Source organism: Passer montanus, unplaced genomic scaffold (genome assembly GCF_014805655.1).
Source record: "Passer montanus isolate IOZ18808 unplaced genomic scaffold, ASM1480565v1 scaffold154, whole genome shotgun sequence".
Lineage (NCBI taxonomy): Eukaryota > Metazoa > Chordata > Aves > Passeriformes > Passeridae > Passer > Passer montanus.
This window is the reverse complement of record NW_024362494.1, coordinates 1-52,264: the sequence shown is the minus strand read 5'-3', so window position 1 is coordinate 52,264 and position 52,264 is coordinate 1. Positions and strand designations below refer to the sequence as shown.

At 52.5% G+C, this 52,264-nt stretch overlaps 4 protein-coding genes across 15 annotated transcripts; all 4 read left to right on the top strand.

Annotated features, from left to right (window-relative positions):
* The first annotated feature begins 2,137 nt into the window (after positions 1-2,137).
* Positions 2,138-16,150, top strand: HORMAD1 (HORMA domain containing 1). Of its 9 annotated transcripts, none has more exons than XM_039702260.1 (15): positions 2,138-2,200; positions 2,828-2,920; positions 3,034-3,085; positions 3,365-3,509; positions 3,784-3,847; positions 5,624-5,660; positions 6,004-6,024; positions 6,123-6,149; positions 6,726-6,793; positions 8,562-8,713; positions 9,282-9,538; positions 9,914-9,977; positions 13,476-13,543; positions 14,207-14,290; positions 15,966-16,145. In XM_039702260.1, the coding sequence occupies exons 3-15, from the start codon at positions 3,053-3,055 to the stop codon at positions 16,044-16,046; spliced, it is 1,101 nt and encodes a 366-aa protein (XP_039558194.1). In that variant the 5' UTR covers positions 2,138-2,200; positions 2,828-2,920; positions 3,034-3,052; the 3' UTR covers positions 16,047-16,145. The 9 variants fall into 9 exon arrangements, with proteins under 9 accessions (XP_039558194.1, XP_039558198.1, XP_039558197.1 ...); XM_039702264.1 differs by having other exon boundaries at positions 2,140-2,200; positions 3,007-3,085; positions 15,966-16,150; XM_039702263.1 differs by lacking the exon at positions 2,138-2,200 and adding an exon at positions 2,221-2,397 and having other exon boundaries at positions 3,007-3,085; positions 15,966-16,150.
* Positions 16,151-17,949: 1,799 nt separating this feature from the next.
* On the top strand, positions 17,950-30,867 carry GOLPH3L (golgi phosphoprotein 3 like). 3 transcript variants are annotated; one of them, XM_039702273.1, is made up of 5 exons: positions 17,950-18,043; positions 19,573-19,737; positions 24,502-24,633; positions 27,957-28,071; positions 29,932-30,867. In XM_039702273.1, exons 2-5 carry the CDS (start codon positions 19,576-19,578, stop codon positions 30,357-30,359), a joined length of 837 nt encoding a protein of 278 aa, XP_039558207.1. In that variant the 5' UTR covers positions 17,950-18,043; positions 19,573-19,575; the 3' UTR covers positions 30,360-30,867. The 3 variants fall into 3 exon arrangements, with proteins under 3 accessions (XP_039558207.1, XP_039558205.1, XP_039558206.1); XM_039702271.1 differs by lacking the exon at positions 17,950-18,043 and adding an exon at positions 18,141-18,162; XM_039702272.1 differs by lacking the exon at positions 17,950-18,043 and adding an exon at positions 18,200-18,354.
* Positions 30,868-32,280: 1,413 nt separating this feature from the next.
* Positions 32,281-37,761, top strand: ENSA (endosulfine alpha). Of its 2 annotated transcripts, XM_039702277.1 has the most exons (4): positions 32,281-32,484; positions 33,862-33,990; positions 35,267-35,433; positions 35,892-37,761. In XM_039702277.1, the coding sequence occupies exons 1-4, from the start codon at positions 32,428-32,430 to the stop codon at positions 36,196-36,198; spliced, it is 660 nt and encodes a 219-aa protein (XP_039558211.1). In that variant the 5' UTR covers positions 32,281-32,427; the 3' UTR covers positions 36,199-37,761. The 2 variants fall into 2 exon arrangements, with proteins under 2 accessions (XP_039558211.1, XP_039558212.1); XM_039702278.1 differs by lacking the exon at positions 35,892-37,761 and having other exon boundaries at positions 35,267-35,713.
* A 6,745-nt stretch (positions 37,762-44,506) lies between these two features.
* On the top strand, positions 44,507-46,554 carry MCL1 (MCL1 apoptosis regulator, BCL2 family member). The gene is made up of 3 exons (XM_039702281.1): positions 44,507-44,789; positions 45,711-45,823; positions 46,011-46,554. Exons 1-3 carry the CDS (start codon positions 44,544-44,546, stop codon positions 46,042-46,044), a joined length of 393 nt encoding a protein of 130 aa, XP_039558215.1. The 5' UTR covers positions 44,507-44,543; the 3' UTR covers positions 46,045-46,554.
* Positions 46,555-52,264: the final 5,710 nt, after the last annotated feature.

The window sequence follows — 52,264 nt, the reverse complement described above, 5'->3', positions numbered from 1 at the left end:
CGTCCCGCTGCGCTCCGCCGCCCGCCGACATGGCCGCCGCCGCTCCCGGCCGTCACTTCCGGCCCCGCGCCCGCCGCGCGCCGCCGCTTCCGCCCGTTGCTATGGAGACGGCGCGGGCACTTCCGGCCGCTGCTGAGGGGACGGAGATGGCGCCGCGGGGCGGGGGCGGGACGGGGAAAGGACCCCCTCAAAACGGGAAAAAGTCCGTTGTGTCCACGTGGATTGTCCCGAGGATTATCCCATTTTCTCAAAATTAAGTGTAAGTTTGTAACTGTTCTGGCCCAGGTGCAGTCTGGATGCACCGTGTGCCATTTTATCCCAGCGAAATACAGAAATTACAGCGTCTAAAAGCACCCCAAAAATCACCCCCTTTATTATTTCCACGTGTATTATCCCATTTTCCCAAAATTAAGTATAAATTTGTAACAGTTCTGGCCCAGCTGCAGTTTGGATGCACCGTGTGCCATTTTATCCCAGCGAAATACAGAAATTACAGTGTCTAAAACGACCCCAAAAATCACCCCCCTGTATTATTTCCACGTGTATTATCCCGAGGATTATCCCATTTTTCCAAAATGAAGCATAAATTTGTAACTCTTCTGGCCCAGGTGCAGTTTGGATGCACCGTGTGCCATTTTATCCCAGCGAAATACAGAAATTACAGTGTCTAAAACGACCCCAAAAATCACCCCCCTGTATTATTTCCACGTGTATTATCCCAAGGATTATGCCATTTTCCAAAAACAAAGTGTGAATATGTATTTTTGTTTTAGCCCAGCTGCAATTTGGATGCACCGTGTGCCATTTTATCCCAGCGAAATACAGAAATTACAGCGTCTAAAATGACCCCAAAATCACCCCCTGTATCATTTCCACCTGTATTATCCCAAGGATTATGCCATTTTCCCAAAACAAAGTGTGAATATGTGTTTTTCTTTTGGCCCAGCTGCAGTTTGGACACACCGTGTGCCATTTTATCCCAGCGAAATACAGAAATTACAGCGTCTAAAAGCACCCCAAAATCACCCCCTGTATTATTTCCACCTGTATTATCCCGAGGATTATCCCATTTTCCCAAAATTAAGAGTAAATATGTAATTTTGTTCCGGCCCAGCTGGAGTTTGGATGCCATTTTACCTCAGGGCAATACAGAAATTACAGTGTCTAATTGTGAAAAACGCCAATCACATGGTTTTAAATTTTTTTAAAAGTTTAAAAATAATAAAATGGTTATAAAAATGGCAATATAATTGGAGTAATAAAAATTTGGACAATTTGGATGAGGACTATATGAGACAATAAAAACAAAGAGTTATGGATTATCCAGGTACCCTTTGCTGGGCAAAAAGTTAGTTAACAGAGGATTAACCCTTAAAAGCAACAGCCTGTTGCATATTCATACATGATGCATAAATTCCATTCAAACACAGGATTCTGTCTGGTCAGTGTCAACTTCTTCCTCTGAATCCTGACCTGAGGCAGGAAGAAGTTCGTTTCTTCTGATAACGGAGCAATAAATTCTTTTTTTCTGAAAGATTTAGGTGTCCTGTGGCTGCTGTCTGGTGCGAGTATCTCATTCCTCTCTTTAAAAAAGTATCCTACATAGCATAATTTCTATTTTAACATTATGTTATAACCTAAAACGATATTTAACACACTACTTAAAACAATTAATACAGCAAAACTTTCTAACATAATACATATAATATTCATTTGAATATTTGTGAAAAGCCAATCATAAAATACGCATTTTTCACAGAATCCATTTGAATATTTGCGAAAAGCCAATACTATAACACATATCTACAACATGAGGCTGGAGCTGCGTTAACGAGGTTTATGTTGGATTATCAGGAAAAGCTTCTTCCCCCAGCGGGTGAAGGCACTGCCAGAGCTCCAGAAGCGTTTGTACAACGCTCTCAGGGTGGGGTATTTGGGGTGCCAGTGCAGGACGGGGGATAAAAAAATTAAAATAAAAATCTCTGTAATCCCCTCACAGCTCAGAACATTCCATGACCCCCCGCCCCCTCACAGAAGTAGAAACTGCGCATGCGCGGCCGGCTGAGGGCAAGCCCCGCCCCCTGCATTTGCGCACGGCCCCTCGGCAGAGCCCGCTGAGGGCAAGCCCCGCCCCCTGCGTTTGCGCACGGCCCCTCGGCGGAGCCCGCTGAGGGCAGGGGCGGGAAAAGGCGCCCTGAGGGTGAGGGCGGGCGGTGCTTTCATCTCCCTCTCTTCATCTCCATCTCCCTTCTCTCTCCGCACACTCTCCTACAGTTTTTCCTCGATCGTGTCTCACCTCACCTCCGGGTTTTGTTGCCCGCCGCCCCGCGCTGCTCTGCCGTGTTGTGTCTTCGCGCTTTCATCCTCCGCCTGCCTCAGTTTCCCTTGAGGAAGCAGGTGGTGGTTTCTGGGCTGAGGCTGATGGGGGGCGGCCCATTCCTCACAGCGAGGCCTAACTCGGCCGGGTGTTGTCATCGGGGGATTGCTGAGGGGACCTCAGTGCCCTTTGTGATCCAGACCTCATTTCTAACTTGCTGAAGGTGTTTCCCTTCCTAACTTGGGGGAGGTGTTTTCCTCAGACATGGGTGCATTTGTTATTCCTCAGCTGGGGGGAAGGTTTGTGTGAAGTCAGGCTCAGGGTGCTGAGGGTTCAGTTTCTTCCATACTCATTTAAATTAGACATGAAAACAAGTCTGGGGTTGTTTGAAATGTGGGGAGCCTTTTCATAAGGTCATTTAAAAATCCCATAGGATGGAGAGAGCTGCCTTTGGAGGTTCATATTTCATAGAATTACAGATATAAATGTTCTAATTATTGCATCCTGTAGCCTCGGGGGAAGCCTGTGCTGCTGTGAAAATCAAGAACCTGATACTGGGGATGATTAGAGGAGCCATCCTGCTCTGTTTCCTGAAAAAGACAGGTTTGTTTGAGCTGGTGAATCGAGCAGGAGGTGTTTGTAATTCCAGGGAATGCCCTGGAGAAGCTGCAGCCCTTTTCCTTCTCCAGGTGCTAATGCAGGTGTTTCACTGACAGGCACTGGAGTCTCTGCAGAATGGCAACTGCTCAGAAGCAAAGGAATTCTGTGGTACGGTTTTGTTTGTGTATTTCAGCACAATCATGGGGAAAATGGGGGGGGTTTGGCTGGAATGGTGCACCCAGGTGATATTTATTAATGCGAAAATAGGGTTAATCAGTTTTTAAATTATGAATAAAGAATATAGAGAAAAAAATTAAAGAAAAATAATCTGAACTTTGTTGTCGTAGAAACCAGCTGTGCCCTACAAATACTGTTAACACCAAGTGTAAGGGATGTGCTTAGCTCTATAAATCCCAAGAATTAATTGGTTTTTGCTGTGATTTTCAGAGTGCAGTTGTATTTCCCAAGAAAATAGCCACGGAGCAGCAGTCCCTGATGGTGGTGAAGAGGCTCCTGGCAGTGGCAGTGTCCTGCATCACTTACCTGAGGGGAATCTTCCCTGAAAGTGCCTATGGAACCAGATACATGGATGGTAAGGGGCTGTGGCCATGGTAATTTGCAAAAAACTCTTGCCATGGAGTTATTTTTAAAGCCATTTGGTCTTTTTAATGAATGCATGCCATTTTGGTCCATAGAAATATGAATAAATTTTGTTCTTGCTGCTGCTGACTCAGCATTAAAGCTATGCTGACACTTGTCAGTAATGTTAATTTTATTCTCTTCTTGATATGTGCTTTTAGCCAATGAACTTTTCATTGCACTTTGCCCTAAGTAAATGTGGGGTTTATTTTTTTCTTTTTTTTGAGATGTTTGTGTCAAAATCCTGCGGGAAGACAAAAACTGTCCTGGCTCTACCCAGCTGGTGAAGTGGTAGGTTGATTCCAGCAGACAGGTAACATCTAAGTGCTCAAAGGTTCCTTCCTGGTTGTTTGCAGATAAAGGCAAAAAGTTCTTTCCCACATTTGTGTCCCAGATGTGACACTGGTGTTTTCAGCTCAGGGCTTAGGAGAGCACAAATCTCTGTTTGCAGAGTGGCTGTACTTTATATTTACTAAATAAATACCAAATAGCTAACACTGGATTTGTATACTTCATCCCTCTGGGTGCTCATGAGCACTCAAGGGTGCCCAGAAATGCAAAACGCTAAAAGTTGGTCAGGAGACTCAAAGCCACCATTTTGCACCTTCAATTTAAAGATCTCTCACAGATTTTTTAAGAGTGGCACTGTCAGACTTGTTCAGTGGCAGAGCTGTGCCTGCTGGAGCCCTGCCACAGCTGGCTGGGATTGCAGCTGCAGCTTCTGCTTTCCTCCTGCTCACAGCAGCTGAGTTCTGCTCCAGGTGCTCTCCTTGCTTTTTAGAAACCTCTTTGCCTTGGTGAGATATTCCTGTATTTTGTCACCTCCACAAAGGTTCTTTTTCCCTTTTTCCCACTCCTGAAAGGTGTGGGAGGGATGCTGCACTCATCCCCTGGCAGTGCTGAGGGGTCTGGATTTTGGGATAGGGATATTTGAGATATTCCATGTGTGATGTGAAGCTTCACACCAGATTTACTTAGCAGAAAATACTGAGTGGTACAGAAAATACCCCAAAAACCCAAGAGATGCACTTAGCAAAGCTTGAGGGCTGAGAGTTGATGTTAAAGGTGAGTCAGCCATGTGCTGTCACAGAGGGAGGGAGGGAAAAGCTGGGATTTCCTGATGGGTCTTCCCTGGTGAGGAGAGGAAGGGGCAGTGCAGTCCTCTTCCCTTGAGGAGGCTGAGCAGCACAGGCTCCCTGATCTAGCAAAGCTTGAGGGCTGAGAGTTGATGTTAAAGGTGAGTCAGCCATGTGCTGTCACAGAGGGAGGGAGGGAAAAGCTGGGATTTCCTGATGGGTCTTCCCTGGTGAGGAGAGGAAGGGGCAGTGCAGTCCTCTTCCCTTGAGGAGGCTGAGCAGCACAGACCCTTTCCTGATTTGGGGGAGGGCTGTGCTGCCTCTGGGGAAGGGCCTTTCCTTCACACCAAACACAATTTGTGAAAGGAAAAAATAGGGTAAGAAAGAATTGAAAGAAAAAAAAAATGGGGTGAGTTTTGATTTCCTGATTGGGTGTTGTATAAAAAGGAAATGGCAACATCTAATGTTCTTCAGCAGTGTTGATGCTCAGATGAATTATTGATTTATGATAAAATCATGGAATGGTTTGGGTTGGAAGGGACCTTGGAGCTCACCTTCCTCACCCCTCTGCCATGGACACCTGCAATTAGACCAAGCTGCTCCCCTGCTTAATTAATACATGTGTTGGAAGGTGTTTGAAGCATTACAATATATTTACTGATAAATTACTTACCCTCAGATTATGTTTTTAATCGTTTTCCCTCCAACTTATATTTTTAATTGCTTTACCTCCAGATTATATTTTAATTGATTTACCTCCAGCTTATATTTTTAACTGCTTTATCTCCAGATTATACTTTTAATTATTCTTTCAAGAGGTTGGGGTGATTTGGTGTTACAAAGCATGTATCACTTCTAATAAGATGGAATGATGGGATAAGTGTTATTTATTGCTCTAAAAGTAAACACAAAAGTTTCATTTTTTTGGTGCTGTTAGTGAGAAACAAGTGAAAATCAGCAGTAGCTGGCCACTATTGTTTGGTTTTTGCAGGATGTTAGGATGCTATGATGCCTTGCAGAAGAAATACGTAAGTGCTCCAGTCTCGTTCCAGTTGTGTGCACATGGTGGTTTCAGGGCAGCTGCAGGGCTGGGCTCACTCAGCTGCAGTGTGGGGTGCACAGGGATTTCTGCAGCCAGCTCCTGTGAGCAGCAGCTCAGAGGGCCAGGGAGATCTGTGGGGGTTTCCTTCTGCAGCTGAATCTCTCCTCCACAGGAGAGGAGTGAAGAGGAAGAAGTTTTTCTTCCACCAGGCCTTGGTTGCCTGTGTTGGATTCCAGAGCTAGAGAAAAGCAGCTTGGGCAGCACAGATGGGCAATGAAGTATATTTAATGTTCTTTTGTTTTGTTTTTTCTCTGTTATGTTCCTGACAGCTGAGACAGATTGTCCTGGCAGTGAGTATCTCTGAAAGGCAGGGACATGTTTTTAGGAGGCATTCTTTGAGGGGTGTGCAGTTCTCACTGTGATTCCTCTATTTTCTCCAAAAACACAGGTCTACACCCAGACAGAAGATCCTCAGGTAAATCTGCTGGAATATCTCACTGCTGGTAATACGGATTTAGTGAAATGTGGGTACAAGCAGGAATATTTAACATGCACATCTATAAAAAAAAGAGCATTTTGAAATACCAGGTGTAAAAATGACTGGGGTCAGTGGGAATTGCCATGTGGAATTGCATGTGGGTGTTCTCAGGCTGTGCAAGAAACCAAAATGTCATTGCAGGGTGAGATGTCCCTCCTGACTCTGCCTGATGAGTCTGTGGGACTTCTGTGGAAGGCACAAACCCCACGGGGTGTCACACATCTGCTCCACGTGTGAAACATTCTCATAGCAATTGAAACTGGAATGTTTTATGCTAAAAACTTCAGCTGATTTTCACAATATTTCATCATGATGATTCCTGGAAAAGAATCATCCTTTTAATGATGTTTTAAACAGTTTTATGAATTTTACTGTTAATTGTTAGAGGATTGGGAGCACATGTAAGGGATGGGAGTTGGGCTGTGGTTATTCCTTTAAAGGTTCAGAGATTGCTGAGCAGAGCTGCAGCAGGAGGTTTGGGATTAGTTTAATAATTGCTGGTTTTGTTTGCAGACAGTCACAGAGTGTTACCACTTCAAGTTCAAGTACACCCACAATGGGCCACTCCTGGATTTTGGCAGGTACAGCCCTGGGACTGCTCCATGTCCCTTGGACACAGCTGAATGTCACAACTCTGCATTTGATCTCTTTGCTTTTCTTCAGACTGCTTTTATCAACATACCTCCTAAAACACAATTAATAATTTGGTTTGATTGTGCTCATAATTTTAATATCCACTCGGAAGATGATGCTCAGAGTCTGATACTCTCTGAGGATATTTGAGATATTCATGTGTGGGGGGTGAAGCTTCACACCAGATTTACTTATCTGAAGATACTGAATGTTACATGGCATTCCTCTCTTAGCAGAAACTGTAGAAAATACACCAAAATCCCAATAGAAATGTAATTTGTGGTACACAACTCAGTCATGGTGGAATTCCCATTGCTGAGATGAGCTCACTGGGCATCCCCAGCCATGGGGAGGGGATCCCTGGGTTGCAACTGGAAAAGGGCAGGTTTGGACTGGGTGTGCAGGGGAAATTCCTCCCTGGGAGGGTGGGCAGGCCCTGGCACAGGTACCAGAGCAGCTGGGGCTGCCCTGGACCCCTGGCAGTGCCCAGGGCCGGGCTGGAGCCACCTGGGATCATGGGAGGTGTCCCTGCCATGGCAGGGGTGGAATGGGATTTATTTCCACCCAAAAATTGGTGATTCTATGAGGCTGCCAATTCCTCTCTTCTTCAGAATTCTTTTGTTTAGTTTTTTACACTTTTTAGGCCAAACCATAGCTTCACTTCCCCTGTGTCAGTCTGGCAGGCTCAAGGAGACATTCAGGGGCTTTGTAATGAACTGGGGGAGAAGCACTGACCCCACCAGTTCTACACTCAACCTCCAGCCGTTTGTCTAAAATGAAGCCCTGCTCAGCTCTCCATGTGCTGAGATCAGGTCACTTCTGGCAGTGGCACTCTGTGCTGCTGGAGCTTGGGGGACACAGCACTCACAGGGATGGTGGGAAGGCCCTAACCCTAAAAAAAACCCCCAAAATCCTAAAAAAACTAAAGAAAACAAAACAAAAATTTTGCTCAGTCCCAGCTACAGGGAAATGGCTTATTTTAAGCCAATTGAAATACATTTAGTTCATACCTGACAAACTCCTCCCAGCTTCCCTCCTGCATAAAATGCTCCTTAAAGTAGAAAAGGAGCACCAGGAGATGCCTGTCCTGCTCTGCAGGTCCTCAGGTGCCTCAGCTGAGGGGAACAGGGGGAGAGGTTTGGCACTGAGGTGGGATTTGGGATGGTTTGTGGTGGATTGGGAGCGTGGAAATGTTGGACCTGGATGCCAAGAGTCACTTGAGCACCAAGTTTACTGTCGTTACCAATTGTGGGAAATAGATGTGTAGAAAATTTTCAATGTTGAGGAAACTTTGAAGTACCTAAATATTTCTAAATTCTCAATGTTGGGGAAACATTTAGGGTGCCTAAATGTGCTCAAAGTTGAGGAAACTTCAAGAGTGCCTTTATTTAAGGGAAAGCACATAGGTAGGACTTCCCAGAGCTGGGGCTTTCACAGGAATCTCCTTTTCTCTGTCTTTCAGTGTTTCCTTTGGGTTTTTAGCACTGTGTGATATAGGATGGAGCAGTTGGTGCTGATCCCTGAACTCTCCTGATGTCCCTGGCTCAGCGTTTGATCTCCCAAGGGACAGAGAACCTGCAGGACTCAGGCAGGGTTGGGATCTGCAGTGCTCAATCTCAGACCTCAGGCAATAAACAACAAACATGTTTGTTAACAATCAGGCTGTAAAACTGCTCGCTCTGTACCAAAACTCACGTGGCTGCTGTGTGTTGTTAGCAAGGACAAGAAGTCAGAGAGCCCCATCAGCTGTGCAGACACCAAGAAGGCCAGCATCCTCCTGATCCGCAAGATCTACATCCTGATGCAGAACCTCAGCCCCCTGCCCAGCGACGTCTGCCTCACCATGAAACTCCTCTACTATGATGAGGGTACACTGCCAGCTCAGCCTGGTTTATCAGGCTCTGCAGAGCAAGCCAAAAAAGGGCATTTTTCAGGTTTTCAGGGGATAATCTTTGTGGCTGCTGGGATTTGTTAGGTGAGGTTGTTTCATGCGTGGCTGTTTCTCAGGACAGGTTGAATCCCAAGGGGAGGGGATGTGATCTCACTGCAGGAACTCAATTCTGGCACTGACTTCACTGCATTTGGCTGGGTTTTAAAACATTTCGAGTTTCCCAGAGTGTGTCAGGCTATAGCATAATTTCCCAGCCTGGTGACTGTCCAAATACCTGGCTCTGCTTTCTGAGTGTGTTACTGCCTTATAATGACAAACCAGAGCTTCTGTTTTCTCTCTCTGTATCTCTCTTCCAAAGATATTTAACAGGGCTTTGCCTGTTGTGCAAAGAGAAAATAACTTCGTTTACTCCCTTCCCCACACAGTTTTTTACAGTAACTCTCTGTATTTAAAGGGGAAAACAGTTAAAATTAGTTTTGCAGGAACATATTTCATTCTATTTAATTTCATTCTCTTTAATTTCATTCTGTTTGGTTTCTCTGCAGTTACTCCCCCTGATTACCAGCCTCCAGGGTTCAAGGAGGCCAAGGACGAGGGGCTGCTGTTCAAGGAGGAGCCCATGTACCTGAATGTGGGGGAAGTGCCAACACCTTTCCACCTGCTGAAACTGAAAATCACCACTGAGAGGCAGCGCATGGAGAGCGTTGACAAGAGCATCCTGAAGCAGGGAGAGACTGCTGAGCCTCTCCAGCTGTGTGGGGGGAGCAGAGAGGACCCAGAGGAAGAGAGCCACGACATGAATGTAAGAGCACAGACTTAGTTTGGGGCAGCTTTTTGAATTTTTTGTGGTGTATCACCTAGAAAAAGTCCATTATTGTTTCACTGTTTGTAAGCCATAACCCCCTCTATTTTCAGACATGGTTAAGCAGGATAATATATCTTAAATTGATTTTTTCCTTAATTTTGCTGCTCCACTTTGCAGCCTGTCACTGTTCAAGCAGTGCCTGTGCACAGGAGCAGCAGAGGGACAGATGGAACCTCTTCCTCCCATGTCACAATCACTTATTTCAGTTTATTCCACCACAAATCCATTTCAAACATGTGTCCTTAATCATCTGAGTAGGAACTTTGCTCCTTGTGTGTCTGCAGTCAGTGACACACCTGCTTCTTCATCCAGGAGGATCCTGTCTTGAATAATGAAGTGGAAGAGAAGAATCATGTGAATATTTCAGAAGCTCAAGGTAACTTTTGTATATATTATATTAAAATTTTTACATGATAATCTTTATATTATAATTTTATTATATTATAATTTTTGTATCATAATATTTATATAAAAATTACTCAGTGCAAATCTCCAATCACTCAGTGCAAAACAACAACTAAATAAACTATTTAGTGCAATACAACACCAATCTTTATTATATTTTGTTATAATTTTATTATAATTTTTGTATTATCTATTATATTTTTCAAACCCCTCAATTTTCTATATTCAAATTTTTATTCTTCACATTTATGACTGTGTCTTTATTTTCTGTCAGGTCTTCGTTCTGTGAAGCACTTGGTTAACAAATGTTAACGTGTTAAAACATGGTTAACAAATGTTAACGTGTTAAAACATGGTTAACAAATGTTAACGTGTTAAAACATGGTTAACATATTTTCATGTTACTGTTCAATATTCTGATCTGTTCCATTTTATCAGCTAAGCTAAATTGAATGGGGTTTCTATTTAGAAATAAATTTAATTTGCTTTTTCTACTTTTTGTTACTAATAATTAGTGATTTATTTAGTTTTTGATAATATTTAGTTTGCACATTAAGCTCGGAGAGGTTTTGTACTGTTGAGCTCATTATTGCAGACTTGGAAACAGAATCCTCTGTGCAAAAACCAGTCCGGGTCTGTTTGTTGTAGATTTTTGTTTTTAATTTCAGCTTTCTGAGCTTCAGTTCAATTCAGAAATCCCACTTTTAGCCCAGAACCCCCGACCTTCAGGCTGTGGAGGAGCTGAGAGCATCGGGGCTGTGGTGGGTGGAGATTTTGTGCTGTGCAGAGCCCGGTGCAGCCCCTGCAGAGGGAGCTGCTCCTGGAGCTGGGACTGCTCTTTGTGAGGGTCCCGGCATGAGGGAAGGCATGAAACTGTTTCTTAGAAGGCTGATTTGTTATATTATGATATTAACAGAAAATGATGTGTTAAAACTGTACTAAACTATAGAGAGAGAGGATACCTCAGAAAGCTAGAAAAGAATGAATAATAAAATTTTGTGACAGGCCAGAGAGTCTGACACAGCTGGACTGAGATTGGTCATGAAGTAAAAACAATTCACATGGAACCAATCAAAGATTCACCTGCCACTTTCCAAAGCAGCAAATCACAAGGAGAAGTGATCAGAGAATATTGTTTTTCTTTTCCTCTGAGGCTTCTCATCTTCTCAGGAGAAGAAATCCTGGCAAAGAGATTTTTTATAAAATATCCTAGTAACAAGTAACCTCACCAGAGTGTGGTTTGTTTTATGAACCATTCTGTGTTTGGCTCTGCTGCTTCCTGTGAGTGCCTTTTCCAGCTGGTTGTGCTCTGGGGACCTGCTGCCCTTCCCCTGAGTGCTGCAGCTCTTTGAGAATTGCAGGTGAATGTTTTTGAATAGAATCCCTGCTGCCCTTCCCCTGAGTGCTGCAGCACTCTGAGAATTGCAGGTGAATGTTTTTGAATAGAATCCCTGCTGCCCTTCCCCTGAGTGCTGCAGCACTCTGAGAATTGCAGGTGAATGTTTTTGAATAGAATCCCTGCTGCCCTTCCCCTGAGTGCTGCAGCTCTTTGAGAATTGCAGGTGAATATTTTGCCATCACAAAATAGAATCTCACAGTGGGTTGGGTTGGGAGGCTCATCTTCTCACATCCAGTGCCACCCCTGCCATGGCAGGGACACCTTCCATGATCCCAGGAGGCTCCTTGGGCACTGCCAGGGATCCAGGGGCAGCCAGAGCTTCTCTGGAAATCCATTTGAATTTATTTAATCCCAAGCATCCAGAGACTGGGGAGCTCAGGAGTTTCAGATCCTCACCCCCACCAAGTTCAGGTGCAAGGGGATTTTTGGGCACTGTGCTCACATAACCATGGAATGGTTTGAGTTGGAACAGACCCAAAAACTCATCCAGTGCCAGGGCAGGGACACCTCCCACCCTCCCAGCCCTGTCCAGCCTGGCCCTGGGCACCTCCAGGGATGCAGGGCAGCCCCAGCTGCTCTGGGCACCTGTGCCAGGGCCTCACACCCTCCCAGGGAGCAAATCCTTCCCAATATCCCATCCAGCCCTGCCCTGTGGCAGGGTGAAACCATTTCCTGTGTCCTGTCCCTCCAGGCCTTGCCCAAAGCCCCTCTCCAGCTCTCCTGGAGCCCCTTTGGGTCCTGGAAAGGGCTCTGAGCTCTCCCTGGAGCTTTCTCTTCTGCAGGATGAACACCCCCAACTCTCTCAGCCTTTGCTTGGAGAGGAACTTCAATAGGCACAAGTTCTAGTAAAGTGTTTTTGTTAGGATGGATCACACAGAAATGAGTTTCCTCAAGTGTTTTTCCTAACACTGTAAATAAAATCTGTCAGTAAATAACTGTCCTGGCTCCTCCAGCCCTGCAAGCTCCCCACTGCTGGCTTTTAATCCCAGCCCCAAAATGTGCACCCAGCCTGACTCCAGCTCAAAACATCAGCCACCAAATTGTCCTCAGGGATCTCAGGAGCTTCCTTTTCAGATTTTAGATAAAGCAGAGGATGGTTTGTGTTCACATTTCCCAGTTTTGCCCAGGGGCCTGAGGTCTGAACTTTGCTGCCAAACAAACTGAAGAAGAGATTGCTGCTTGTTGATCTGCTCCACTTGGAGAGGCTGTATAGAAGCATCCAGACAATCTGGAACCCATTTGCTGTACAGAAATGTTTGGTTTGGGGTTTTTTTGAGAAGAAGGTTTGCCAAACCAGCTGCCATTTCCATGCTGTTCAAAAATAATGGTGGAAATGTGTAGGAAACAGCACATGCAGATCAGAATCTTTGTCTTGACAATTCTAGTAGGCTGCAGAACTGGAATAACCACATTAAGGTGTGTCTGATTCTTCTAAAATGTCATAACAAATGCAAAAATCCAGAAAATTTCTTGTCCTGGGGAGTTGGCAGATGTTTTATTTACAGGAGCTACGAGGCACAGCTTGTCAGCCTGGAATTCTTGTGTTGTTTCCACAGCTGATGCACAGTCACCCATGCACCATTCCATGCTTCTGTCTGTATCCTGGAAAAACAGCATGAATTAGGAACAGCAGAAAAATACCTGGAGCTGCCTGATCCCCCCTGAGGAACCCCTGAGGGTCTGCTCCTGCAGCTGGGAGTGCTGCTTGGCTGGGCTGGTGGGGCAGGGCTGGCCCAGAGTGGCCTTTTCCCTGTCCTGCAGCACCAAACAGGCTCCTGGGGCTTCAGGGTTGAAACAAATCCCTTCAGCAGGGCAGAGTGTGAGGGAGCTGGGGTCAAACCCACTTTTCCAGAGATGCTGGGTGTGAACTGCTCCTGCAGTGAGCTGGAGGTTGGGATAGGAATTGGCTGAGTTAAAGAATAAATTCAAAGCTTGATGGAGTGCAGGATGTGCTCTGGAAGCAGCTGTTCCCAGCAGCAATGAATTGTTCTTGGAGCAGGGCTGGTGGTGTTTGCTCTGGGTTGTTGGTGTGTTAACACCTTTATTTTAACTCTCCAATTCTTCTTTCAGGAAAGGATTCAGCTCATGAAGAGGAAGCTGGAGGGATCCAGACTCCCCGCCACGTTTCTAATCCTCAGGTAGGAACCCTCTGCTCTGTCATCTTCAGCTTTTTCTGGAGCTTCTGTGCAGCTCCTTCTCTCCTTTGGCTAATCTGCTGAAGCCTTATTTCCCAGAGTTCCCAGCAACAAAATTCCTTTACATTTCACTTCCTGATGTTTTCCAAAACTGTTCTAAAGCACTGACAAAGGCTGTTCCTCTGAAATGCAGCTCTCAAAACAAACAGATGCTGGGACTGTTTCTGAGTGAAATATAATTTCCATGTTAATCAACTGCCTAATGGGAATTCCACTAATTCTGACAAACCAAAGCTTGTTTAAAAGTTGATTCAAACTTCAAAATTCAAGTTTATAACTCAGGTTATATTCCCTGCATGTAGAAATTGGTGGCATTTATACATGGAGGACTGCTTCACACAGGTCCTTAAGATTTCTTAAAACAGGATAGCTGTAGGTAAGTGTCAGTGATTCCCTGTACCAAACCAGCACATGCTTCTCTCTGCCAGGGCCCTGCAGCACACCCAGCTGTAAAAGCTGTGATTCCCAGGGGTTATCACCATTTAAATACCCCCAGAATTCAATTTTAACTGTGCAGAGCAGTGGTGCCCCAGCACTGAGCCCTGCTGGGTGTCTCCAGTGTGTTTTTCCTGCTGTAACAAGACAAAATCTATTTTCTGATTGCAGGTTGATCACTTGACTCGTAAAACATCTGAGCTGATTGTGTCAGAGAGCAGGACAAGAAGTGGAAAGATATTCCAGAGCTGCATTGTTAGTATCAGTTTTTCTTTAGTTCTCATCATTTCTGTTGCAAAATGAATAAAACTCAGAGCTTGAATGCATTTGCTATTGACAGAACGAAATTCTCATCACTTCCTCAATTCCCATTCAATTCAACAGTGTCAAAAATAATTCTGTCCCCAGGAGCTGGAAGCTGATTTGATGCAGGTAGCACAGGTTGAGGAAGATTCCTTAGTTTTAGTTGATATTCAGCCAAATTTCCTGCTGGTTTCACCCATCAGCCAGGGGAGTTTGTGGCAGCAGAGATCCCCAGCACAGCTGACCCAGTGCCTCCTTGTGCTTCTACTTGGGAAACACTGGGCCAAAATTCTAACCTCACCTCTGTGACTCCTTCATTTCAATAAAAAACCCTTTTTTAACTTAAATCAGGTCGGTCTGGCAGGCAGTGCTGCTTGTGGGGACCCAAAGCCTTCACAGCTGGAGCAGAGTTTTGTGTCCAGGCTGGAATTTGACCTTGGGCCCCATGTCTGTGCTGCTCCTTCCCTGGCTGAGCTTGGCAGCTGCAGCTCTGGGAGTATTTGGGATATTGGGAATGCTGAGTGAGGGGCAGAGCCTTCTCCAAAACCCGGGGGGTGAATTTTTCTCTCTTCTCTGAGGCAAGAAATTGTTCCCTGTGAGGGGTGGAATTCCCAGAGCAGCTGTGGCTGCCCTGCATCCCTGGAAGTGTCCCAGGCCAGCTTGGGACACCTGGGACAGTGGAAGGTGTCCCTGCCCAGGGCGGGGCTGGCACTGGGTGAGCTCCGAGGTCCCTGCCTGCTTCCAACCAGTCACATTCAGTGCTTTTTCTTACTCAGTGATGTGACAAAAAAACAAAAAAAGAGGAGGTTGTTCTGTTTGCTCACCATCCCTGTGTAGTTTTCAAAGGGATTTTGCTGAACTTAAAAATAAATTTATTAAACAAAACAAAATTGCTTTAAATAACCAAAATTAGAGTGGAGCTGAAGGTTCATTGCCATCCCTTCATGGGAGAGTCAGAAGCAGCAGGACTGAGCTCTCAGAGGTTGTAGGTGCAGAGCTGGAATCAGGGAATGGTTTGGATTTCGAGTCCCCTTCCACCACCCCAGGCTGCTCCTGGCCCTGTCCAGCCTGGCCTTGCCCACTTCCAGGGATGGGGCATCCAGGGATCACCTGTGCCAGGGCCTGCCCACCTCACAGGGGAGGATTGCTCCCACATCCCCAACCTCGATTTCTCCTTTTTCAGTCTGAACCTCCCCACCTGACAGGGGAGGATTGCTCCCACATCCCCAGCCTCGATTTCTCCTTTTTCAGTCTGAACCTCCCCACCTCACAGGGGAGGATTGCTCCCACATCCCCAGCCTTAGTTTCCCCTCCTCTTTCAGTCTGAACCTCCCCACCTGACAGGGAACAATTTCTCCCATATTTCCAACCTCAGTTTCCCCTCTTTCAGTCTGAGCCCAGCACTCCCTGCCCTGCTGGACACAGCTCCTTGGTGCAGCTGTGGCAGCAGGAATACATCCCAGCAGGAAAACAACCATGCCAGCCTTCCTGAGCGGGTCACTTCTGCCAGGAAATGGCATCCAGATGTTCCTGCAGGGCCAGCACATCTGTGCCACCCCCTGTCCTGCTGAGCCCTGGCCTGGCCCCACGGAGCTCCTGTAATTCCATTCTTGGTTTTCCTTGGCAGGTGCACCAGGCTGAGCTCTCCTCCAGCCAGGACGTGCTGCCCAAAAGGAGGAAGCTCAGCGAGCCCAAGGAGCAGATTTAGTTGCCCAAAGGGATGAAACTCAGTGAGCCCAAGGAGCAGTTTTAGTTGCCCAAAAGGAGGAATTTCCACAAGCTCAAGGAGCAGTTTTATTTGCCCAAAAGGAGGAATTTCAACAAGCTCAAGGAGCAGTTTTATTTGCCCAAAAGGAGAAGCTCAACGAGCCCAAGGAGCAGTTTGAGTTGCCCAAAAGCTGCTGAGCCCTGGCCTGGCCCCACGGAGCTCCTGTAATTCCATTCTTGGTTTTCCTTGGCAGGTGCACCAGGCTGAGCTCTCCTCCAGCCAGGACGTGCTGCCCAAAAGGAGGAAGCTCAGCGAGCCCAAGGAGCAGATTTAGTTGCCCAAAGGGATGAAACTCAGTGAGCCCAAGGAGCAGTTTTATTTGCCCAAAAGGAGGAATTTCCACAAGCTCAAGGAGCAGTTTTATTTGCCCAAAAGGAGAAGCTCAACAAGCCCAAGGAGCAGTTTGAGTTGCCCAAAAGAATGAAACTGAGTGAGCCCCAGGAGCAGTTTTAGTTGCCCAAAAGGAGAAGCTCAGCAAGCCCAAGGAGCAGTTTGAGTTGCCCAAAAAGAGGAATCTGAACCGGCCCCAGGGGCAGTTTGAGTTGCCCAAAAGGAGGAATTTCCATCAGCCCCAGGGGCAGTTTGAGTTGCCCAAAAGGAGGAATTTCCATCAGCCCCAGGGGCAGTTTGAGTTGCCCATCTCCTGTTTGGGTCCCCACCCCAGTTTGGTTGTGCACGTTGGGTTTGAGGATCTGTTCTGCTCCGTTTGCAGCCCCGTGTGTTTCAAGGAAGGAAAGCCTCAGGAAGCCCAGCTGAAGAATTCCAAACTCATTTTGTGTGGGATCCCAAATCCCAGGATTTGGGGTTTGTGGGGCACTGATGGTGGTGGAGGCAATTCCCCCCAGCACAAGGTTCCACCAGTGCCTGTGGTTCTGAGCTGAGGCCCTGCCTGCCCCAAAACCTCTCCAGTTTTGGGGTGGTTTCCAGAGTTTCCACGGGGCTGGGCTGCCAGTTACTCTGTTACAGTTTTGGGTTGCAGATTTTGTTTTTCCTGCGGGGACATTGGCAGGAGCTGGATGCTTTGCATTTCTTGCAGACCAGCAGCACCATCAATCCTCTTCATGCCTGCAATTCCAGCCTCCCTGCCAGGAGTTTCGGTGTCCGTGGTTTTCCGGGGGAGCCGGGCTGTCCCCGGAGCGGTTTGTGGCGGGCGGGACACGGGGCACGGGGCACGGGCCGGCTCCTCCTGCCCCCGAACCGTGCCAGGAACGGGCGTGAAGCCGCTCCCGCCGCCGGGCGGGACAGCGGAGCGTTCCTCGGCTTTGGCTTTTCAATTAACGGCGGTGTTCGTCAGCGCTGCTCCATTAAACGGCGTTCAGCTTCGGCGGCGTGGTCCGATACCGGCGGGACGGGACGGGACGGGAGAGGGAACGGGACGGGACGGGAACGGGTGGGGTACGGGAACGAGACACGGGACTGGAACGGGACACGGGACGGGAATGGGAACGGGATGGGAGAAGGAGGCAGAACGGGAATGGGATGGGATACGGGACAGGACACAGGACAAGTTGTCACTGGAACGGGGCTGTGGCACGGGACAGGACACACGGGACAGGACCGGAGCAGGGCTGTGGGGCCGTGGCACAGGACAGGACACACGGGACGGGACTGGAGCGGGGCTGTGGCACGGGACAGGACCGGAGCAGGGCTGTGACACGGCTGTGGCACGGCTGTGGCACGGGTGTGACACGGGACACGAGCTGCAGCGGGAGCCGGACACGACACGCGGGCGGGGGCGGAGCCTCCCTGACTGACAGGAGGAAGTCCCGCCCCCGACCCAGCCGAGCCGCGCTCATTGGCTGCTCAGACGCGCGCGGGCCCCCATTGGTCAGGGCCGCGGCGTGGGCGGGCCCAGCGGAGGCAGGAAGCGGCGGGGGCTTTTCCTGCCCGCGGCCCCGAGCGGAGCGGAGCGGGGCGGGCGGACCCGCCGGGCCGCGGTGAGAGCGGGCAGCGGGCCTCGGCAGCCCCCAGCCCTCGTGAGGGGGGCGGGTCTTCACCCGCGGGGCGCTGCGGGATGGAGCGGGGCCGGGCCGGGAGGGGCGGACGGAGCCCAGGGGTGAGGCGGGGACAGGGCCGGCCCGGGGCGCTGCCGGGGCTGCGGGACCCGTGCGGCCTCAGGGGCTCTGCTGCGCCTCGGGGGTCCCCACACAGAGCGGGGCGTGCGACAGACCCAGCCCGTGAGGCGGACGGGGGTCCCCGAGAGCCCCGGGAGCGGGGAGTGCTGCGGGGAACGGACCGGCGGCCCTTGGTCTGGGGGTTTGGCCTGGAGAATGGGATCTGGGTCTGGGGGAGAGAATCTGGGTCTGAGGGAGGGGGTGTGGGTCTGGGGGAGCTGGAAATCCTGGGGTGGGAGCGGCCCTTGGTCTGGGGATGGGGGTTTGGGTCTGAGGGAGGGGGTTTGGGCCTGGAGAATGGGATTGGAGCGGGGAGTGCTGCGGGGAACGGACCGGCGGCCCTTGGTCTGGGGAGGGACTGGGGGTTTGGCCTGGAGAATGGGATCTGGGTCTGGGGGAGAGAATCTGGGTCTGAGGGAGGGGGTGTGGGTCTGGGAGAGCTGGAAATCCTGGGGTAGGAGTGGAGAGCATCCCTGGGTCTGGGGGAAGGGGTCTGGGTCTGGGCATGGGGGTCTAAGGGTGGGGGTTTGGGCCTGGGAATGGGAGTTTGGGTCTGGGGGAAGGGATCTGGGGGGGATTGGGTCTGGGGGAGCTGGACGTCCTGGGGTAGGTGTAGTGAGCGTCCCTTGGTGTGAGGGAAGGGGTTTGGGCCTGGGGGAGTTGGAGTCCTGGGGTAGGAGCAGCAAACTTCCCTGGGTTTGGGGGAAGGGGTTTGGGTCTGGGGTCAGGGAATGGGGGTTTGAGTTTGGTGGAGCTGGAAAGCCTGGGGTAGGAGCAGCGAGTGTAGCTTGGTCTGCTCCTGGGGGTTTGGGTTTCGGGAAGGCAGTTTGGAGGAGTGGATTTGGGGATGGGGGTTTGGGTCTGGGAATAGGGGTTTGGAGGAGTGGGTTTGGGGATGAGGGTTTGAGTGTGGGGGAGTGGGTTTGGGGCTGGGAATGGGGGTCTGAGGGTGGGGGTTTGGGTATGGCAAAGTGAGTTTGGAGGAATGGATTTGGGGATGGGGGTTTGGGTCTGGGGGTTTGGGCACGGCAAAGTGCGTTTGGAGGGATGGATTTGGGGATGGGGGTTTGGGTCTGGCAATAGGGGTCTGGGAGTTTGGATCTGAGAAAGGGGTTTTGGAGGACTGGGTTTCAGTCTGGGGAAGGGGGTTTGGGTCTGAGGGTGGGGGTTTGGCTCTGGGTGGGGGTTTGGGTCTGGGGGTTTGGAGGAGTGGGTCTGAGGGTCTGGGAATGGGGGTCTGAGGGTAGGGATTTAGGTCTGGGGAAGAGGGTTTTGGTCTTGGGGGTTTGGAGGAGTGGGTTAGGCTCTGGGGGCCCAGCCCTGCCCCAGTGTTGATCCCCGTGCCCCCCCAGGAGATGACCACCCTGACGCACCGGGGCCGGCGCGCCGAGGGCAAGGAGAGGAAGGGGGAGGGCGAGGAGGAGCCCGAGCTGAACGAGGAGGAGCCCGACGACTCCAAGGACATCCGGCTGACCCTGATGGAGGAGGTGCTGCTGCTGGGGCTGAAGGACAAGGAGGTGAGGCTGGGCACCTGGCAGTGCCCACCCAAGCTGGGCTCCAGGCTCTCGGGGGGTTGGGTGGGTGGGGTTGTGTTCAGGGGTCCCAGGACGAGGGGAGAGATGAGAATCTTGACTCCATCTTTCAGAAGGCTCATTTATTTTATTATATTAAAATGCTATATTAAAACTATACTAAAAAGAATAGGGAAAGGATCCATCAGAAAGATGGAAAAGAAAGGAATGGAATAGATAACAAAATCTTGTGACTGCTCACAGCCTCGACACAGGTGGCTGTCATTGGTCATCAAGTGAAAACAATTCACATGCTGGGTAAACAGTTCTCCAAATCACATTCCAAAGCAGCAAAACGTGGAGAAGCTGAAGCTCCCCAGCTTCTCACGAGAAAAGATCCTGGCAAAAGGATTTTTCATAAAATTTGTCTGTGACAGGGGGGTTCTTCTCAGTGTTCTCCCTTAGAACCTGCTTGGGATCACAAGATTGTGTTCACAGAATTCACAGAATGGCTGGGCTGGAAGAGACCTTAAAGATCATGGAGCCCAACACCTCAGCTGAGCCGTGGCCCTGGGTGTTGGAAGGGACTGTGAAGCTCATCCAGTTCCCAACCCTCACCATGGGCAGGGACACCTCCCACCATCCCAGGCTGCTCCAAGCCCTGTCCAGCCTGGCCTTGGCCACTTCCAGGGATGGGCCAGCTGCTGTGGGCTGCCTGTGCCAGGAGATGGCAACCTGAGCTGTGCATGGGGCTGGCAAGGGCTGTCCCAGCTGCTCTGCCCTGGGGACAGTGGCACGAGGTCAGGGGTGCCCTGGGGACAGTGGCAGAGCACAGTTGGGGTTGTTCTTAACAGGGCTGAAGGGCTGAGCTGAGGCTCAAGCTGATTTATCAAAGGGTGAACATCCTCCTCTGCAGCCCCAAAACAGCAGCTGAACACCATGAGCACTGCTCTGCTCTTTAAAAATCCATGTGCCAAAACAGCAGCTGAACACCATGAGCACTGCTCTGCTCTTTAAAAATCATGTGGGGAAGAGGAGAGGGAAGAGGAGAGGGCAGCAGAGGCAGCTGGGCTGGGAGCTGGAGCAGCCACAGTGGACAGGGAGCAGGAGCTGCAGCTCTGCTGCCTTCCTGGGCCAGGCAGGGCTGGGGCTGTCACTGCTGGGAGCTCCAGGTGTGCCTGCCACCCTGGGGAAGGAGATCCTGCTCAAACACAATTGCTTGGTGCTTATCAGCTGCTGGGAACTGGTTAGTCAGCCCTGCCTGGAAGGGGAAGATGCCTGCTGTGGAATTCTCTGTGCTTTCCCTGTGCCTTGACTTCACCCCTGCTTCCATTTCCTGCAGCAGCTCGGGGCAATCTTTGGCAGGGAGGGTGGGGAGGCCCTGGCACAGGTGATTCCAGGGCTGCCCCATCCCTGGGAGTGGCCCAGGCCAGGCTGGACGGGGCTGGGAGCAGCCTGCTGTGGTGGAACCTGTCCCTGCCGTGACAGGGAATGGGATTTGTTGATCTTTAAGGTCCCTTCCAACCCAAACCATTCCACAGTTCTGAAATCTGCTATTCCTCACCAGTGGATGGGGAATTGCAGACCAGGGGAAGCCACCAGGTGTCCAAAGTGCTTTTTGAGGTGACAGTGGCAGAGCAGAAGCTTCTAGAAGGGCTCTCCAGCTGCAGGAACCCACTTTGGCCAAGACTGAGCTTAGTGGTCCTGGAGATCTTTCCCAGCTGTGGTTATTCCATGATTGCTGTGTGAGCCTGGCTCCCCCCCTGAGGAGCTGGGGTGGATGTCCTCCTCCTCCTCACCCCTCAGGGATGGAATTGAACCTTTGTGAGGTGCCAGAACCTTCTTCCCAGCAGGGCTCTGCACTTCTGGGCTGCTCCCAGAGCTGTGCCACAGCTCGTGACAGTGCCAAGGGCTGGGGCTGTCCTGTTTGAGAGCCCCAGATAAGATCTGGGAGCCAACTGGGAAGTGGCAGGAGCTCAGGGCTGTACAGGGAACACAATGCAAATAATCCTGCAGCAAATATTTGAGGGCTTTTTTTCCTGGGCTGTGTTTGGTGTTCTTGGTTAATGTATCCTGGGAACAGCCCTTGAGCCACCAGGAACCTGGGAGAGCACAACAAACAGGGGAAAAAACCCTTGTCACTCTTTTATTTATTTATTTATTTATTTTTATTCCATCCTGTCCTTCCACATTCCTGTAGCTCACAACCAGAGGCAGCAGCAGCCTGGCCCTGAGCTGGGCTCTGTTTTCACAGCTCGGGTGTTCACTCATGCTTTGATGACTGGGGAAAAACAAGATGATTTTTGCCAAATTCAATGAGCTCACGGTGTAATTTCATTATTTAAAGTGCCAGTCTGTCCATGTAGGAGGACCTGGCTGCACACCAGCCTGGCTTTTGTAACCAGTCTGATTCCAGAAGCTGGAAATAGCCCAGGAGCTTTGGGATTTAAAATTTCCTAGGGGTAACCTGCCCTTGAGGCCAGGAAATTGAAACCTTTGCTCATCTTCACACCCTTTCCTGGAGAACTTGTTTGTAAAAGCCATGAGCACAACCCAGGGAAGGAAACCAGGAGGGCAGGGATGAAAGGTTCCTTTGTCTGCCTGCACGAGGAAGTGGAGAAAGCAAATAAAAATATTCATTTCTTTTATGGTTCTCCGTGCTGGGCAAGCCCAGAGTCCACATGCCCTGCTCAAACAGAGCCCCAGGGGATGGGAATTCAGCCCTGGGGAGGGCTGGGGGCTCCCAGCCTCTTTGCCTTGGGTTTTTCTCCAGTCTCCTGGTGGCTTTTAGGTCCTTCTCTCCTTGTTTTCCATCCAGAGAAAGAGCAGCAGGAAAGGAAGAAAGAGAGCAGCAGGAAAGGGGGGGAAAAAGAGCAGAGAAGGAGGAAAGAAAGCAGCAGAAAAAAGCAGCGTAAAGGGAGGGATAAAAGAGCAGAAGGGGGGGAGAGAAAACAGCAGAAAGAGAAGCAGAAAGGGAGAGGAAAAAAGAGGAGAAAGAGAGGAGAAAAAGCAGCATAAAGGGAGAAAGAGCAGAAAGGAAGGGAAGAAAGCAACAGAAAGGGAGGGGAAAAGGGCAGAAAGAGCAGCAGAAAGGTGGAAATTCCCACCAGGAACCCCTTGCAGGTGTGCTGGGGTCTCTGCAAACCCCCCTGTGGTGGCTGTGATCCCACTGGGGGCACCCCTCAAATGCCACCCCAGCCCCCCGAGGCTCTCCCTGAGCCCTGGCTGCTCCTGGCTTGCCCTGAAACCCAAGGAACAGAGGGAAACAATGGGGCTTTGTTCTCATCAGGGAGTGAAAGAGGAATGGGAGAAGGGGAGGGAAGGAAAGGTCACCTGGGCTGTCCCATTGCTCCAAAGCACAGCCAGCTCTCTTGGAAAGCATCTCTTGAGTGTTCTTGAAGCTCAGGGAGCAGCAAATTCCCTGGGCAAATTCCCTCCCTGGGCAAATTCTCAGGGCAAATTCCCTCTCTGCCCTTCCCTGGGAAAATTCCCTGGGCAGATTCCTTCCCTGCCCTTCCCTGGCCTTTCTTGTCCAGGTGTTCTGGTTTTTTTTCTCCCTGGCTGCAATTCCAACCCAGAACTGTCCTGTGCACTCTGGAGCTTGGGGTTCTCTTCCTTTTTGCTGCTCCTTTTTTATGATCAGACAGGAGCAGGGAAATCTGGGAAGGTTTGGAAAGAGGAGCAGAGAAATCTGGGAGGGTTTGGTGAGAAAGGAGCAGAAACAGGAGCAGGGAAATTTGGGAACGTTTAGAGAGAGGAACAGAGAAATCTGGGAGGGTTTAGAGAAACAGGAACGGGGAAATCTGGAAAGTTTTGGATAAAAGAGCAGGGAAATCTGGGAGGGTTTGGAGAGAGGAGCAGAGACGGGAGCAGGGAGACTTAGGAAGGTTTAGAGAGACAGGAGCAGAGAAATCTGGGAAGGTTTGGAGAGAGGAGCAGAGACAGGAGCAGGGAGACTTAGGAAGGTTTGGAGAGACAGGAGCAGAGAAATCTGGGAAGGTTTGGAGAGACAGGAGGAGGGAAATTTGGGAAGGTTTGGCGAAAAGGGAGCAGGGAAATTTGGGAAGGGTTGGAGAGAGTAGGGAAATGTGGAAATTGGGGGAGCTTTGGAGAGACGGGAGGAGGGAAATGTGGGAAGGTTTGGAGAGACAGGAAGAGGGAAATTTGGGAAGGTTTAGAGGGAGGGGCAGGAAAATCTGGGAAGCTTTGGAGAGACAGGAGCAGGGAAATGTGGAAATCTGGGAGGGTTTGGAGAAAGGAGCAGGGAAATGTGGAAATCTGGGAGAGTTTGGAGAGACGGGAGCAGGGAAATGTGGAAATCTGGGAGGGTTTGGAGAAGGAACAGAGACAGGAGCAGGGAAATGTGGACATCTGGGAGGGTTTGGAGAAGGAGCAGAGACAGGAGCAGGGAAATGTGGGAATCTGGGAGGGTTTGGAGAAGGAGCAGGGAAATGTGGAAATCTGGGAGGGTTTGGAGAAGGAGCAGGGAAATGTGGAAATCTGGGAGGGTTTGGAGAAGGAGCAGAGACAGGAGCAGGGAAATGTGGAAATCTGGGAGGCTTTGGAGAGACAGGAGCAGGGAATCTGGGAGGGTTTGGAGAAGGAGCAGAGACAGGAGCAGGGAAATGTGGAAATCTGGGAGGGTTTGGAGAAGGAGCAGGGAAATGTGGAAATCTGGGAGCTTTGTGGAGACTCCTGGTGAGGATCCAGCCAGGCCAGGAGGGCGCAGAGGCAGAGGAGAGGAGAGAACCCCTCCCGTTTGCTCGCCAGGGCTACACGTCCTTCTGGAACGACTGCATCTCCTCGGGGCTGCGCGGGGGGATCCTGATCGAGCTGGCCCTGCGCGGCCGCATCCGCCTGGAGCCCCTGGCCCTGAGGAGGAGGAGGCTGCTGGAGAGGAAGGTGAGGAGGGGGAGGCGCCTGGGGAGGGTGGTGAGGGTGGTGAGGATGCTGGGAGGAATGTGAGGCTAGGGAGGAAGATGAGGACAGGGTGGATGCTGGGGAGGAAGGTGGGGATGGGGAGGAAGGTGAAGATGCTGGAAGGAAGGTGAGGCTGGGGAGGATGCTAGAGAGGAAAGTGAGGCTGCTGGGGAGGAAGGTGAGGATGGGGAGGAAGGTGAGGATGGGGAGGAAGGTGAGGATGGGGAGGAAGGTGAGGATGGGGAGGAAGGTGAGGGTGCTGGGGAGGAAGGTGAGGATGGGGAGGAGGCTGGAGAGGAAGGTGAGGATGGTGAGGGTGCTGGGAGGAAGGTGAGGATGCTGGGGAGGAAGGTGAGTATAATACATAGTATAATATATTATAATTATATAAATTTACAATATTATAATATTATATAATATTAATAGAGTATGATAATGTATAATTATAATAGCAACAGAAAGGGAGGGGAAAAGGGCAGAAAGAGCAGCAGAAAGGTGGAAATTCCCACCAGGAACCCCTTGCAGGTGTGCTGGGGTCTCTGCAAACCCCCCTGTGGTGGCTGTGATCCCACTGGGGGCACCCCTCAAATGCCACCCCAGCCCCCCGAGGCTCTCCCTGAGCCCTGGCTGCTCCTGGCTTGCCCTGAAACCCAAGGAACAGAGGGAAACAATGGGGCTTTGTTCTCATCAGGGAGTGAAAGAGGAATGGGAGAAGGGGAGGGAAGGAAAGGTCACCTGGGCTGCCCCATTGCTCCAAAGCACAGCCAGCTCTCTTGGAAAGCATCTCTTGAGTGTTCTTGAAGCTCAGGGAGCAGCAAATTCCCTGGGCAAATTCCCTCCCTGGGCAAATTCTCAGGGCAAATTCCCTCTCTGCCCTTCCCTGGGAAAATTCCCTGGGCAGATTCCTTCCCTGCCCTTCCCTGGCCTTTCTTGTCCAGGTGTTCTGGTTTTTTTTCTCCCTGGCTGCAATTCCAACCCAGAACTGTCCTGTGCACTCTGGAGCTTGGGGTTCTCTTCCTTTTTGCTGCTCCTTTTTTATGATCAGACAGGAGCAGGGAAATCTGGGAAGGTTTGGAAAGAGGAGCAGAGAAATCTGGGAGGGTTTGGTGAGAAAGGAGCAGAAACAGGAGCAGGGAAATTTGGGAACGTTTAGAGAGAGGAACAGAGAAATCTGGGAGGGTTTAGAGAAACAGGAACGGGGAAATCTGGAAAGTTTTGGATAAAAAAGGAGCAGGGAAATCTGGGAAGGTTTGGAGAGAGGAGCAGAGACAGGAGCAGGGAGACTTAGGAAGGTTTGGAGAGACAGGAGCAGAGAAATCTGGGAAGGTTTGGAGAGACAGGAGGAGGGAAATTTGGGAAGTTTTGGCGAAAAGGGAGCAGGGAAATTTGGGAAGGGTTGGAGAGAGTAGGGAAATGTGGAAATTGGGGGAGCTTTGGAGAGACGGGAGGAGGGAAATGTGGGAAGGTTTGGAGAGACAGGAAGAGGGAAATTTGGGAAGGTTTAGAGGGAGGGGCAGGAAAATCTGGGAAGCTTTGGAGAGACAGGAGCAGGGAAATGTGGAAATCTGGGAGGCTTTGGAGAGACAGGAGCAGGGAAATGTGGAAATCTGGGAGGGTTTGGAGAAGGAGCAGGGAAATGTGGACATCTGGGAGCTTTGTGGAGACTCCTGGTGAGGATCCAGCCAGGCCAGGAGGGCTGAGAGGCAGAGGAGAGGAGAGAACCCCTCCCGTTTGCTCGCCAGGGCTACACGTCCTTCTGGAACGACTGCATCTCCTCGGGGCTGCGCGGGGGGATCCTGATCGAGCTGGCCCTGCGCGGCCGCATCCGCCTGGAGCCCCTGGCCCTGAGGAGGAGGAGGCTGCTGGAGAGGAAGGTGAGGAGGGGGAGGCGCCTGGGGAGGGAGGTGAGGATGGTGAGGATGCTGGGAGGAATGTGAGGCTAGGGAGGAAGATGAGGACAGGGAAGGTGAGGAGGGGGAGGCGCCTGGGGAGGCTGGGGAGGGAGGGGAGGCTGCTGGGGAGGAAGGTGAGGATGGGGAGGAAGGTGAGCATGGGGAGGGAGGGGAGGCTGCTGGTGAGGATGCTGGGAGGAATGTGAGGCTAGGGAGGAAGATGAGGACAGGGTGGATGCTGGGGAGGAAGGTGGGGATGGGGAGGAAGGTGAAGATGCTGGAAGGAAGGTGAGGCTGGGGAGGATGCTAGAGAGGAAAGTGAGGCTGCTGGGGAGGAAGGTGAGGATGGGGAGGAAGGTGAGGGTGCTGGGGAGGAAGGTGAGGATGGGGAGGAGGCTGGAGAGGAAGGTGAGGATGGTGAGGGTGCTGGGAGGAAGGTGAGGATGCTGGGGAGGAAGGTGAGTATAATACATAGTATAATATATTATAATCATATAAATTTACAATATTATAATATTATATAATATTAATAGAATATGATAATGTATAATTATAATAGTATAATATAACAATGATACAAAATTACAATACAGTAATATATAATGTTAATAGAATATTATTTTAAGATATTATAATAGTATAGTATTATCTAATAACGTCACAAAATTGCAATATTACAATATAATATTAATAGAATATTATACTAATATATAATGATAATTGTATAACATTATATAACAATAATATAAAATTACAATATTATAATATTGAATAACAATAGAATATTATCTTGATATATACTTATTAAATATTATATAACAATGATACAAAATTACAATTTAGTAATAGTCTATAATAATAGAATATTATATTAACATATCATTATAATAGTATAGTATTATTTAATGTCACAAAATTACAATATTATAATATATAATATTAATAGAATATTAATAGAATAATATATTAATGTATAATAATTTATATTATATTAACAATATAATAATTGTATATTTATAGTAACAATAATATAAAATTACGATATTATATAATAATTTAATATTATCTTAATGTATACTTATTATATATTATATAACAATGATGCAGAATTACAATTTTATAATATTATATAATGATAATAGAATATTATATTAGTCTATAATTATAATAGTAAAATACTATTTAATAATGACACAAAAGACTATATTATAATGTTGTATAATAATAGAATATTATATTAGTCTATAATTATAATAGTAAAATACTATTTAATAATGACACAAAAGACTATATTATAATGTTGTATAATAATAGAATATGATATCATTTTAACAGTATAATATTATATAATCTTTTTGGAAGTGGACAGTATGACAGTATTTATGGCAATGTTCTCTGCCGTTGCTGCTCCAGGTGCTGCTGAAGTCGGACGCCCCCACGGGGGACGTGCTGCTGGATGAGACCCTCAGGCACATCAAGGCCACGGAGCCAGCAGAGACGGTGCAGACCTGGATAGAGCTGCTCACTGGTAGGGCTGGGTGGGCATTCCATCACCCCAGCTCCCTCCAGGGCTGTCCAAACCTCCCTGAGACCCCCCAAAATCCATCCAGGGTCACCCTCTGCATGCAGAGCTCCAGGATCTGGTGGTGAGGGAACCCCAAGTCCAGCCTGGACCCTCCAAAACCCCTGTCCAGGGCTGTCCAAACATCCCTCAGAGCTCCTGTGGCAGAGCCAGGTGTCCATGCAGGACACCATGGAAGGGTGGAAGGACGTTGGGATTGGGACAGAAACGTTGAGCAGAGCCTCCCTGGCCTGGCTGTGATGCCTGGAGATGAGGAGAGCAGGAGAAAGCTGATGGGAAGGCTGAATGTGGGGGCAGAGAAGAATTTTCTGTGTGTTCCTTTGCTGGGAGCTTGGTGGAAATCTTGGACCTCAGAGCTCCTGTGGCAGGGCCTGGCGTCCATGCAGGACATCATGGAAGGGTGAAAGAGCACTGGGATTGGGAAAGAAACCTTGAGCAGAGCCTCCCTGGCCTGGCTCTGGATCCCTGGAGGTTCCTGGAGAGGGGGAGAGCAGGAGAAGGTTGAATTTATGGGCTAAGAAGAATTTTCTGGGTTGGGAGCTGGGTGGAAATCTTTTATCTCAGAGCTCCTGTGGCAGGGCCTGGTGTGCATGGAGGACACCATGGAAGGGTGGAAGGACACTGGGATTGGGAAAGAAACCTTGACCAGAGTCTCTCTGGATCTGGATCTGATCTCTGGAGGTCCCTGGGGATGAGGAAAGCAGGGGAAGGCTGAATGTGAGGGAAAGAAGAATTTTCTGGGTTGGGAGCTTGGTGGAAGTCTTGGACCTCAGAGCTCCTGTGGCAGGGCCTGGTGTCCATACAGACACCATGGAAGGGGGAGAAAGCTGATGGGAAGGCTGAATGTGGGGGCAGAGGAGAATTTTCTGTGTGTTCCTTTGCTGGGAGCTTGGTGGAAGTCTTGGACCTCAGAGCTCCTGTGGCAGGGCCTGGTGTCCATGCAGGACATCATGGAAGGGTGAAAGAGCACTGGGATTGGGAAAGAAACCTTGAGCAGAGCCTCCCTGGCCTGGCTCTGGATCTCTAGAGCTCTCTGGAGGTCCCTGGAGATGGGGAGAGCAGGAGAAGGTTGAATTTGTGGGCAAAGAAGAATTTTCTGGGTTGGGAGCTTGGTGGAAATCTTGGTCCTCAGAGCTCCTGTGGCAGGGCCTGGTGTCCATACAGACACCATGGAAGGGTGGGAGGACACTGGGATTGGGGAGCAAACCTTGAGTAGAACCTGCCTGGCCTGGATCTGATCCCTGGAGGTCCCTGGGGATGAGGAAAGCAGGGGAAGGCTGAATGTGAGGGAAAGAAGAATTTTCTGGGTTGTGCGCTTGGTGGAACTCTTGGTCCTCAGAGCTCCTGTGGCAGGGCCTGGTGTCCATACAGACACCATGGAAGGGTGGGAGGACACTGGGATTGGGGAGCAAACCTTGAGTAGAACCTGCCTGGCCTGGATCTGATCCCTGGAGGTCCCTGGAGATGAGGAGATCAAGGAAAGGCTGAATGTGGGGACAGAGAAGAATTTTTTGAGTTAGGAGCTGGGTGGAAATCTTGGACCTCAGAGCTGGAAAGACGTTGGGATTGGGAAAGAAACCTTGATCAGAGCCTCCCTGTCCTGGCTCTGGATCTCTAGAGCTCCCTGGAGGTCCCTGGGGATGGGGAGAGCAGGAGAAGGTTGAATTTGTGGGCAAAGAAGAATTTTCTGGGTGGGAGTTTGGTGGAGATCTTGGTCCTCAGAGCTCCTGTGGCAGGAAGGCTGGAAGGACGTTGGGATTGAGGATTGGGGAGCAAACCTTGATCAGAGCCCTCCTGCCTCCCCAGGAGAGACGTGGAACCCCTTCAAGCTGCAGTACCAGCTGCGCAACGTGCGGGAGCGGCTGGCCAAGGCGCTGGTGGAGAAGGGCATCCTGACCACGGAGAAGCAGAACTTCCTGCTCTTCGACATGACCACGCACCCGGTGAGCAACGCCTCCGAGAAGCAGCGCCTGCTGAGGCGGCTGCAGGAGAGCGTCCTGGAGCGCTGGGTCAACGAGCCCCAGCGCATGGAGCGCCGGACTCTGGCCCTGCTGGTGCTGGCCCACGCCTCCGACGTGCTGGAGAACGTTTTCGCCAGCCTGGCCGACGACAAGTACGACCTGGCCATGAACAGGACCAAGGACCTGCTGGACATGGACCCCGAGGTGGAGGCGGCCAAAGGAAAGGGCACCGAGATGATCTGGGCCGTGCTGGCCGCCTTCAATAAGTCCTAAAAGTCCTCCTTGGTGGGTCCCCGTGCTGGGGTCGCACCCTGGGGTCTCCCCAGAGGGACCTGGAGCTGCAAGGTGCCAAGGCAAGGGGCGCTGGGATGATCTGGGCCGTGCTGGTGGCCTTCAGTGAAACACTTCTCACGTGGCATGGGGAGATCCTTGGTGGGTCCCATCACGGGCACCTCACACCCCAGCTGGGGTCACACCCTGGGGGCTCCCCAGAGGGACCTGGAGCTGATCTGGTGACCTGGGCCGTGCTGGTGGCCTTCAGGAAGTCCTTAACCCCTCACACAGGGTGGAGGAGACCCTTGGTGGGTCCCATCAAGGAGAGCCCTCTCCCCACGGGGACCTGCAGCTCCTGAGGCACAGGCATGGAGATGATCTGGGCTCTGCTGGTGGCCTTCACTAAGTCCTAAACTCCTCCTCACGTGGTGTGGGGAAGACCCTTGATGGGTCCCATCCTGAGGTGCCACCTGGGCTCCCACCCTGGGGTCCCCCCAGAGGGACCTGGAGCTGGAAGGTGCCAAAGCAATGGGCACAGCGATGATCTGGGCCGTGCTGGTGCCCTTCAAGGAGTCCTGAACTCCTCCCACAGGCTGGAGGTGACCCTTGGTGGGTCCCATCAAGGAGAACCCTCTCCCCGTGGGCACCTGCAGCCCCCGGGGCACTGGCTGGGCTCAGCCTGGGGAGGGACCAGGGGATTTTTGCTTTTCCCCTCCCCAGGTGGGTGAGAACCCCCCAGCAGCCCCAGCACAGCCTCCGGGGGAGGTGGCAGCAGCTCCTTGGGCATTTCCTTCTGAGGCCAGTGCAGAGCCGGGGGTGGCACGGATGGGGGTGGCAGTGCCAGGGGTGGCAGTCTTCACTAAGTCCTAAACTCCTCCTCACGTGGTGTGGGGAAGACCCTTGATGGGTCCCATCCTGAGGTGCCACCTGGGCTCCCACCCTGGGGTCCCCCCAGAGGGACCTGGAGCTGGAAGGTGCCAAAGCAATGGGCACAGAGATGATCTGGGCCGTGCTGGTGCCCTTCAAGGAGTCCTGAACTCCTCCCACAGGCTGGAGGTGACCCTTGGTGGGTCCCATCAAGGAGAACCCTCTCCCCGTGGGCACCTGCAGCCCCCGGGGCACTGGCTGGGCTCAGCCTGGGGAGGGACCAGGGGATTTTTGCTTTTCCCCTCCCCAGGTGGGTGAGAACCCCCCAGCAGCCCCAGCACAGCCTCCGGGGGAGGTGGCAGCAGCTCCTTGGGCATTTCCTTCTGAGGCCAGTGCAGAGCCGGGGGTGGCAGGGCCAGGGGTGGCCCAGCCCAGGAGCTGCTCCAAGAGGCCAAACCCTGGCACAGCCGCAGCTCCTGGGCGCTCTGGGGGTGCCCCTGAGCAGCTCACACCTTCCTTGGGTGGGTTTGGGGGTGTTGGGCACCCGGAGCCCCCCAGGCTGTGCCCCCTGTGGCTCAGCTGCTGTTTCTAGTAAGAAAAACCAAGTGCAACTGTGATTATTTTTGTTCACAACCCCTTCCTCCCTTCCTCCCCCACTTTATTCTCCTGCAGTCCAGTTAAAATTTGGATTTCTCCGAGCCCGGGCTCTGTGCGTGTTTCGGTGGGCGCTGCCGTTTCCAGGGCACCGGCAGGGCCGGGGCTGCGGGCGGTCTCAGCTGGTGGGTGGGGTGAGCTCCCTCCTCGCCCGGGCCCCTTTTCCTTTCCGGGGGGTTTCGGTGTCCCCCGGTGCCCCGCGGTGTCCCCGCACCCTCCCGGCCCCGGTCTCGAACCCGCGGCGCTGCCGGACCGGGGAAGGCACGCCTCTTTCCCCGCCCACTCGCTATCTCTCGTTTTCCATTGGTCGCTGTTAAGGCCAGTCATTGCTGCCACGCCCTTTTGCTTGCACCGCCCCCTCTTAGTGCCCCGCCCCCGCGCGCACTGATTGGTCAGCTGTGATGTCATTGCGGCCGCTTCTCTGCGTTCATTGGCCGGAGCTGCTGTCCGTCACGCAGCTGAGGCGGTGGAGGCGGTGGCGGCCATTTTGGAGCAGGGCGCGGGGCCGGACGCAGCGGAGGGAGCGCGGAGCTCCCCCCTCGCCGCCATGGCAGCCCCGCTCGGCACCGGCGCCCTCACGGAGGAGACCGGGCAGGAGAAACAGGTGGGGGAACCCCGGGGGCCTGAGGGGGTGTCGGGCGGGCTCCCACTGGCTCGGCCGCACGTCCCTCTTTCCAGTCCTGAGCGGGGATTGGTTGGGTTTGTTGTCCGTCTGGCGAAAACCGAGCTCTGATTGGCTACGGGGCAGGGGGTGGGCGGGACTTCCGGATTAGGATGGATGGCGGCGTGGGGGGTGCGTGGTGGGATGGGACTGGGGTCACTGGGGTGGGACTGGGGGCACTGGGGTGGGATGGGATGGGGGTCACTGGGATTGGGGTCGATGGGACTGGGGTCACTGGGACTGGGGTCACCGGGAGCTGAGGGGAGCAGCCCGAGATCCTGCAGTGGTTTCAGGGGACAGAGCTTTGGCTGCTGCTCTCAGACCCCAAAATCCTCCCCAGGGTCCCCAAAATCCTGCCTGGAATTCCTGAAATCCTCCCCAGGATGAGCCCGAGATTCTGCAGTGGTTTCAGGGGACAGAGCTTTGGCTGCTGCTCTCAGACCCCAAAATCCTCCCCAGGATCCCCAAATCCTACCTGAGATCCCCCAAAGTCCTTCCCAGCACACACAAATCCAGGAATTCCTCTGCCTGGAATTCCTGAAATCCTCCCCAGGATGCCCAAATCCTACCTGAGATCCCCCAAAGTCCTTCCCAGCACAGACAAATCCAGGAATTCCCCAAAATCCAGCCCAAAATTCAGGAATTCCTCCCCAAAATCTAGGAATTCCTTCCTAAAATCCAGCCCAAAATCCAGGAATTCCTCCCCAAAATCCAGGAATTCCTCCCCAAAATCCAGGAATTCCTTCCCAAAATCCAGCCTAAAATTCAGCCTAAAATCCAAGAATTAAGTGCAAATTAATATTGTAATAAATAATGTAAATTGTACTTAATAAGCTTTAATAAATAAATGTAAATTAATAATATAATAATGTCAATGTTCTTTAGTAAACTTTATTTAATAATTGTAAATTAATGCCACAATAAATGATGTCAATTTTATTTAATAAATAAATTTTTATTTTAAAAGTAAATGTAAATTATTGACATAATAAGCAATGCAAATTTTATTTACTAAATTTTAATTTAATAAGTGAATGTAAATTAATGACATAATAAACAATATAATTTTAATAAATACGTTTTAATTTAATAAATAAATTTTTATTTTAAAAGTAAATGTAAATTATTGACATAATAAGCAATGCAAATTTTATTTACTAAATTTTAATTTAATAAGTGAATGTAAATGAATGACATAATAAACAATATAATTTTAATAAATACGTTTTAATTTAATAAATAAATGCAAATGTAAGTTAATGCCGCAATGAACAATGTAAATTTCATTAATAAGTAAATCTGTGGTTTTTTCTCTTTCAGGACTCCCAGGAGAAGGACAAGGCCATTTCCCCCGAGAGGGCAGAGGAGGCCAAGCTCAAGGCCAAATACCCCAACCTGGGCCAGAAGCCTGGGGGCTCAGATTTCCTCATGAAGAGGCTGCAGAAAGGGGTGAGGGACAGAGGGACCCCCAGCCCCAGGAGATCCTGCTCTGGCCTGAAAAGGGGAAAATGGGAAAAATAACTGGAGACATGGGGGAAATTGGGAAGGAATGGGAAACCTGGGGAAAAAATGGGGGGGGGGAAGGAAAAAACCTGGCACTGTGATCCCAAATGTGATCCCAAACCTGGAAAGTGTGATCCCAAACGTCACAGGTGTGATCCCAAATCTGATCCCAGCCCTGGCAGCTGATCCCAGCTCAGTTGATCCCAGCTGATCCCAGCTCTCTCAGCTGATCCCAGCCCTGGCAGCTGATCCCAGCTCAGTTGATCCCAGCTCTCCCAGCTGATCCCAGCTCTCTCAGTTGATCCCAGCCCTGGCAGTTGATCCCAGCTCAGCTGATCCCAGCTCCCAGCTGATCCCAGCTCAGTTGATCCCAGCTCAGTTGATCCCAGCTCCCAGCTGATCCCAGTTCTCAGGTTGATCCCAGCTCTCAGGTTGATCCCAGCTCAGCTGATCCCAGCTCTCTGCGGTGTCCCCGTGGTGCCCGGGCCCAGGGGCAGGGCTGGGCGCTGCCCTGCCCAGGTGCCAGCCCAGCTGGGTGTGTCCCCGTGCCCCGAGTCAGGCCCAGCCCTGCCCGAGTCACTGCCTGCTGGCCAAAGGCCTCTTGGGCCTGGCCCAGCTCCTGCTGGGAGTTCCCCTTGTGCCATCTTCTCACGGCCTGCCTCGGGGCAGCCCAGCACTCCCTGAAGGGTCCTCGTGGCTCTGCTGTCCCCTGCTCCTGCAGAGCCAGCCCCAAATCCTGCACAGCCAGCCCCAAATCCTGCAGAGCCAACCCCAAATCCTGATCCTGCACAGCCAACCCCAAATCCTGCACAGCCAATCCCAGCCCCAAATCCTGCACAGCCAACCCCAGCCCCAAATCCTGCACAGCCAACCCCAAATCCTGCACAGCCAGTCCCAAATCCTGCACAGCCAACCCCAAATCCTGCACAGCCAATCCCAACCCCAAATCCTGCACAGCCAATCCCAATCCAAATTTAGCCTTTTCTAAAGCATCCTCATGGCTCTGCTGTTCCTGTACTCCTGCACAGTCAATCCCAGCCCCAAATCCTGCACACTCAACCCCAATCCCAATTTGGCCTCCCCAAAGGCTGTGTTCCTGTTCCCCTGCTCCTGCACACCCAATCCCAGTCCTTGTTCCTGCACTCCCAATCCCAATTTGGCCTCCCCAAAGGCTCCTGTTTCCCTGCACACCCACTAACCCAAACATTTCTCCTTTTTCCAGCAAAAATACTTTGATTCTGGTGACTACAACATGGCCAAGGCCAAGATGAAGAACAAGCAGCTGCCGAGTGCGGGGCCTGACAAGAACCTGGTGACAGGAGACCACATCCCCACGCCCCAGGACCTGCCCCAGAGGAAATCCTCGCTGGTCACCAGCAAGCTGGCAGGGTAGCTGCACCCCCAGCTGGGGGCTGCCCTCTTCTTGTCTCTTTTTTTTGGCTAAATGGATTGAGTTCACTGTACCATAGGGGAGGGAGCACCAGAATCCACGGAGCTGTTTGAGTCTTGCCAGCAAACACAGCCCGGGGCTGATGGGGGGCAGGGCTGGCTTGGCCCTTCCTCACAGAGAGGCTTTGCCTTAATTTTGCTGCTGTTTGGCACCATCCTGGCTCACAGGGGGAGCTCTGCCCCTTCCTGGCTGGGAGAGCCCCAGAGGAGCCATCCTGGCACCATCCTGGCACCATCCTGGCTCACAGGGGGAGCTCTGCCCCTTCCTGGCTGGGAGAGCCCCAGAGGGGCACAGGGGGCTTGGGGCAGGCACCTGGAGGAGAGCAGAGGGCAGGGCTGGGGTGTGGGAAGGGATTTCAGGGGTTGGGGTCACAGAGGCTGAGGCAGCTGGGCAGGAGAGTGAGCCCAGATCTGGAAATTGTGATCTCAGACCTGGAAGTTGTGATCCCAAATCTCACAGGTGTGATCCCAGGTCTGCAAAGAGTCATCCCAGATCTGGAAAGTGGGATCCCAGATCTGGCAGGTGTGATCCCAGGTATGGAAAGAGTGATCCCAGATTTGGAAAGTGTGGTTCCTGATCTCACACGTGTGATCCCAGATCTGGAAATTGTGATCCCAGATTTGGAAATTGTGACCCCAGCTCTCACAGGTGTGACCCCAGCTCTGCAGGCATGGTCAGGTGTGTGCTTTAGAGCTTCAAAGTGAAGAAATTGGCCAAGATGATAAAAATTCCAGGGGCTGAGCTGTTTCTGGGCTGAGCTGGCTGGGATGTGTCCCTGGCTCAGCTCCCAGGGGACAGCATGTCCAGAGGGGTGGGACAGGGCTGGGCAGTGTCTGAAACACCTTTGGGTGCTTTGTGGGTAGAGCCCCACCTCAGCTGGAGGAGCTGGGCTGAGCTTGGCCAGAGGGACAGAACCAGAGGGGTTTGACTGAATTTGGCCAGAGGGACAAAACCAGAAGGATTTGGCTGAGCTTGATCAGAGGGATAAAACCAGAGGGGCCTGACTGAATTTGACCAGAGGGACAAAATGAGAAGGGCTTAATTGAGCTTGGCCAGAGGGAAAAAACCAGAGGGGTTTGGCTGGATTTGGCCAGAGGGTCTTGTCTGAATTTGGTTAGAGGGATAAAACCAAGAGGGACAAAACCAGAGGGGCCTGACTGAGCTTGGCCAGAGGGATGCAGCCAGAAGGGCTTGGCTGAATTTGGCCAGAGGGGTTTGGCTGAATTTGGCCAGAGGGACAAAAACAGAGGGATAAAACCAGAAGGGCTTGGCTGAATTTGGCCAGAGGGGTTTGGCTGAATTTGGCCAGGGTGGCTCAGCTGCCCCAAGGCCTTGGGGCAGTTTCTCTGTCCCTGGTCCCTTGTGGCCAGGGGGGCACAGCTGGAGCTGAGTGCAGCAGCAGCAGCAGCAGGAGGAGCTCAGGACTCTGCAGAGCCCTGCCCAGGCAGCCCAGGGAGGGATTTGTGCTGCTGGCACTGGTTGTGGAGGGAGGGAGAGAGGCAGGACTGGCAGGAACCACCCAGAAAGGGAGAAAAAGCACCAGAAACAAGGTGGAGTTTGAAGGGTGTTGAGGCAAAGCTGTGCTTTGAAAGTGTTGGACATCTCAAGCTTGGATTTCTTTCTTTTTCTCCTATTTTTTCCCCTTTTTGTTTTTGTTTTGTCTCAAACCTGGGGAAAAAAATAACAAAACCCCAAATTAACACCAACATCACAACAAATCCCCAAACCTTAGAACCTGCAGAGCCAGGGCTGGGGGTGGCACTGTCCCCTCCTGGCTGCCACTTTTCCATGCAGGGACAAACGTGGGCACAGCTGTGCCCCAAAACCTGCCCCAGTTCAGCCCCAAGAACCAGAGGAAGGGAGGCAGGAGTGAGGATGCCCAGGCTGGGTTTTCCTCCTGTGTGTTCCTGCTCACCTGGGCGTTCCCTGGGAACCTTTGTGTGTCACTTGTGTCACCTGTGTCACTTCCCTGGCTTGCCAGGAGTGTTTACCCAGGGTGTGCTGGAATGTGTGTCTGCCTTCAGGTGCTTCCTGCATGAAACAGCCCTGGGCTGCTCCTGGCCACTCTGGGGAGGGGGCAAGGAGTGTGGAGGCTTTGGGAGCTGTCCTTGTCCCCACAGGGTCCTGCTGTGGCCCCCAGCCCCTGTGTGACCTGGCTGGGGCAGTGGCTGCACACCCTCCTTGGATGTCCTGCTGTCTGTCCCAGCCATCTTGTAAATAGATAACAAATATATATATATAAAATAAATATATATATAATTTTTTTACATGTTCACCTCTTCTGGACTGCTGTGCTTGCTTTTTATTAAACCTCCCCCCAAAAAAAGGGGAAATAAAACCCAAAAGAGGAAATAAAGGGAAAAATGCAAAGGGGCATTGCTGCTCTGGGGCTGTCCCTGTGCTGGGGCGGGGGGCAGAGGGAGGGGACACCCCCTAAATGTGTGGGGACACCCCCAAACGTGTGGGCACACCCCCAGCCTTGTGTGTCCCTGCTTTTCCAGGTGCAGGAGGGAGCAGGGACTGCCCAGCCCAGGATGAGCCCCAGCAGGAGCAGCTCTGGGTTTGGCACCGTGGCAGGGCCTTCTCCACCCCACCCCAGAGCTGGGTGGGCACTGAGAGGGCAGGGGGTGATGCTGGCACCCCCTGCCCACCTCTCGTGCTGCTGGGTGGGTTGGGGTCTCCCATTTTTGGGGTCTCCCACTTTTGGGTCTCCCATTTTTGGGGTCTCCCATTGTGCCACCTTGGCTGGGAGGGGTTTTACCAACACAAATCTTTGCTCCAGCTGCAAAAACACTTCCACATTGTCCCAGCGTGGCCACGTCTGTCCCCAGTGCCACCCTGAGGCTGTCTCCAGGCTCCCTTTGCTCCTGGCCATGTCCAGCCCCTTCCTCTGTCCCCACCTGTGGCATTCTCAGCCCCGACCTTTCCCCCGCAGCTCTCCCTGGCCTGGGACTCTCTGGATTCCCCAGAACTGGGAATTCCCAAGCCCTGGAGGCCACCCAGGTCCCCAGGCACCCTCGGGGGACAGGCAGGGACACGTTGTTCCAGCTTGTTTGTTCTAAAGCTTGGCAGCACCTCCCAAAAATGTGCTGGGTGCTGCCAGAGCTCCCTGTGCTCGCTCCTGCTGCCAAGAATTCTCTTCCAGACAAGGACACATTCCTTGGGGCCACGGGAAGGATTTTGGGAGGGACGAATTTCATCCTGCTGGACCCCCCCAGGCAGCCCTGCTTGGGGGGTGGCAGGGGACAGGGGCTGGGGACCCCAGGGGGATGAAAACCACCCTGGGTTTGCTGGTTTTGAGGGCTCCGGGGTGTGGGGAGGGGGCTGTGCCCACCACAGCCTGCTCCAGACAGCACGGGGGGCTGGCATTCGTCAGTTTGTCCCCAAAAATGTGGGGACAGGGAGGTGGCAGCTCCAAACAGCACAGAGGGCTGGAATTGGACAGTTTGTCCCCAAAAATGTGAGGACAAGGAGGTGGCAGCACTCAGTGCTCCAAACAGCACAGTGAGATTGGATTGGTCACAGTTTGTCCCCAAAAAATGGGACAGGGGAGGTGGCAGCTCCAAACAGAGCACAGTGAGCTTGGATTTGTCCCAGTTTGTCCCCAAAAATGTGGGGACAGGGATCTGGCAGCTCCAAACAGAGCAAAATGATGCTCGGGATGTTTGGATTTGTCCCAGTTTGTCCCCAGAACTGCTGCCCAGGGAGGTGGCAGCTCCCAGTGCCCCAAACAGAGCACAGTGATGGTGACAGAGGCCTGGATTCCTCACAGTTTGTCCCCAAAAATGTTGGCCAGGGATCTGGCAGCTCCAAACAACAAAGTGATGCTCAGGATGCTTGCATTGGTCACAATTTGTCCCCAAAATGCTGCCCAGAGACGTGGCAGCTCCCAGTGCCCCAAACACAGCACAGAGGCCTGGGATTGGTCACGATTTGTCCCCAAAAATGTGGGGACAGGGAGGGGGCAGCTCCCAGGGCTCCCTGGGCAGGAGGAGCTGTGCTCCCCAGCACTTGGCTTTCCATCCCCAAGGCACGGGGATCTCCTGTCCCCAAACCCCACTGGGATGCAGAATATGTTTCTTCTTCTATATAAAAATATAGATTTATTTATTCTTGCATATAAAAATATAGAATATATATTAGTTCTATATAAAATATGGAATACATATTTCCTCTTCAATAGAAAAATACAGAATCTATATTCCTTCTTCTATATACAAATATAGAATATCTATTTATTCTATATAAAAATATGGAATATATATTCTTCTATATAAAATATAGAGTATCTATTTATTCTTCTATATAAAAATATAGAAGATATATTTATTCTTGCATATAAAAATATAGAATATATATTAGTTCTATATAAAATATGGAATACATATTTCCTCTTCAATAGAAAAATACAGAATCTATATTCCTTCTTCTATATACAAATATAGAATATCTATTTATTCTATATAAAAATATGGAATATATATTCTTCTATATAAAATATACGAAAGTGAACTTTGCTCGGTGCGGACGAGGAAAAGGCGCTGCTGGTGTGTGCGGAGCAGATAATGTGGTTACAGATTAGCCCGGATCCTCCCGGGCTGGCCGCGGGCGATCCCGGGCGGCTCCGCGGGGCCGGCTCCGCGCCCCGGCCCAGGGCAGGGGGCTTCCACTGGGGGGATTCCTCCGGGTGATGTGCTCGTACAGCCGTGCAGTGGTTTGGGTTCAAATAGATTTTACAACTCATCCAGTCCCACGAGCAAGGGCATTTTCCACCTTCCCAGGGTGCTCCAAACTGTCCAGCCACAGCTTCCCTGGGAAATCTGGTTTTTAGGTATTGAATCCAAAGACTGGGGAGCTCAGCAATTTCAGATCCTCACCCCCTCACAGTTTTGGTGCAAGGGGGTTTTTGGTGGGGGGAATTCTCCTGGGCAATGCACAGAACCATGGTCTGGGTTGAACCAGACTTTAAAACTCATCCAAAACAGGCAGGGACACCTCCCACCATCCCAGGTTGCTGCCTCTGGGCACTCCCAGGGATCCAGGGCAGCCACAGCTTCCCTGGGAAATCTATTTTAATGTGTTTAATCCCAAAGATTGGGGAGCTCAGGAATTTCAGCTCCTTACTCCCCCAAGTTTAGGTGCAAGGGGAAATGTGCTCATACAGCCATGGGATGGTTTGGGTTGAAATAGATTTTAAAACTCATCCAGTCCCACAAGGAAGGACATTTTCCACCTTCCCAGGGTGCTCCAACCTGTCCAGCCTGGCCTTGGACACTCCCAGGGGCAGCCCCAGCTGCTCTGGGAAATCTGGTTTTTATGTATTGAATTCAAAGATTGGTGAGCTCAGGAGTTTCAGATCCTCACCCCCTCCCAGTTTAGGTGCAAGGGGGTTTTTGGTGGGGGGAATTCTCCTGAGCAAAGTTCTCATAGAGCCATGGAATGGTTTGGGTTGAAACAGACCCAAAAACTCATCCAGTGCCACGAGCAAGGACACTTTCCACCATCTCAGGGTGCTCCAAGCCCTATCCAGCACTTCCAGGGATCTGGGGGCAGCCAGAGCTGCTCTGGGAAATCTGGTTTAATTTATTTAATCCTGAGCATCCAAAGATTAGTGAGGTTAGGAGTTAGATCCTCACCCCCACCAAGTTTAGGTGCAAGGGGATTTTTGGGCAATGTGTTCACATAACTGTGGAATGGTTTGGGTTGAAATAGACTTTAAAACTCCTCTAAAATGTGCAGGGACACCTCCCACCCTCCCAGGGTGCTCCAAGTCCTGTCCAGCACTGCCAGGGATCCGGGGGCAGCCAGAGCTTCCATGGGAAATCTGGTTTAATGTGTTTAATCTCAAGCATCCATAGTTAGCTCGGGAGTTTCAGCTCCCCACCCCCCAGTTCAGGTGCAAGGGGATTTTTGGGCAGTGCTCTCACATAACCATGGAATGGTTTGGGTTGAAACAGACCCAAAAACTCACCCAGTGCCAGGGCAGGGGCACCTCCCACCATCCCAGCCCTGTCCAGCCCGGCCCTGGGCACTGCAGAGATCCCAGATTTCTCTGGGAAATCCATTTTCAGGCATTTCCCCCCTTCTGCAGGCCCTGGGGCAGCTGTGACCCCAGAGCCTGGCCTGGGGGTGAGCTGGAAGTGGGAAGTGACCACTTGGAGCTGGTTTGTGTCACTCACTGTTGGGGTTTTAGGATGCAGGTTCCTGCACCAGTTTTGGGGTGTCCGGGTGCAGGTCCCTGCAGCAGTTTTGGGGTTCCTCTGGCTGGTTTTGGGTTCCTGTAGCTGTTTTGGAGTGCCTAGGGGGTGTTAGGGTGTAGGTTCCTGTAGCAGTTTTAGGATGTCGGGGTGCAGATTTCTGTAGGAGTTTTGGGGTCCCTGTTGAGTGTTAGAGTGCAGGTTCCTGCAGCAGTTTTGGGGTCCCTGCAGCAGTTTTGGGGTTCCTCTAGCTGGTTTTGGGTTCCTGTAGCTGTTTTGGGGTTCCTGTAGCAGTTTTAGGGCCCCTGTAGCAGTTTTGGGGTTCCTGGCAGTGTCAGGGTGCTGTCTGGTGAAGCACCCCCCTCCTTGCAGGAGGATGTGCCGTTTCCTCAGCTCGTCCCTTTTTTTTTGGCTCCTTCCTTTTTTGTTTATGGAACACAAAGAGCTTCGGTTTCATCCTGAGCTGTGCTGCTGGGAAAGGCAGAGGCAGTGGGGTCAGTTCCTGTCCCAATTCCCAGTGGGGTCAGTTCCTGGCCCCAGTTCCCAGTGGGGTCAGTTCCTGGCCCCAGTTCCCAGTGGGATCAATGGGATCAGTTCCTGTTCCCAGCTCCCACTGGGATCAGTTCCTGACCCCAATTCCCAGCAGGATCACTGGGATCAGTGCCTGTTCCCAGTTCCCACTGGGATCAGTTCCCGGCCCCAGTTCCCAGTGGGGTCACTGGGCTCAGTTCCTGGCCCCAATTCCCAGTGGGATCGCTGGGCCCAGTTCCTGGCCCCAATTCCCACTGGGGTCACTGGGATCAGTTCCCGGCCCCAGTTCCCACTGGGATCACTGGGATTAGTGGGATCACTGGGATCAGTTCCTGTTCCCAATTCCCAGTGGGATCACTGGGATTAGTGGGGTCACTGGGATCAGTTCCTGGCCCCAATTCCCAGTGGGATCACTGGGATTAGTGGGATCGCTGGGATCAGTTCCTGGCCCCAGCTCCCACTGGGATCGCTGGGCTCAGTTCCTGGCCCCAGTTCCCACTGGGGTCACTGGGATTAGTGGGATCACTGGGATCAGTTCCCAGCCCCAATTCCCAGTGGGATCGCTGGGATCAGTTCCCGGCCCCAATTCCCACTGGGATCACTGGGCTCAGTTCCTGGCCCAATTCCCACTGGGATCACTGGGCTCAGTTCCTGGCCCCAATTCCCAGTGGGATCACTGGGCTCAGTTCCTGGCCCAATTCCCACTGGGGTCACTGGGATCAGTTCCCGGCCCCAGCTCCCCCTGGGGTCACTGGGCTCAGTTCCCGGCCCCAGCTCCCCCTGGGATCACTGGGCTCAGTTCCTGTTCCCAATTCCCAGTGGGATCACTGGGCTCAGTTCCCGGCCCCAATTCCCCCTGGGGTCACTGGGCTCAGTTCCCGGCCCCAGTCCCGGACGTGCCTGCGGATGATGCTCCGGGAGGAATGTCGGGGCTGACGTGGGCCCGGGTGGTTTCCCAGGGCAGCAGGAACTGCCGGGGGCGCTTCCTGCAGCTCTGAGCAGCAGCAGCAGCGACCCTTTCGCTTTCGGAAACCTGCGCTCGCTTCTGCTTCTCGGCAGCTCGAGCTGGGGGTTCTGCTCTGCCAGGCACAGTTACAATGAATGAAATAATTTAAATTTAATTTTAAATTAGATTTAAAAATAATTTAAAGTTTAATTTTAAATTATTTTACATTATTTAAAATAAATAAAAATTTAAAAATTATTTTATTATTGAATTTAAATTATATTGTTAAATTATTTTTCTTTTATTTTAATTTAAATTAGTTTAAATTATCTTAAAGTAATATAAATTATTTCAAAGTAAATAATCTTATTTTATTTTAATTATTTTATTAATTTAAGTTATTTTAATTTTATTTTAATTTAAATTATTTTAACATAATTCAAGTTATTTTAAATTTATATTATTTTATTATTTAATTTAAATTATTTTATCAATTTAAATTATTTTTATTTTAATTTAAATTATTAAAAAATTATTTATTTAAACTATTTTATTTATTTAAACTATTTTATTTATTTTTATTATTCTATTTATTTTTATTATTTTACTATTTAAATTATTTTTAAAAAATTATTTACATTAAAATTAATTTTAAACTACTAAAATTTAAAACTGGCGATACATCTGCCTGCTTTGGGGCACTGCCTTTGCTCTCTGCCCTCCCCAGGCTGTGCTTCTGATGTGGAAACCTTGACACAGGGCAGTGTGACGTGCTCAGACACCACAGCTGAGACAGGAAAAAGGAACTAAAATGTGCCAGGGGTTGTTTTTTTTGTCTGGCCCAGATGAGGCAGGGCAGCAGAGCTCACTCTCCATCCCAAATTCCAGTTTTGGGGGTCCCACCCCTCCCTGCCCCTCCTGGGCTGTTTGGTGGCATGTCCCCAAGACAGGAAAAATGAATTAAAATGTGCCAGGGGTTGCGTTTTGTCTGGCCCAGATGAGGCAGGGCAGCAGAACTCAAATCTCCATCCCAAACTCCCTTTTTTGGGGGGGTCCTACCCTCCCTGCCACTCCTGGGGGTGTTTGCTGCTGTGTCCTTGAGACAGGAAAAAGGAATTAAAATGTGCCAGGGACTGTCTTTAGTCTGGCCCAGATGAGGCAGGGCAGCAGAAGGGCAGCAGAGCTCACTCTCCATCCCAAACTCCATTTTGGGGGAGGGTCTCCATCCCAAACTCCATTTTTGGGGAGGGTCTCCATCCCAAACTCCATTTTTGGGGAGGGTCTCCATCCCAAACTCCATTTTTGGGGAGAGTCCCACCCTCCCTGCCCCTGCTGGGGGTGTTCCCTGCCCCTAAACCCCCGGAATTTTGCAGGAATGCTGCGCAAGCTGCAGATCCAGCAGGAAGAAGACCTGCAGGCCGTGGTGGAGGTGGCTGCCCACGTGTTCAGCGATGGGGTGACCAACTGGGGCCGGGTGGTGACGCTGGTGGCCTTCGGGGCCTTCGTGGCCAAGCACCTGAAGAGCATCAAGCAGGAGCAGAGCATCGGGCCCCTGGCTGGGATCATCACGGACGCCCTGGTCTCGACCAAGAGGGAGTGGCTGGAGAGCCAGGGGGGCTGGGTGAGTCACAATTCCTGAGGATTCCTGGGCCTTTCCCGGCATTTCAGCCTTTTCCTGCTGCTGGGGTGTGTGGCAGGGCTGGCTCGCTGTCCCCAGGGGGGGTTAGGAGCTACCCAGCATCAGCTGCCTTGAGTGGTTTGGGATAAAAATCACTTTTTGGAGTGTTCCTGCCCAGCCTGGGGCTGCATTGCCAAAGGCAGGGCAGCCCTGGGGGGGCTGAGCTGGCCCGTGGCTGAAATGGGGCTGGGGGTGTTTGAGGATGAAGTGGGGCTGGGGATATTTTAGGATAAAATGGGTCAAGAGGAGCACTGAGGATGATCAGGATGAAATGGGGCTGGGGGATATTTGAGGCTGAAATGGGGCTGGGGCTGTTTGAGGCTGAAATGGGGCTGGGGGATGTTGTAGGATGAAATGGGGCTGGGGGATATTTTAGGATAAAATGGGTCAAGAGGAGCACTGAGGATGATCAGGATGAAATGGGTCTGGGGGATATTTGAGGCTGAAATGGGGCTGGGAATGTGCAGGATGAAATGGGGCTGGGGGATGTTTTAGGATGAAATGGGTCTAGGGGAGCACAGGGGATGAGCAGGATGAAATGGGGTTGGGGGATATTTTAGGCTGAAATGGGGCTGGGGGATGTTTTAGGATGAAATGGGGCTGGGGGAGCACAGGGAGAACACTGGGGGGTGTTTTAGGCTTAAATAGGCTGGGGATGAGCAGGATTGAATGGGGCTGAGGGAACACTGGGGGCTGTTTGAGGCTGAAATGGGGCTGGGGATATTTTAGGATAAAATGGGTCTAGGGGAGCACGGGGGATGAGCAGGGTGAAATGGGGCTGGGGCTGTTTGAGGCTGCAGTGGGTCTGGGGGCTGTGCCAGGCAGGCTCTCCCCCGCTCTGACCAGCCCTGCTGTCTCTCCCAGGAGGGCTTTGTGGACTTTTTCCGCGTGGAGGACCTGGAGGGCAGCATCCGGAACGTCCTGATGGCCTTCGCGGGGGTGGCCGGCCTGGGGGCCAGCCTGGCCTACATGATCCGGTGAGCCTGGGCTGCCAGGGACACTTCTTGGGAGGACTGGCTCCCTGGGGCTGCCCAGGGCCAGATTTTGGAAGGACTGGCTCCCTGGGGCTGCCCAGGGCCAGATTTTTGGAGGACTGGGTCCCTGGGGCTGCCCAGGGCCACATTTTGGCTGCAGACCCCAAAGAGCTGGACTCAAATCACCCAGGAGGACACGGAGCCATCCCTGGAGCAGCTCCTGAGGAAGAGGAGGGTGTGATCCCAGCTGGTGGCTGCTGATGGATGCAGGATTCCTGGCTTTTGGAAGGGTTTTTTCCTCTCTTCCCCTCGCCTGGAGGAGCTCAAGTGGATTTTGCTTCACGTGGATCCCCGAGGAACCAACTCCAGCAGCTCTCCCCCAGGGCTGGGCGAGGCAGCTGAGCCCGGAGCAGATGTTGTCAGGGTTGTGGTTGTGGGTTTTTGGGTGTTGGTTTTTTTTTTTTATTTTTTCCTGGAAATGGCACCTTCTGCTGCTGCTGCTCTGCCTGAACTCGCAGCTCTGTTGCTCTGGGGCAGAAGCACTGCACGCTGGGGATGCTGTGCCAGCCTGCACCTGCAGCCAGAGCCCTGCCAGCCCCTTTCCTCCCCATGGCATGGGGGCCTGGGGGGGCTGGGGGTCACCCCCAGCTCTGTCCCTGCCCCAAACAGCCTTGGCTGCACACAGACAGTTCAGAAATAACAAATGCGTTTTGTAATTATGTAAAAAGAACAACCCCAGTGGGCTGGGGAGGGTGTAGAGACGCGTGGAGGACCTGGAGGGCAGCATCCGGAACGTCCTGATGGCCTTCGCGGGGGTGGCCGGCCTGGGGGCCAGCCTGGCCTACATGATCCGGTGAGCCTGGGCTGCCAGGGACACTTCTTGGGAGGACTGGCTCCCTGGGGCTGCCCAGGGCCAGATTTTGGAAGGACTGGCTCCCTGGGGCTGCCCACCGCCAGATTTTTGGAGGACTGGGTGCCTGGGGCTGCCCAGGGCCACATTTTGGCTGCAGACCCCAAAGAGCTGGACTCGAATCACCCAGGAGGACACGGAGCCATCCCTGGAGCAGCTCCTGAAGAGGAAGGTGTGATCCCAGCTGGTGGCTGCTGATGGATGCAGGATTCCTGGCTTTTGGAAGGGTTTTTTCCTCTCTTCCCCTCGCCTGGAGGAGCTCAAGTGGATTTTGCTTCACGTGGATCCCCGAGGAACCAACTCCAGCAGCTCCCCCAGGGCTGGGCGAGGCAGCTGAGCCCGGAGCAGATGTTGTCAGGGTTGTGGTTGTGGGTTTTTGGGTGTTGGTTTTTTTTTTTTATTTTTTCCTGGAAATGGCACCTTCTGCTGCTGCTGCTCTGCCTGAACTCGCAGCTCTGTTGCTCTGGGGCAGAAGCACTGCACGCTGGGGATGCTGTGCCAGCCTGCACCTGCAGCCAGAGCCCTGCCAGCCCCTTTCCTCCCCATGGCATGGGGGCCTGGGGGGGCTGGGGGTCACCCCCAGCTCTGTCCCTGCCCCAAACAGCCTTGGCTGCACACAGACAGTTCAGAAATAACAAATGCATTTTGTAATTATGTAAAAAGAACAACCCCAGTGGGCTGGGGAGGGTGTAGAGAACCTGTAAATGTCTGTAAATCTGTAGAATATATACATTTTTACAGAGCTGACGATACAAAAAGGAGGAATTTGCTCTGGATGTGGTTTCATTCCTGATGGGAAGCAGCATTTTTGTGGCTCCGTTCCTTCCCCTGGAGCAGCACAGCCAGGGAGGGTGACCAGCAGCAGTGACCACGGCTGGCTGGCAACAGCTGATGTTTCTGTTTGGTTTTAAATCTCTTTTTTTGTCCCTCGTCGTGGGGGTGGGGGAGCTGGGGAAGTTCATTCTGGCCACTTCCTTCTCTCCCCTTCCTCCTCCTCCTCCTCCGAGCCGTGAGCCGGACGGAGCTGACGGCTGAATGTAAAACTTCTACATTCAAAAACGTCAAATTTCTGCTTCTGGGGCTGCTCCCGCAGCTCCCTCGGGGTGGCTTTGATGCCCAGGGGGCTCCTTGCCCACGCCTGGCCCTGGGGGCTGCCCTGCTGGGCTCTGTCCTTGTCCCCAGGATGTCCCCTGGAGCCTGGGCCAGCCCCAGCCCAGCCGTGGTGCTACAGCCAGGCCCTGCTTGTGTGCAAAACAAGCTGTAGTTTGGTCAATAAATGTTTTTTTTTTTCTCATTCCTCTGCTGCCCAACTCCTTTCCCCCAGCCAGGGGCTCTCGTGCTGCCCCGGGATTGCTGGAAAAGCCTCTGGAGAAGGGCTGGTGTCACCTCTGGTGTCACCTCTGGTGTCACCTGCTGAGGGTGGGGGGAGCCCCCGAGGCTCCTCCTGCACAATTCGGGCTGTGCCACCCCCCAGGGGACCTGCAGCCTTGGGGACATTTTGGGACATTGCCATCCTCACTCCCATCCCTCTGGGGTTTTTTGGGCACAGAATTCCAGGTTAAATTGGGTTGGGAGGGACTTTGAGGCTCATTTTTTTTCCATCTCCTGGCCATGGAGGTCTTCCAGGTTCCTCCAGGTCTCATCCAAACAAATTCCAGGGATGGGGAATTCAGGAATTCTCTGGAAAATTCTGTGCCAGGGCCTCACCCAGCACTGCTGCAGTTTTCCCCCTTTTTAAATCTGTTTTTTCTCCCTCTTTAGGGGGACCCTGAACCCCGTCCAGGTCTCATCCAAACAAATTCCAGGGATGGGGAATTCAGGAATTCTCTGGAAAATCCTGTGCCAGGGCCTCACCCAGCACTGCTGCAGTTTTCCCCCTTTTTAAATCTGTTTTTTCTCCCTCTTTTGGGGGGGGTCTCTGAACCCCAGACCTCCCCTGCACCCCCAAATTCCCATCCCTGCAGCTTTGGGGTGAATGGCAGAGGCAAAATCCTGCCCCCAAATCCTCTGGAAATGCAAAGTCCTGCCCCAAAATAATCTGGAGAGGCAAAATCCTACCCCAAAATAATCTCAAGAGGCAAAATCCTGCCCTAAAATGCTCTGGAAATGCAAAATCCTACCCCAAAATAATCTCAAGAGGCAAAATCCTACCCCAAAATAATCTCAAGAGGCAAAATCCTGCCCTAAAATGCTCCAGAAATGCAAAGTCCTGCCCCAGATTCCTCTGCGAAGACAAAATCCTGTGCCAAAATCCTCTGAAAAGGAAAAATCCTGCCCCAAAATCCTCTGAAAATGCAAAATCCTACCCCAAAATAATCTAAAAATGCAGAATCCTGCCCCAGAATCCTCTGGAGAGGCAAAATTTCCCCCAAAATCCACACCTGGGCCGCCAAGGCCGAGGCCCTGGTCCCAAACCCAGCCCAGAGTGACTCAGCCCAGAGTGCAAACGCTGCTGGCTGTGGGTTTTCTGCCTTTTTTGGGGCGGTTTTTGTTTTGTTTCGTTTTGTTTTTCCGGTTCTTGGGGGGTTTTGGGTGTTTTTTTTGCTGCTGTGTCTGTGGGGATATTTTGGGCCTGTTTGGGCGCCGCGGGGCCTTCATGCAAAGGTTGCCATGGAAACATGCAAAGGGAGGGTGGGGGTTTTTGGGGTTCCTCAGGGGGTTTTGGGGTGCAGGGGGAGCTCAGGGTGGGGGGACTCCCAAGGGGTTGGGGTGTGGGTGAAAATTGGGGTGCAGGTGAAACTTGGGGTGCTGCTGCCTCCTAAATTGGGGTGTGGGTGCCTGGGAGGAGTTGGGGTGCAGGTGAAAATTGGGGTGTTGGTGGCTCCTAAATTTGGATGTTGTCTGCCTGGGAGGGGTTGGGGTGCAGGTGAAATTCGGGGTGCAGGTGGAGCTCAGGGTGTGGGGGAATCCCAGGGTTTTGGGGTGTTGGTGGCCCCTGAATTTTGGTGTTGGGTGGCTGGGAAGGGTCAGGGTACAGGTGAAAGTTGGGGTGCAGGTGCCTTGCAGGGTTTGGGGGTGTTGGTGACCCCTAAATTGGGGTGACCGATGGCTGGGAGGGGTTTGGGGTGCTGCTGGCTCCCAGGGTTTTGGGGTGTTGGTGGCCCCTGAATTTTGGTGTTGGTGCTGGGAAGGGTTGGGGTATGGGTGAAATTTGGGGTGTTGGTGCCTCTGAGAGTTTTGGGGTGCTGGTGCCTCCTAAATTTGGGTGTGGCTGCCTGGTTCCCGTCCCCGTTCCCGTCCCCGCCGCTTTTCGCCGCCGCTCCCCCGACCCGGGCAGTGACTAACAGCGGGGGAGGGGAGGGCGGCAGTCGAGATGAAAATTCAAAGGCAGCTGCTGGAGAAGGGGGGTGCTGCCGCTTCTTTTGGGGCGGGGGAGTTCTGGGGAGGCAGCTCCGAGGAGGGGTTCATGCAAATGCACAAAATCCCCCCAAAACACCCAAATCTGGGCTCATCCTTTGGGGTTTCTGTCGCGCTCCAGGTGTGGGGTTTTCCCCCGGGGGGCTCCGGGATGTTTGGGGGGCAGAGATTTCCCTTTTGGTTTTTTATTTTGGGGGGGTGTCACTGCCCTTTTCCTCCCTTTCATGGGGCAGGGGGGTCCTTGGGGAGACCCTGGGAGTTTGGGGGGGACCCCACCTCAAGTCAGGGATGCTTTATGGGGAGAGGGGCTGCCTGGAGCCCCCCACCCCCAAATCACTGCCCTTTCTCCCCATTTTTGGGGCGGGGAGGGTGTCCCCCTAAATTCCCAGGGTCTCCCCAAGGACCCCCCCTCAAGCCCTGCGCTTTTCCCCCCATTTTTGGGCAGGGGGGGTCCTTGGGGAGACCCTGGGATTTGGGGAGACCCCAGCCCAGGGCAGAGATGCTTTATGGGGAGAGGGGCTGCCTGGAGCCCCCCATGGCAGGGAAGTGACCCTGGGGGTTTTTTGGGGTGCGGGGACCCCCCCAGCTCGCCGGGATTGGCCCTGCGGGGGGAGGAAGCGGGGGTGGGGGGTGGTGACTCATTTGGGCTGAGATGACGAAGATTTGGGGAATTTGGGGCTGGGTTTCGAGGAGTGGGCGGGTGGCACCGCGCTGGGGGGGCTGGGGTCACATCCTGACCCCCCCCGGGCTGCTCCATGAAGGCTCCTCCTCCTCTTCCTCCCTTTCCTCCTCCTCCTCCTCTTCCTCTTCCTCCTCCTCCTCCTCTCCCGGACTTCCAGCCCCCCCTGGCCTGGGGGTTCTGGGGGGCACAGGGGGTCTTTGGGGGGCATAGAGGATATTTAGTGGCTCCTCTTTGGGGGGATTTAGGGGGATTTAGGGGCAGTGGGAGCACAGGCGGTGTTTGGGGGGCACAGGGGGTGCTGAGGGCTCCGGTTTGGGGGGATTTCGGGCCGTTTCGGGCTCCGGGCACAGGCTGCGCACAGCGGGGGCGGGCCGTGCCCGGTGACTCAGGCAGGAATGTGCTCGCAGCACGCGGCGTTCCGGGGCCGGGGCCGCCGCCCGGGCACGGCCCCGCGGTCACTGCCCCGCGCCCGGTGACCCGGTACTGCCCCGGTACTGCCCCGGTACTGCCCCGGTACTGCCCCGGTACTGCCCCGGTACTGCCCCGGTGCTGAGCCGGTGCTGAGCCGGTACGGCCCCGGTACTGCCCCGGTGCTGAGCCGGTACTGCCCCGGTACGGCCCCGGTTCTGAGCCGGTACTGAGCCGGTGCTGAGCCGGTACGGCCCCGGTACTGCCCCGGTGCTGAGCCGGTACTGCCCCGGTACGGCCCCGGTTCTGAGCCGGTACTGAGCCGGTGCTGAGCCGGTACGGCCCCGGTACTGCCCCGGTGCTGAGCCGGGTCCATACCGGGGTCGGTACCAGGGTCGGTGCCGGGGTCGGTACCGGGGTCGGTGCCGGGGTCCATGCCGGGGTCGGTACCACAGGCGGTACCAGGGTCGGTGCCGGGGTCCATACCGGGGTCGGTACCAGGGTCGGTACCGGGGTCGGTACCACAGGCGGTACCAGGGTCAGTGCCGGGGTCCATACCGGGGTCGGTACCACAGGCGGTACCACAGGCGGTGCCGGGGTCCATACCGGGGTCGGTACCGGGCTCCGGGCCGGCCCCGCCCCGCACACAGACCGCCCGCAGGGCGCTGCCGCCGCCCGGTGGCCAAAGGCCGGTACTGCACCCTGGGCTCCGCACATGCGCAGTGGCGCCGGCGCTGCCGCCGGTACCGGCACCGCGGGGCTGAGGGGCCCGGCCTGCCGCCGGTACCGGAATCCCGGGGCTGAGGGGCCCGGCCTGCCGCCGGTACCGGAATCCCGGGGCTGAGGGGCCCGGGCCTGCCGCCGCTGGCTCCCGGTGAGGAGCGGCCGCTGCCCCGCCCGGGCCGGCCCGAGCCCACAGCGCGGAGCCGCTGCCGCCTGGTGGTGGGAGCGCGGTACTGCAGGGGCCGCACGGGGGGCGCGGAACGCGGGGGGACCCGGGATGGGAGAGCGGGGACCCCAGACCCTCATCCTGCTCTGAGACCCCTCATCCTGCCCCTGACCCCTCATTCTGCCCCCCAGACCCCTC

Bases quoted from the DNA above. Each gene is read 5' to 3' on its own strand.
- GOLPH3L (XM_039702273.1), top strand. From the start codon at position 19,576: ATGACCACCCTGACGCACCGGGGCCGGCGCGCCGAGGGCAAGGAGAGG. The intron at 19,738-24,501 runs GTGAGGCTGGGC...TTTGCTCGCCAG, and splicing joins TGGGGCTGAAGGACAAGGAG to GGCTACACGTCCTTCTGGAA. The intron at 28,072-29,931 runs GTAGGGCTGGGT...CTGCCTCCCCAG, and splicing joins CTGGATAGAGCTGCTCACTG to GAGAGACGTGGAACCCCTTC.
- ENSA (XM_039702277.1), top strand. From the start codon at position 32,428: ATGGCAGCCCCGCTCGGCACCGGCGCCCTCACGGAGGAGACCGGGCAG. The intron at 33,991-35,266 runs GTGAGGGACAGA...TCCTTTTTCCAG, and splicing joins TGAAGAGGCTGCAGAAAGGG to CAAAAATACTTTGATTCTGG. The intron at 35,434-35,891 runs GTAGCTGCACCC...GCTGGGCAGGAG, and splicing joins GTCACCAGCAAGCTGGCAGG to AGTGAGCCCAGATCTGGAAA.
- MCL1 (XM_039702281.1), top strand. From the start codon at position 44,544: ATGCTGCGCAAGCTGCAGATCCAGCAGGAAGAAGACCTGCAGGCCGTG. The intron at 44,790-45,710 runs GTGAGTCACAAT...TGTCTCTCCCAG, and splicing joins TGGAGAGCCAGGGGGGCTGG to GAGGGCTTTGTGGACTTTTT. The intron at 45,824-46,010 runs GTGAGCCTGGGC...CAAATCACCCAG, and splicing joins AGCCTGGCCTACATGATCCG to GAGGACACGGAGCCATCCCT.
- HORMAD1 (XM_039702264.1), top strand. From the start codon at position 3,053: ATGGCAACTGCTCAGAAGCAAAGGAATTCTGTG. The intron at 3,086-3,364 runs GTACGGTTTTGT...TGTGATTTTCAG, and splicing joins AGAAGCAAAGGAATTCTGTG to AGTGCAGTTGTATTTCCCAA. The intron at 9,978-13,475 runs GTAACTTTTGTA...TTCTTCTTTCAG, and splicing joins GAATATTTCAGAAGCTCAAG to GAAAGGATTCAGCTCATGAA.